Source organism: Chlorocebus sabaeus, chromosome 22 (genome assembly GCF_047675955.1).
Source record: "Chlorocebus sabaeus isolate Y175 chromosome 22, mChlSab1.0.hap1, whole genome shotgun sequence".
NCBI classification, from domain to species: domain Eukaryota; kingdom Metazoa; phylum Chordata; class Mammalia; order Primates; family Cercopithecidae; genus Chlorocebus; species Chlorocebus sabaeus.
In genome coordinates this window covers 7940160-8012248 of record NC_132925.1, presented here as the reverse complement: position 1 = coordinate 8012248, position 72089 = coordinate 7940160, and positions in this window count along the sequence as shown.

Genomic DNA, 72089 nt, shown 5'->3' with positions numbered 1-72089 from the left:
GAGACGGGGTTTCACCGTGTTAGCCAGGATGGTCTCGATCTCCTGACCTTGTGATCCGCCCGTCTCGGCCTCCCAAAGTGCTGGGATTACAGGCTTGAGCCACCGCGCCTGGCCTACAATTTCTTTCTTAAATGTTTGGTAGAATTCACTAGGAATCCATCTGTGTCTGGTGTTTTTAGTTCTTAAAGATTATTACATATTTATTCAATATATTTAACAAATACAGGTGTATTTAAATAGTCTATTTTTTCACGGGTGAGTTTTGGCAGATTGTGTCTTTCAAGAAATTGGACCATTTTACATAGGTTATCAAATTTGTGAGCAGAGAGTTGTTCACAGTATCCTTTTATTGCCCTTTTTAAAGTCTGTAAGATCGGTAGTGATGTATCCATCTTATGTAATAAATGGTACTGAGATAACTGACTAGCCACATGCAGAGAATGGAACTGGACCCCTGTCTGTCACCATCCACAAGGATTCAAAGAGCTAAAAATAAAACTATCATTTGATCCAGCAATCTTGCTATTCACTATCTACCCAAAGGAAAATAAATCATTGTATCCAAAAGGCACCTGTGCTCATATGTTTATCACAGCAGCATTCACAAGAGCAGTCATGGAATCAGTTCAAGTATGGTATCATGTATTCTTTATCCCATCTTTATCCCAGGCTGTATTAAAAACTATAATATCATACCTCAAACTACAAAAATCCTAGAAGGAAAACCTAGGAAATACCTTCTCAATAACAGCTTTGAGAAACAATTTATGGCTTTGTCCCCCAAAACAATCACAACCAGCACAAAATTGACAAATGGGACTGAATTAAACCAAAGAGATTCCACAAATCAAATGAAATTACCAACAGACTAAACAGCCTAATAACTTCTTTCTCTGAAGACTCCTCTATTTGAAATTAATGTAAGTACTCTTGCTTTCTTTTGATTAGTATAAGCATGCTATATCTTTCTCCATCAATTTAGTTATTAAAAATATTTTACAGATTTATGTGATACAAATACAGTTGTATTACATAGATATATTGCATAGTGGTGAATTCTGGGCCCTCAGTGTAGCCATCACCCAAATAGTGTACATTGTAAACAAAAGGTACTACTGTATTCTTCACCTCCTCTCACCCCTCTATCTTTTGTAATCTCCAATATCTATTATTCTACTTTTTATCAGTATGTATTCATTTCTTAGCTCCCACTTATAATTGAGGACATGTAGTTTATAACTTTCTGTTTCCGAGTCGTTTCACTTAGAATAATGGTTTCCAGTTCCATCATGTTGCTGCAAAATACATGATTTTATTTTCTTTTGTGCTTGAGTAATATTCTGTGCGTGCGTGTATATATATATGTATGTATGTATATATACATGTATATGCATATGCAAATATCTATCAGTGGAAGGGGGATAAGGAAAATATGATATCATATTTGGATTGATTCCATGACTTTGCTCTTGTGAATGCTGCTGTGATAAACATGTGACTGCAAGTATCTTTTGGATACAGTGATTTCTTTTCCTTTGGGTAGATACCAAATAGTGAGATTCCTGGATCAAATGGTAGTTCTATTTTTAGTTCTTTGAGAAATCTTCATACTGTTTTTACATAGAGGTTATGCTAATTTACATTCCCACCAACAGTGAATGCATAAATGTTCCCTTTTCTCTTCATGTTAGTCAACACCTATTATTGTTTGCCTTTTTAGTAACAGTCATTCTGACTGGTGTAAGATGTATCTAATTGTGTTTTAATGTGCACTCATCTGATGATTAGTGATGTTGAGCATTTTTTTTCATGTGTTCTTTGTCTGCTTATAAGTATTCTTTTGAGACATGTCTGTTCATGTTTTTTGTCTCCCTTCTAATGTTTTTTTCTTGTTGAGTTCTTTGAGTTTCTTGTGGATTCGGAATATTAGCCCCTTGTTACATGCATAATTTGTGAATATTTTCTCCCATACTGTAGTTTCTCATTTTACTCTATTAATTATTCATTTTGTTGAGAAGAAGTTTTTTAGTTTAACTAAGTTCAATTTGTCTATTTTTGTTTCTGCTGTGTTTACTCGTTAGGACATAGATTTTTTTTTTTTTTTTTGCCTAGAACAATGTCCAGAATAGTTTTTCCTAAGTTTTGTTTTATAATTTTATAGTTTTGGGTCTTACATTTCAGTACTGTATTCCTCTCGTGTTAGTTTTTGTATATCATGAGAAAGATGAGTACAGGTTTATTTTTCTGCATATGGCTATCCAATTTTTCCAGCGCCATTTATTGAATAGGGTATCCTCTCCCTGGGTGGGGTGTGTGTGTGTTTGTATGTGTATATATGTGTATGTGTGTATATATATACATATATACATTTGATTTTTTTTTTTTTTTTTTGAGATGGAGTCTTTCTCTGTTGCCCAGGCTGGAGTGCAGTGGTGTGATCTCAGCTCACTACAACCTCTACCTCCCAGGTACATGAGATTCTCCTGACTCAGCCTCCCAAGGAGCTGAGATTTCAGGTGCTCTCCACCATGCCCAGCTAATTTTTTGTATTTTTAGTAGAGATGGGGTTTCCCTGTGTTAGCCAGGATGATCTCAGACTCCTGGCCTTGTGATCCACCAGCCTTGGTCTCCCAAAGTGCTGGGATTACAGGTGTAAGCCATGGCTCCCAGCCTCCCTGGTGTATATTTTTGTCAGCTTGGTCAAAGTTTGGTTGTTTTTAGGTGTGTGGCTTTATTTTGGGGTTCTCTATTCTATTCCATTGATCTATGTATGTTTTTATACCAGTACCATGATGTGTGATTATTAGAGCCTTGTTGTATGATTTGTTGTCAGGTAGTGTGGTACCTCCAGCTTTATTCTTTTTGCTTAGTATTGCTTTGGCTATTTGGGATCTTTTTTGGTTCCATATGAGTTTAGGGTTGCTTTTTTCTAATTTTGTAAAAATGACCTTGGTACTTTATAGGGATTTCATTTGGGTAGTATGGTCATTTGAATGATACTATTCTTTGGATCCACGAGCATGAGATGTTTTATCTCTGTGTTTGTGTCTTTTACCTTTGCTTTTCTCAGTGTTTGGTAAAGACATTTTATCTCCTTGGTTAAAATATATTCTTAGGTATGTTATGTTGGTTTTTGTAGCTATTGAAATGGGATTGAGTTCTTTATTTGGTTCTCACTTTTATAGTTACTGATGTATAAAAATTCTGCCAATTTTTGTAGCTGGATTTTGTATTCTGAAACTTTACCGAGGTCATTTATCAAACCTAGGAATCTTTCAGAGGAGTCTTTAGAGTTATCTGGTATAAAATTATTTCATTAGTGAACAGATAATGGGATTTTCTCTTTTGCAATTTAGATAGTTTTTATAATCTACATTTGACTTTATATTTAAAGTAGGTTTCTTGTTGACAACATACAGTTGGGTCTTGTTTTTTGATCCACTCTGATATTGTCTTTTAATAGTTGCATTTAAACTATTGATGTTCATCTTTCACACCTGAAATCTTAGCTAAGTGTGTTGGCATGCACCTGAGTCCTAGCTACTCAGGATGCTGAGGCAGACGGCTCACTTAAGCTCAGGAGTTCAAGGCTGCAGTGAGCTATGAGTGTGCCACTGCATTTCAGCCTGGGAAACAGAGTGATATGTTTTTCTTAAAAATAAAAAATAAAAAATAAAAAATAAATAAGTATTGATGTTCAAAGTAAGTGCTGATACAGTCAGACTAATATTTACCATAGTCGCTCATATTTTCTATTTATTTTTTTAGGTTTTGTTTCTATTTTTGTTTAATACACTTTTCTTCCTTTTGTGTTGTTAACTGAGCATTTTATATGATTTTCTTTTCTTTTTTAGTATATGAGTTTTATTTTTTTTCTTTTTTCAACCTTTTTTTTTTTTTTTTCTTAGCTCCCACTGATTCATTTTTGCAGTTGTGTTTCTCTAGTTTGAAAAGGATAAATGCCTAGATATTTGTCTTACTTGAAGTTCTCTGACCTTCCTGGTCTTTTAGTTTTGTACCTGACATTAACTTGTAAAAATTCTTAATTATTGAATTATTTTTTCAAATGTTTCTTCAATTTCTTTTTTTTGTTTGTTTGTTTGTTTGAGAAGGAGTCTGGCTCTGTGGCCCAGGCTGGAGTGCAGTGGCTGCTCTCGGCCCACTGCAAGCTCCGCCTCCTGGGTTCCCATCATTCTCCTGCCTCAGCCGCTCGAGTAGCTGGGATCACAGGTGCCGCCACCTCGCCCGGCTAGTTTTTTGTATTTTTCAGTAAAGACAGGATTTCACCGTGTTTGCCAGGATGGTCTCGATCTTCTGACCTCATGATCCTCCCGTCTCGGCCTCCCAAAGTGCTGGGATTACAGGCTTGAGCCAGCGCGCCCGGCCTATTTCTTCAATTTCTTTCTCTTTATAGTGTTCTCATTACACATACATAATTTAACCTTTTGTAGTTGCCTCAAAGTCCTTGAATATTCTTATACTATTTTCCTCTTTTTAGTATTTTTTTTCTGTTTGCTTTTTAGTTTTAGAGGTTTCTATTTAATATCCACAAGCTCATAGATTTTTTCCTCTGCTGTGTGATGTCTACAAATAAACCCATTGCAAATATTCCTGTTACAGTGCTTCTGATCCCTAACATTTATTTTTGGTTCTTAGAATTTTTCTTTCTCTGCTTACATTGCCCATATGTTCTTGAATGCTGTCTATTTTATCTGACAGAATTATTAGCATATTAATCACAATTGTTTTGAATTCTCAATCGAAGTTGAACATCCCTGCCATGTCTGATCCTATTGCTTGGTCTGTGTCCTCAAATTGTGTTTTTATGCCTTTTAGTATGTCTTGTAATTTTTTCTTAAATTACCAAAAAAAAAAAAAAAAAAAAAAAAGCAAAAAAACCAAAACTGGACATGATGTTCCAGGAATAAAAAACTACTGTCAATAGACCTTGAACAATGTGGCACTTCTAGCCCCACTCCTCCCTCAGGTAGGACAGAATAGCTGACCTGGGCTGGAGTTTTATCTTTTCCGCATGTCAGTTAGGCTCTGGTAAAACTCCAGGAGCTTGGATTCTGGTTAAATAGTTTCTCCTGAAGGAATGCTTAAGAAGGATACATTTCTCTGCTATATTTCAAAATGGTTCTTTTATCCTCCTCCTGCTAGAAGCATTAAAATTTTTCTCTGATATTCACTGTTGGAATCAAATAAAATTCCAGGAGGTAAAACTCAGGAAAGTATGAACCCTAACATGACTGGGTCCTTCTGCAGAGTTTATTTCTCATTCTTGTCCACAGGGAGCCTCCAGCAATTCACCAATTACAGTTCAGATTTCCCTACCCAGACGCTGGTTCCTGCAGAAGTTTTAACTCGTGTGCTGTTCCAGTAATTGTGACTGTTAGTATTCTCCTGTTCATCTCTCTAATCTGGGGAGCAGTGGTATGTTCCATTATCCCATTTTTCTTATAGATCTAATATTTGTTATTTTTATTTATTTATTTATTTATTTTTTAGTTTGTTCAGGTTTTTACCTGCTATTAGGATACTTTTGATTCCTAAGCTTCTTAAATGCCAGATCCAAAACTGGCTTCTTAGTAATTTTTCATACTTTTATGTTCCCTGCAAATATATTCAAACTTTTCTTTTTTATTTGAATTTATTAAACATATTTGTTTTCTAAAATTATGTCTCACAGTTCCAATCTTTAAAATAATTTTTGACATTTTCCACTGTCTATTATTTACATTGCTTCTCACTTAATAGTGGCTAATTTATTTGTGTTATTTTTGCCCGTGGGCTATTTGATTTTAATATAAATTTATCTGTGGTCAATTTTTTTGGTATTTCTTGATTTAAGTTTCCCCAGACAGGATTTGCATTTGCTTCTGTTTCCTGCCTGGAGCCACTAATAGCCAGGAAGACTTTAAATTTAATTCCTGCTTTGATGTTTGATGTTTTTCAGAGAGCACAGGTAGCATGTTGGGATAAAAAGAAGAAGAAGAAAAAAAAAAAGCAATGGTAGAGCCTCTTTAGGATTTTAAAGTTGCAAAAGAGAGTTTTATTTACTTTGCCAGAGCTGAAGTAGTTGAGATTCATTTCTGTGTCCACCTCAATGCTTCTTATTTCTTGTTGCGTCTTACCCTGAAGGTGTAAGATTCTGTTTGGATTACTAAGTCTCACCAAGGGATTCTTTAGGTTTTCCACCTTGTCCGGGATGTTCAACTGCCAATTCAGAAGCTTATGATCCCAGAGTACAGAAAATAAATTTGGTAAAGCTATCTTTAAAACTTACTTTTTTAAAAAAAAAACAAGATCTAGATTCTTATTCTCAACTAACTTCTGGGTTTCTTTCAATGCACTTCATCAGCGTGTTTACCAAGTATCTAGGTATGTTTGTGCCTAGCATTTTGGTTGTTTTATTTGAGAGAACTATTGAGAATTATAATCTGCTATACTGTAAGAAATAAGTTTATTTCAGTCATTTTCCCAATTTGTAAAGTGTTTTAGCTCTTTGCTTTGTGTTTGCTTCATGCATGATACATGAGAAAAGGAAGCGTGTCTCTCTCACCAGTACATCTCAGCAGCTAGCAAAGAACCTACCACATAGCAGCTATGTGGTAATTACTTATAGAATGGAGGAAGTTGGATAGAAGAAACTTCTTTCAGTTCCACCAGATTCTTTCAGACCCAAAAGGCAGCTGTCCCTGCACAAGTCTCTATGCCTATGTCTTCACTTCCCCCACTACTGCTTTCTTGCCATAAAAGTCATAGGCTTTCTTTACAGACTTAATAAATGTGATAACATGTGTGCTACAAATAGAACAGTGCATGGTACATAATTGAATGTATGTTATTCATAATCTCCTCTATCCTAAGCCACATTCCACGCTATCCCAGTTCTGTCTCACAATATAAGATACACATTTACATTTTCTTGTGTTTTTTGATTTATTTTTGGCTTGCTTTTAATGATTCATTTGCATTATCAACCACAAAACACCTTTCATATATCAGGCAGTAAAATTGTACCTAAGATACATTATTTTCACCTGTGCTATGTAATTCCTAAAGAAAGATAGATGTAATTGAAAATCATTCCCTAATAAATGTTATTATGATTTATCAATATCTTTTTCAGATCTTTGGTATTATAGGAGTCATTCAAGAACATATGAAGGATGTTAAAATAATATGTTTACCCTATATTAACTTTTTAATAAAATATTTTAAAAGCGAATTTCTGTTTTGTTAAACACTGATTTCTATGATCCCTATGTTATTGAAATATGTTTAGTTCTTATTTTGGAAAATGTGCCAATAATTGAGATTTGTAAACTTTTCTGTTCAAAGATTTTCACTTAATAAGCAGTGTTGTGGTAATGTTGACCTTTAGTTCTACTTGTTCTCATTTTAAATACTTTTCATAATCTCTGTTATCTGGGAACTTTTCAGTCAGTTTCACTGAGCTTGTATATCATTTGCCCTTTTTGGAATATGTCTTCCATTGATTATAAATAAATCAATATCAAGTATAGTTGTTAATTTGCTTGAAAGAATTAATCCACTGGAAAATTAAATTGTATTAATAAATAAAGTTGTAGATGCACTGATGTTACACTGAACCAACAAATGCAATTTCAGATTTTACTTGTTTCTATGATGCTGTTTCCTTGACTTCAAATGTATTCAGAAAAGAAAATATATGTCAAAAGAAAATGACAGATTAAAAGGTGAGCCACTTCTTCTTAACAGAATATATCACAAAATGTGTAATCCTAGGCCAGTGCATATATGAGGTAAGATCTTAAAGCAATGAATGGAGTTTCTATCCAATGTACCTGAACTCAGTGTGTGTAGTGGATTAAGTAAGCTTTGTTGGGAGAATAGGATAAAATAAAATCTTTAGAAAACTGGGTTGTAAGAAATCTGTTATAAATAAAAAGCAGGTATAAGCCATACTGCCTTGCAAATGTACTCATTGGCCTAGTTCACACCAATTGGATCTGAGTAAGTGGGAAATGCAGAGATGAAGAATAATGCCATTCCGTTGTGCTTTCAAGAATAATGACTGTTTTTTAAAAAGGTAGTCTGAGAGAGATACGAAGTTCGGGAGTTATTTTAAGATAAGAGCAAAAATAATATGTAATTAAATGCTGAAAAATATTGACAGGAAGACATTGGATTAAAAATAGCTAATCAAGCATTGACTATTTTATTTTATTTTAGATACATAGTATCTGTCTGTCTTCTAGGCCAGAGTGCAGTGACAGGATCTTGGTTCACTGCAACCTCGGCTTACCAGGTTTAGGCGATTCTTCCGGCTCAGCCTCCGGAGTAGCTGGGATTATAGGTATACACCACCATGCCTGGTTAATTTTTGTATTTTTAGTCGAGATGGGGTTTTGGCATGTTGGCCAGGTTAGTCTCAAACTCCTGGGTTAAAGTGATCCACCGCCTTAGCCTTCCACAGTGCTGAAATTACAGGAATGAGCCACTGTACTCAGACCAGCATTAACATTTCTAAGAAAGTGGGAAGTTTGAGATCCAAAGCTCCAAAGCATAGATGGAAATATTGACCTTTGATAAGAGGTATTTCCTCTATTAAAATAGAAGTGAGAGGAAAATGAATGAATGAAGTTTGGTTCTGTTCAATGGTTTATATTTAACATGTGATTTAGGTGGTAAACTCATCTACTAAAAACTGGAAATGCAGTGGTATTGAATTAGCTGTGAATGAGAGTTTTTTTCTAATTGTTGCTAGCAATTTTTCTTTCAAGTTGTAACAACTTTGTAGAGGAAAACTGTGCATTGCATTGAAAAAGGCTCCAGCAGGATAGACACAGTATGTCAAAAGAGCAGATGAAGGATGCTTAATGAAGAGATTATTTTCAAATGTATGGCCACGTGAAAGACAAGCCAATAAGGGATGGTGGCACACCACAGGAATACCCTTAAACCTGAAGAAGCAAATGTAGCTAATATGGTTTGTTTCCGTGTCCCCATCCAAATCTTATGTTGAATTCTAATCTTCAGTGTTAGAGGAAGGGCCCGGAAAGAGGTTATTGAATCCTGGTGGCACACTTCCCCGTTGCTGCTCTCGTGATAGAGTTCTCATGAGATGTGGTTGTTTCAAAGTGTGCAGTCCTTCCCCCTCACTCTCTTCCTCCTGCTTCCACCACGTGAGACCTGTTCGCTTCCTCTTTACATTCCACCAGGATTATAAGTTTCCTGAGGCCACCCCAGCTATGCCTTCTGCACTGCCAGACTGTGGAACTGTGAGTTCATTAAAAAGAAATGACCTGAAACTATAACTTATACTTACAAAGAAAGAAGAGCATAAAAGTTTGGAAAATTTGCAGACTGGCCATGTGGTAGAAAAGAAAAACCCATTTTCAGGGGGAGAAATCCAAGTGACTGCAGAAATCTGCCTAAGTAAAGAGCAGCCAAATGTTAATAGCCAAAACAATTGGGAAAGTACCTCCAAGGCATTTCAGAGACCTTCATAGCAGTCCCTCCCATCACAGGCCCTGAGGCCTGAGAAGTAAGAATGGTTTCGAAGACCAGATCCAGGACTCCACTGCTCTGTGTAGCCTCAGGACACGGTGCTCTGCATCCCAGACATTCCAGCTCCAACCATGGCTAAAAGGGCCCTAAATACATCTCAGGGCACTGCTCCAGAGAGTGCAAGCCCGGAGCCACCCAGACTTCCACATAGTGTTAAGCCTGTGAGTGTGCAGAGGGAGAGAGCTGAGGCTCGGGAGCCTCCATCTAGATTTCAGGAGTTGTATGGAAATACCTAAATGTCTAGGTAGAAGTCTGCTTCAGGGGCAGAGGCCTCATGGAGAACCTCTACTCGGGCAGTGGAGAGGGGAAATGTGGGGCTGGAGCACCCACACAGAGTCCTTACTGGTCTGCAGTCCTCCAGACCCCAGAATGCTAGATTCATCAACAGCTTGCACCATGCACCTGGAAAAATACATGGGCACCCAACACCAGCCCACCAAAGCAGCTGTGGGGGCTGTACCCTGTAAAACCACAGGCATGGAACTGCCCAAGGCCTTGGGAGCCTATGCCTTGCATCAGTGTGACCTGGATGTGAGTCATGAAGTCAAAGGAGATTGTTTCAGAACTTTAAGATTTAATTACTGCCCTGCTGGGTTTTGGATTTGCATGGGGCCTGTGGCCCCTTTATTTTGACCAACTTCTCCCATTTGGGATGGGAATATTAACTCCATGTCTGTATTCCCACTGTATGTTGGAGGTAACTTGTTTTTCATTTTATGAGTTCACAGATGGCAGGAACTTGCCCTGTTTCAGATGAGACTTTGGACCTGGTATTTTGAGTTAATGCTGGAATAAGTTAAGACTTTGGGGACTGTTGGGAAGGCATGATTGACTTTGAAATGTGAGAAAAAAGTGAGATCTGGGAGGGACCAGGGGTGGAATTATATGGTTTAGCTTTGCATCCTCACCCAAATCTCATGTCAAATTGTAATCTTCAGTGTTAGAGGAGGGAGCTAGTGGGAGCTGATTGAATTATGAGAACAGGCTTCTCCCTTGCTGTTATGTAAGAGTTCTCCTGAGATCTGGTTGTTTCAAAATGTGTAGCACTTCTCCCTGCACTCTGTCTGCACCTGCTCCCGCCATGTAAGATGTGTTTTCTTCCCCTTCACTTTCCACCATAATTGCTTTCTGAGGCCACTGCAGCCATGCCTCCTGTACAGCCTGTGGAACTGTGAGTTAATTAAACTTCTTTTCCTTGTAACTTACCCAGTCTCATAGATGTCTTTATATCAGTGTGAGAATGGACTAATGCAGTAGCTCTCCCTGAGAATGTTTTTTAACGTATTGAGTTTAAGATGCTCATTGTCTCATTCATCCAGATGGAGGTGAAGAAAAATTAGACTGCATCTAAGAAGCCTGCACTGTTTCCCCAAAAACACTTGAGTGAAGAGGTGAAGAACAGTTTTGTGTAGTCTCACCTATTGTTTTGTAACTGTACTAACAACTTTGATTTTCAGACTTGATAAAAATATTCCATTCATTTAGTCTAAAAGCTCGACCTGAAATACTTATGGTCTCTGAACTAGTAAAGTAAAAGATAATTCTTAACTAGTAAAGTAAAAGATAGTAAAATAAAAGATAGTAAAGTAAAAGATAACTAGTAAAGTAAAAGTAAAGCAAGTTATGTGAGGTATAAAATGGAACAGGGCAAATATAAGAGGAGGAGCTGGCAAAAGATAGACAAGTGAACTTTTAAGGGAATATAGAAAAAAGAGAAGGGAAAAAAATAATAGAGAACAGGAAGGAAGCCCCATAACAAAAAGTTTGGAGATAAGAACAATAAACAGAAATCAAAATGGTCCTAATTTTGTAGTATATAAAGTGCAGAAATAAGAGCTGAAGGAATCATAATAAAATAGATAGTAACATGAAAATTTCCTCATTATTTTCTTCATTTTTATTATTTGTAATTCAAAATGTGTTTTTTGAGAAATAGCTTGTGGTATTTACTGTGAATTATACTGACTTATTTCTTAACTCAATTTCTCAAAATTTAATAATTTAATTATGCTACTTTCAAACTAAATATCAGCTTAACTAAACCTTTATTAAGGTTGCTACGAAGAGGCCATGCAGCATGGGAAATAAAAGCTTGGGCTTTGCCTGGTTTCAAAGTCCTTGGGCTAAATAATTCACTCTCTATGTGCCTCAGTTATTTCATATGTAAAATGTGGATGGTACAATAGTACCGATTTCATACTGTGACCATGAGTGTTACATAAATTAATTCGTGAAAGTAATTGATGATTGCTGAACAGTATGTGCCCAACCATGATAGCATTATTATTACCTTTTACAGGGTACTGATCTGTGCCTGTGCATCAACAGTTCTAATAACTCTTATTAGCTTACACCATTTCAACTTTTTATTTGAAATTAATTTAAGGCATGAAAAAAGTTGCCAAAATTATGAAATGAATTTTTTTACCTCTTTATTATTTTTTTCCTATGTTAGCATTTTATATGTAACCACAACCAGGGTTACATAAAACCAGAAATTAAGATTGATAAGATACTATTAACTATTTTGCAATTCTAGTTTCTAGCAAAATTCCATCAGCTTATCCACACATGTCCTTCTTCCGTTCAGAATTCCATCCAGGCTCCACATTATGTATAGCTGCTATTTATCCTGAGTATCCTCCAGTCTCTAACATTTCCTCAGCCTTTTCTTGTCTTTCATCACCTTGACACTTGTAAATCATTGATCAATTATTCTGTAGAATGCTCCTCAATCTGGGTTTGTCTGATGATGTCTGCTTATAGCAATGGTATAATATATTGTTTAAAAGAATACCATGGAGACAATGTTGTATCCTATTACATGTTTCATATCAAGTGGTTCATAATGTAAACATATCTTACTTTAGGTGTTGTTAACCTTGATAACTTAGCTCAGGTAGCTTTTTCCAGGATTTTCCATTCTAAATTTACGATCTTTCTCTTTGTAGTTGATAAATAACTTGGGGGAGATATTTGGAGTTTATAAAACCTCATTCTTAAAGTTTGCCATATAATTTTAACTTCCATCAATGAACATGTCTTAAAGATTTATTATTGCTGCATTTGCCTAACAGTACTTTTTTCTTACCTTGTACATTTATCAATTAGAATTATATAGTAAAGAAGAATAGACTGTCATCTACATATGTTTATTTAATAAACAATTTTGTTAATATAGACATGAATATTTATATTTTTTATGGATTAAAGTCCAGTACTATCATTATTTATCTTGCTATTCAATTTTCTTTTTTCAGCTTTGGCCACTTGCAGATTCTTCAAATTGTTGGCATCTGTGTTCTTTCAACAAGATCTTATCTTTTCCCTCTTTTTTGAGTCCTTTTTTATTTTCTGACATCATAAGATGGTCCAGCTTCCATTATATTTCTTCTGTCCTGAAATAACTCCAATCTATAAAATTTTGTTTTATTGGAAAATGATGTTTAGAAAGCAAAATGGTATGCTCATTGTTACCGGCATATTATTGCTTCTAGCATACATACATAGATTTACACATCAATATGACCATATGTATCTATCTCCTTGTGTGTAAATATACATACATACATATACATGCATGTATATACACATTAAAAATCATACGCTTACATTAAAAATTAAACTCATATTTAAAAATCATGAGTTTATACTGCTGTTTTATAGCACCTATCTCAGTATAAATTTAACATTCTAGCTAAATTTGGAATATATAGCCACATATATACCCAGTGGACACTTGACCATTGTAGCAGTTGGGGAAAACTCTTGGCCAGGCACAGGTTGCATAAACACATATGTGATAAGATATTAGCACTCCTGGGGAATTCCTAAATACAATTAACTGCAAATTATCACACCTGGCATAGGGGAATTGTGTTAATGTGTGAAAATAATGTGTCCAACTGACAGGTCCAATGACATAACCCTACAAAGAGTACAGATAATGGAATGATAGATCCTCAAAGTTGTTTTAATCCTAATCCTTGAAACCTGTAAATATGTTACCAAACTTGCCACAGGAAATTTACATATATGTTATTGTTATCAACCTTGAAATGAGATTATCTCTGATTATCCAGATGGGCCTTACCTAATTATGCAAGATCTTAAAACTCAGTATGGTTTCTACCTGCCATTGCTGTCTTTGAAGTGGATGAAGATGGCTACAAACCAAGAAATGAGGGGGCTTCTAAAAGCTAGGATTGGCCCAGAGATTATAGGTGACCAGAAAATAGAGGCTTGTTTCTATAATTACAAATAACAGCAACTGAATCTAGAAGCCCCAGAAAGGAGCCACACGCTTCCAAACTCATGATCTTAGCCTAGCAAGACCTGTATCAGACTTCTGACCTACAGAACTGTAGGTTCTTGATAACTGTAGGTCAGTAGATAACGGATTTATGTTGTTTTAAGCCGCCAAGTTCGTGGGATTTTGTTACAGCAATAGTAAGGAATTAATACAGTGGAGTTGTTCCAAATTCTCCACACATTCAGAAGCCTGAGAGAATTCAGCTAATTGAAATGATTGAATTGAAAAAAGAGTTATACCAAAATGGTAGAAAGAAAATGAATCTTTGTTGAGCACTGATTATGTATCAAATGTGTTAAGCATCTTAAACATTATCAAATATAATCACCTCAATAACCCATTGAAATAAGTTTCATTTTGATCATTCTACATATGTAAAAACTGATACTCAGTGAGAGGGTGAATAATATTATGGATAATATATAGTTATGAAAGAGTGAGATTGCCATTTTTAGCTAATGCAGCTCAGAGTTCAAAACCTGTTTCCAATAAGAGGCCATGTTTTCTAAAACATCTGATCTGTGCCAATCCCTGTTATATGTACTTTACCTGCATTATCTCACTACTAATAACAAACAATTTTGTTGAGACTGACTATAAGCAAGAATTTTAAAGAAAGGAAATGATCATTAGAATGCTATTTTTTAAGGTAAAAGTGAAACAAAAACTGAGCCTTGAAGGATGGGACATGAGTGGCATTTAGGTTGCTGGAGAATAGCGTGGAAAGCAGCAAGGATAAAAGGTGCATTCATATATAGTGCATTTTGTTTTTTTCATATCAAAAACACCACACACTAATAATTATGTGTGTATAATATAAATTGTATGTATGTGACTATGTATGTTTTTCCATTTGGGGGATAGTTTTTTGATGTTATTTATGTAGGCTATTTTGTCCCTTGTGACCATACTGATAAAATGTAATTGTTCATTAAATGGACAAAAGATGAAATTCAGCTTATTGTTAAAGACAATGTAAGAAAGCTTTTCAGACATGTAGCTAAGGGAGATTTTGGCTCACATTTATAGTCTATAGCAAAATATATTCAAGAAGTACAACTTGGAAGTAACTTTCAAGATACAGTTACAAGAACAAAAGCAACCTTTTGTATTTTAGAGCAAATAACTCACTATGAAATTTACATCCTAGCTAAATTTTGTCTGCCACACCTTGAAGCAGTGAGACAATTTTGCTCAATTTTCTCTCATATATTTTTCTGGTTTTGTCACCAGAATGAAGTATTGGCATTTGCATGCTTCATTTATTCTGTGAAGTATAGTAATGTACTCTACTATTTTGACCTTTTTGAAAGTCTGAGATTTAATTAGTTGACTATTTTCCACTTGTCATCATCTCAACTTCATTGAGTTGTGAGAAAGGATAGGCTAGCCATAAAATGTGTGAAAAATGATTAAAGATTTAACATTTCATATGTCTTTAATCCTTGTGATCCTCTCAGTTCTCTTTCAGAAATCTCAGATGCCTTAGCAGCATTTGATCATATTGAAGTCATGATAATACAGCATGGTGTTCATTACAACACCCGTATCATGAGGCTTAAAAAATTTAACTCTCACATTTCTAGGGAATAATGCCCTTTTAGTGAGTGTGTAGTATATTAGAGTGAGATTCTGAGTGGAAGAAATTTATCATTTTGATATCTAGGGGTTTTGCTCTCTATTGCTACTGAAATGAAGGGCAGTTACATGGATGAAGAAATGCCAGAAATCACATGAAAGAAATAGTTATCTGTTCTGTGCCTTTATTTTAAAAACAATCTGTCATTAGTATTAAATATGTTTCTCCCACTTTATGTTAATTAATGTAGATGTCTCGGCTCCCACAGAATGATGACTAAAACACTTAAGCACTGGTTTGGATCTTGAGTGAGTGCATGGATAATAGAAATTGGATATGCAGTACTTGAGTTAAATACTACATTTCTAGCTAACAAGTCTCCTATTCTGAAATAACTTTTAAACATATGTGATATTAATCCTAGTGACATATATTTTATATTCAAGAGTATATTTTTGTGTAATGCTAAACTATAGACATCATTACAGCATGCCATTTCTTAAGGTTAATGAGATAATCCAGCCTTTTAATTCTTATATGAGAAAGACCTTTAGAAGATAGGATAGTTTGTCACTTTCGAGTGATCATATATTTCTTTTTTGTAAACTGTACACAAATTTAGTTAAAAATAAGAGTGATACTTTTACCAAAGATACATTACTGTAACTATGAGCATTTAAAATGACCTGTAATGGCATATCAAACTTACTAAGAGTTTAAAATATAGTATACTATTTTAAACCGGATGTTTGCATGTTGCTTGTAGAACTCAGGAAGCAGGGGGATCTTCACTTACTATCACCATGACTTTCTCATAGAAACAAACAAAGCAAATACTAGAGAATGTGGCATTATTCTCTCCACAATGATTTGGGGAGACAGGCTTAAAGTCAGAAAGTATTTTCTTTTTAAAATCTTAGTTTCACTTTCCCCAGTATTCTCATTGGTCTTAGAGCTCTGCTGCCTGTGGCTAAATTCATTTCTCCATGCCACTGAATCAAATAGTAATCAGACTCTCTCCCCTAAAATGACAGATTTAAAAATAATTCTATTTCATTTGTGCACTTTGTAAGGATAGGAATACTTTAATTAAGCCAAGTGTGCAGGCCATGAATTGTTGCAAAGTAATTCACACCAAGAGAATAGTTATAAACAGCACAATCATTCAAGTTCACGAGTATATTTTTATTATTACAAAGTGATATCTTAAAAACACTCATTTGTTTGAGAAATCACATGAGGGCACATTACACTTTGTAATATCAGTTTCCTAAAATGAAAATGATTCTGTGAAATACAGAAGCTAAGGCCAATGGAGGAATCTCTAGAAGCAAAATTTGTTAATTTTGTCTTAGACTCAACATGTAGCATAATGATTCTGTTAGCTTCTCTCTTACAACGGCAGAAACTGGGAGAGAAAACTAAAATCTTATTTAAATACATATATTTTGATTTTTTTCTTAAGTACAAAATAACTATGTATCAATTGTAACACATTTGAAAAATTATCTTCCATCTTCACATAAGATTTGATTTCATTTGTAATGATGTTAGCAAAGATCTGTCTTCTATAATCTAGACTGTAGACTGTGAGATTCATGAGTGGTTGTGGGACATGGAAGGTTTGTACTATTTTTTTGCTTTTTTTTTTTTTTTTTTTTTTGAGACGGAGTCTTGCTCTGTCACCAGGCTGGAGTGCAGTGGCACAATCTCGGCTCACTGCAACCTCCGCCTCCTGAGTTCACACCATTCTCCTGCCTCAGCCTCCCAAGTAGCTGGGACTATAGGCGCTCGCCAGTACGCCTGGCTAATTTTTTGTATATTTTAGTAGAGACGGGGTTTCATTGTGTTAGCCAGGATGGTCTTGATCTCCTGATCTCATGATCCACCCGCCTCAGCCTCCCAAAGTGCTGGGATTACAGAGCACTTATTGGGTAACTGATTCTTCTAACATAGAGCATTCAGTAGATAATTACTTTTTCTTAACATCTTTTTTTTTTTTTTTTTTTTTTAGGTCTACATTCACATTTGTAGGTAATACTCATTTGTAGGCTATACTCATTGTAGGCAGTACTCATTTATAGGTCATACTCAATTTGTAAGTAGTACTCATATTATTCTCTTCCACTGAGATTCTACCTAAGAAGTCTGGAATGAAGTGCCAGCAATAGGTAATACATCCTCCATAGCAAATTCTAGGTGTCAACTTTCTGTAACTATCCATTATTAGAGTCATTTGTTGTTTGAGGGAGGAATTGGAAACAGCTTTAAGTAAACTTATCTTTTTTTCATTTATATCTAACACCATATCAAAGTGCTACAAATATGCTAGACCCTAAAATAATAATTATCTGATTAGTAAATTTAGAAGAGTGTCTCCTGCTACTCACCAATATTTCTGGTTCTTTTTTCTTTTGTTGCATTTTCTCATCTTTTTGAAATTATAGGAGGCATAGTGAATTGCTTTGTAATCGGAACTTATGTTTTACTTTTAAGTGGAAGCATTTAGTTTTTAGAAACCAGTTTTAGATTCTCCATGCTTGTTGTCCCCAGGTCACAGTAACACTTATAGATATGCAGATGACCCAAAATTAGAGTATTTGGGATTGAAACCATCACCTCACCTGCCTGGACTCACAATGAACAATACCCTGGAATCTTTTGATATTTGTGGATTACTTGTTACTGAAAGCCGATTTACCTAATTCTGAATAATGCCAATGCTTATTTCGAGGGGAGACATTTAACAATTTTCTAGATAGAAGGTCTGTGTGTGAGTGTGTATATGTGCATGTGTTCACGTATAAACAAATTGGTTTAAGAACTATGGATGAGAAAATTGATTGATACCATCATGTAAATAGGAAGAGGTAATATAAACAGAGATTACAGATGAACATTTTCATTGAAGATTTCTACACAAAGCCAAAACTACTGATGTGAGAATTTCTCTCGCATGACAAACCTTTCCATGAGCTTCAGGGCTGTGTAAATGTAGCTTATTGAAATTACCAGTGGTCTTTACATGCCCTGTGTTTCAAAATCCTAACTCATCACTTCTCTCCCAAAAGATTCTATATTTTGAAATCTTACTTGGTGGTCCATACCTTTCTCAGTCACTTAGTCTACAAACCCAGAAATATGGAAATTGATTTCTTTTTCTCCTCTTACCTTTTCATCCCGACACAAATCTTACAGATTTCAATTCCTTAACATATTTCACCTGTTCCTCTCTAATTTTACTGCTCCCGTGGTACTTCATTATCTCTTGCCTGGTCTAGCCGATTAACTGGCCTTCCTTCATCCATTTATTTTAACCTTTAACCAAGCCTCCACAAAAATCCCCAGGGAGATATTTCTAACTTGCAAATCCGTTCTTGTTATTTCCACATAGGAAGTCTTCAGTGTTTCCCACTCTTTCAGGATAATTTTTAGTGGAATCTTAGTCCTGTGAGATATTCCTTGTAAAAAATTACCTTGAACAAATGAGTTTAGGGATTATGTTTGGTAATTTACAAAGCACACAGATATATTAAAAACTCAAAGAATGTCTGCTTAATCTTGTTTAATTTGTATTTCTCAAATTGACCTAACAATGAACTCTTTTTATTTCTTTCCAAGATCTATTAACACCCGCAGATCTGCTTTCCCAGACTGGCCCCAGGATAATGTCAAGTCTCTTAACATGTGGTTCTAGCCCCTGTTTGCTTCTCTAGAACCGTCAGAGTCTTTAATTTTATGCTCTGGGAATTATAAAATGCCTCTAAGCCTCTGCACCTAGTAAGTTATTTTTCATCTTCCTGTGTTTGTTTTAAAAATCTATTTGGAATGTTGTCCTCACCAAAATAAGATCTAGTGCTTTGCCCATAAATCCTTACATTTCAGATCAGATGTAAATGACTCTTGGAAGCCTTCCTGATACTTAACTATCCCTAATATTGTGATTTCTATAACAAATACTAATTACCTATTCACGTGTCTTTTTTTCTTGAGAATGTCAACCTTTGACAACAAGGACCATGTCTTCATTCCTTGCGTTTTAGTGCCTTGGAGATACTGTGTGCACAATAACTATTTATATAATGAATGAGTGAACAAATAAATATACAAAAGAAAACATAATGTACTCAATGATAATTTTCTAAATGACTGTATATCATATACAAATGTGAGTAGTCATTAAGTGTTTACATGGCAGTTAGTTGAATTTATTTCAAGCCTCCTTTCTTGATTTTGATGTACTTTTATAAGGACCCAAATTAGGACTATAAAGTTTCCACAGTGTATTAAAAGTAGATAAATTTATTCTGGCCAGATAAAACTATCAGCCTCAGCTATTGGCAAAATTGTGGTATATTTTTTTTTCTATGCTTGCTTTTAATTCTTTTCGTAATGTGTGTGCTTTTTTCTTGATGAATTTATGTTGAGTATAAAAGTTGCTGTTGCCCTAAATTTGCCACAATCTAGAAATTATTGGATTGTGATTTAAAAATAGGTGATAAGAATTTCTCGGCCTGAGGTAGTCTTACTCGTAATTACGGACCACTTTGATTTTCTGGTTTTTCCTCTATTTTTTCTGGACGGCAAAATGCAGTCATTTATTCTGTGGACCCCCTAAATTGTAGATATTGCTTTGATGCTGCGTTTTCATTTCCAGATTCCTTGCATTCCTTTCCACCATATTTAACCTGCAAGTAATGACACATCTATGTAGAAATCTTCACAATCTGTATTTCCTGTAGAAACAGTCCTGAGATAATGACCCTCAATTTTAGCAGATCCCACAAGAACCACATACTTGAGAACGGATTTTCTCTGCTTGATTGCATCAACAGTCTACTTTCTTGTTTTACCGTTTGTTTACTGAGTATTTCTTTCAAGGAAATACTAGCCAAACAATCACCTAGATGTGAAAACTCTGACTTTTTGGCTGCTTTTTCTACCTAGAAACTCAATTTTTTGTGGTTTTTATCTTTACATTATAAACAGAATCTTTGCCACCCAATATTTTTAGATTTCTAACTAACTTTTTTATGGGCCATAACAACAGAACCCACACATTTTTCCTTCTACATCTTTTTATTTTGCTTTCCAGCAGCTTGCATGACAGCTTGGCTATACTAAATCTCAAGTAATAATTTTCAGCAGGAGTCCTGTGATACTTATCTGACTCATAATTATAATCTTATATAAAACAACAAAAATAAAAGCAACGGAAAACAACTCTTTCTGTTATCTAGGCATATATTTTTCCCGGAGTATCCTTGAAAGGCTTACTGGAATTTACATTTCTCAAAATTAAACAATGTATGGGTTCTCCTTCAAGTGGAGCATGTAGTTATTATGGCTATAATTTAAATTTTTGGATCTTGATCAAACATACGTCTTTATGCTGAAATAAACAAAAACATACATTCTTAAAATATCTTCTAAAATTATATATTTTTATTTACCTATTGATCTATTGATGCATATATACATTTTCTTTGTAAGTATTATGGTTTAGTGGAACTCCTAATTCTTGTCTGTATCAGTAAAGTTTATTTCAGTGCAATACTTATAAAAAATCCCATTGTAAGAAAATATATATTTATTGATAATTATTTGGGGGTTATGTAGTCTATTCTTTCTTTTTCTGAATCTATTTCTGAATTAAGTCCATCCATAGATCCAAAAAATATACCCAGATTATAGTATTTTGACTCCCCAAGACTGCCAAACCATTGCTTCATGGTGCGCTGCATCACAGTTGTACTGCAATGTGGATTCATCGTTGCTTGAGAGTGCCATGCAGGGCCTGGGGTGGCGGGATTTCTTAGGCCGTTCGCTTCTGTTTGTAAGCAGTATCTTTCTTTTAATATGGGACCATACAAAGATACAAGGTTATCATACTGTCTTTGTAACTCAGTTTGAAATTGGCTGGGAAACATTCCTATTAAATTATTTAAATCAAGGATTTTTTTGGTCATATGCCATTTATCTACATGGTGGTATTTTATATAAAAGATGGCACTATAATAATACCAAATGTCTTAAAAATTGTAATTTACTACTGTATCAGTCAGAGTTCAACCAGAGAAACAGAATTAAGAGAAGATTTTATATAGAGAGAGACTTATTACAAGGAATTGGGTTATGCGATTGTGGCGAATACGGCAAGTCTGAAATCAATAGGGCCATCAAGAAGGGCAGGATGAAACTTTCAGGAATGAATTTAAGCTGCTATCCATAGGTGAAATTTCTTCTTCGGGGAAACCTGTTTTGTTCTTAAAGCCTCTGAATGAATTGAATCAGGCTTACTCTGGGACAATCGATCATACTTCAAGTGAACTGATTATAAACGTTAATCACATATACAAATGATTTTCACAGAAATACCTAGATTAGTGTTTGATTACATAATTGGGAACTATAGCCTCGCCAAGTTGATGCATAATACTGACCGACATAATCACAATAGTTTATATAATGCTGATGAAGCTTTAGAGTAGACTGTTTCACCAATCTTTGGGACCAGAAATGTATGATATGTTTCTGGGGAAGATAGTTTTGTTTGTTTGCTTGAAATGATTCGGTTTATTTTCTCTTATTGGTACCATGAATAACTGACCATAAGTTCTGTGATAGAATCACCTTCAGGTGACCTCAGTGAGTCCCATCTGTGTAGTGATTCCCCTCCCCTTGAGTCTTAACGGAATCTGTGACTTGCTTCTAACAAATATAACAAGGCAATCGCGTTGGACTATCACTCCCATAATTATAGTACATTATAGAAGACTCTGACTTGGCAGACCGGAGGGAGAGATTTTCCTTCTAGTCTTGCAGGAGCAAAGAACCATGTGTAAACTTCTTACAGAGTGGGCCAAGAAGCAGGAAGCTGTCATGGCCTCTAAGAACTAATGGTGGTTTCTTGTCAATAGCCACTAAAAAATGGGGACTTGTAGTCATATGGCTGGAAGAAAATAAATTCTGCCAACAATATTACTAAGCTAGGAATCAAATTCTTTTCTAGTTGAGCCTCTAGATGAATATGCAGCATGGCGGCTACCTGAGAGCCCTGAGCAGAGAAGCCAGTTAAGAGATGCTTGGTTCCTGACCCACAAAAACTGGGAGATAATGAATGTCTATTGGCTAAGCCTTTCAGTTTCCAGTAATTTGTTATGCAGAAATAGAAAATGATATAATTCGCTTTCTTTATTTCTGCTTAAGGAGACCTAACTCTTGGCTGGTTTTCTAACAAGACTCTTTAACAGTTTCATTAAGCTCCATTCTTTACTCTAGTTTGTATCAACAAGAAAAGTGATAATTTGACTTTTGGGTATTTTGCTACCTGTCTGGGTGTCGGGTTTGTTCATAATTTACAATAAGTAGAGAGACAGTTTTAATAAGGCTAAGAGACTGTACCATCTGGTGCATAATATGGGGAAACTGGGAAGTAAAGGAGGGAATAGAATATTCAGGCCTAAATGATTGATGAAGAGGCTTTTGGTTTAGCTTCTGGGCTCCAAAACCTTTGAACTAAATTATTTGATTTTAGTTAATTTTAAGGACAAGTTTAAAGGAAATTCTCTTTATAACCTTTACAGGCATTGGTAAATTTAACAATTTTACTCACTCTATTGATTTATCTGTGTGGTCTTGTTCATTAGAAAATTTCAGCCTTGGAACTACAAACATTGACCTGCTTTCCTCTGACTAATTTGAGAAACACTGTTCTTAAAAATAAAAGGCAACAGAGCACCCTACCATATTGGAGATACAATCAATACTAAAAAAGAGATAGAGAAAGACAAATAACAATGTTAAGGCCAATGTATCTTCACAGAGGACAGTACTTCTTCTGAGATGATTTGATAATTAGTCACAGTGCAAAGGAAGTAGAACAAAAGACAAATAAATTACAGGATACCTGAAATGAATAGAGGATAGTGGCTCAAGAAATAGTGTCAGTACTAGATGGGAACACGCAGAAAAATAAAAGAGTAATAAAAGAGCAGAGGGGCATACTTCAAATGAGACCTGAAGCTTCAGAAGATAAATCTATTAGATCTATAATCTAATGTAAATTGGAAAAGCAGGGATATAGCTAAGATATTTATATATCAAATCTGTTTTTCAAGGTAAGGTTGCAAAAAGGAAGGTTTAACTATTTACCTGGTAAAAAGACATGACTGGAAACCATACAACTCCGATTAAAATAAAAAGAGAATTGATTTAGTAAGATTGAAATGACTACCTTAGGGAGAGACAGGATCCATCAAGTGATAAGTCACAATTATTAACCATTGTTTTGATATCTGAAATAGGTTAAAATATAAAATACATTTAATAACTTGATCTGAAAGCAAAACATGATCTTTCCCAAATTATTTTGGGAGAAAAGTTCACTTAAACTTATTTATAGTGTTTATGAATCTCATTTTATGTGAATATTCATATATTTGCTACAGTAATGTTAAAATGCTTTATTATAGAGTACTCCCCCAGGTCCCATGAATCTTGATATATATATATGTGTGTGTGTGTATACATATATAGTAAGTATATAAAAATATATACAAAGAGTATACATAATAATAGAGTATATATAAATATGTATTTATATATACAGATAATATAATATTTCTACAATCTCAAAATGTTGAATTCTAAAATATATTTGACTCCATACGTACAGAATAAGAATTGTGGAGTCTTTCAAGAAGCACGCTTTCTAATATTAAAATAGAGAAGCCACTACCAAAAAAAAAAAAAAAAACTCAGATAAATATCTGTTAATGTTTGTGAAAGAATATAGAAAACATGGACAGATTATACCGATTCTAAGTGGTAGCATGTATATTGTTTGTCTCCTGAGAGAACAAGTTAAGATAGTTTATGGAGGTAGTACTCTAAAGGATAGAAACCTGATCCATGTTTAAGATGAGAGAAACTGAACAATTGATTATGATGCATTGTATGCCTATATCAAAATATCTCATGTACCCTATAAGTATATACACTGATGTACCCATGAAAATTAAAATTTATAATAAATTTAAAAAGAATCAATAAGACCTACTATTTCACAGCACAACAGGGTGACTACAGCCAATAATAATTGTGCATTTAAAAATAACTAAAAGAGTGTAATTGGGTTATTTGTAACACAAAGGATAAATGCTTGAGAAGATAAATACCCCATTCTCTATGATGTCATTATTATAGATTGCATATCTGGATCAAAACATCTCACATGTCATATATATATACACACACACACACATTACCCACAAAAATTAAAAACAAAAACATTAATAATTAAAAATGTAATTGAATTTAGGCTTAACCAAATATTGGTTCCTTAGGAAAGTAACACTTGAATGGGATTAAACAAGATGAGAATAGTCTCCAAAGAAACAACGAAAGCTACAAGAAATCTTATAGCAAAGGTCTAAAAATTACTGATTCATATTTGGTAAACTTATTTTCTACTGGCTTAATCTGATTTATCTCTCCTATATCCATTTATACATAGGGGTGTGTGTGTGTGTGCATTTATATACACACAAATATATGTATATATACACATATATATGCATATATACGTGTATATATGCGTATATATACACATGTGTTATATGTGTATATATACACATATGTGTATATACATATATGTATATAACATTTATATATAACGTTATATATACTTTTATATATGTTTATATGTGTTATATATGTGTATATACGTATATATGTTTATACATGTTTATATATGAACATATATGCATGTTTATACATACATATGGGTATATATGCGTATATATACATATGTGTATATATACTATATACGCATATATACACATATATATGTATATATGTATACACAAATATATGTATATATACACACATATGTATAGATATACACAGATATATGTATTATATGTATAGTGTATATATATACACAATTTATGTATATATGTATATCTTTATCTTGTATGTATTTTACCAAGTCCTATAAAAACAAAATGTTATGTAAACAAAGAGAAAAAAATCTGTCAATATCATGGCAGAGAAAGTACTGTTGCTAAAGAGTAGTGAATACCATCACTTTTCTACCAAGAAACACTTTATTTTATACCCATTGTTCATTCAACATAAAGAAGCTCTACATTTCAACTTTCATATTCCACTACTTTCCATACCCACTCTAAAATTGAATAAATCTTAAGTACTACTTTTAAAAACACATTGTATCATTCTGATAACTTGAATAATGAGCTTTAATTAATTAATTAATTAATTTTAATTGCCAATTGGTGGTGTAAGAAATTACCCTAAAACTCAGTGCTGTGAGCCAACAGATTATTATTCTTATGATTATGTGAGTGAGGATTTGGGACAGGGCTTCTCCAGGTGTTTAGTCTTTTCCTGTGACATCAGCTGGAAAATTTATTTGGCTGCATTCGGCTGGCAACTGGGTGAGGCTGAGAAGTCCAAGAAGACTCTACTCACCTGTTTGGCGTTCCAGCGTTCCTCCACATGGCCACCTTCTGTAGCTGTAGCATCTTACTCTCCAGGGCTTCCTCTTGTTTTCTCTCACTCTAGCCTGCTGGATAGTTTGTATCTTCTTACAGCGTTGCTGGTTTTACAAAATAGGATAAATTAAAGGTGCCATATTTTGAAGGCCTGGGTTTGGAAGCTGTAGAGTTTCACTTTTGCTGCATCCCATTGCTTAATGCAAGCTCAAATGTGTGTACAGGGAAAGGAGAAGTTGTTAGTGGCCTTATTTAGAGACAAGTTTTATTCAAAACTATTTGTTTACAACCTTAATATATTAGACAATGAAATAAACACTGGAGATATTGTCACTTTTATTCAAAATTAATTATTTACATATATTGACAGACAGACATAATCTTTATTGTACTAAGTGTCTAATAATAAAACATATATTAATCAAATAATCTTTAAAAGCATAATTACAGACAAAAAGGGAAGGGGCAAGAGTTAAAAGAAAACTGCCTACTAGGTGCTGTGCTTACTAACTGGCTGACAGATTCATTCCATACTCCATACCTCAGCATCATGCAATATACTTTTGTGACAAACCTCCATGGGAAATCCCTGATTTCAAAATAAACTTGAAAAAAAAATCATAAATTGTTTTATAAATAATAAAGAAAAACTCCAGAGAGATATTTGAGGCATGATTTGATTTTGGGGAGTCAGTGAGTAATTTCTGGGCTCATATTTGAGGAATGAATACAAGTAATGATACTCTATGATTTGATATGAAGTACAGATATGAAGTAGCAGAACAGATGTGTTTTGTTTCTCACATTAACTTAAAAAAACAAATAATATATTACTAAATATAATGTGATCATATGTCTCAGTTTGGCAGGGATTCTCCTGGTTTACACTTGTCTCTACACACTTACATCTAACCATTGCATTATTCTAAACATCACCCCTGTTTGGATGATAAAAGTATACGGGCACCTTACTTAAACATTGTGAATTTATTTTACATGCTACCATTTGTGTATTTTCCAAAGCCCTTCCTAAAGCTACACATTTTCTTGGATTATGTATTGCAGTGAGAAATTCAAACTCTTTGTTCAGTTTTGTGTAGTGTACCCATTTGTTTTTATTAATTTACAACCTTAAATCTTTTATGTTTGCCTCATAAATCATTATATTTTAAAATTGTGCCTTACTTCATTTCTGTTTTTCTTGTTTCTATCTCCATCATTGGAGAAACACTAGGTTCAATTGCCTTTATATATCCTTTCACTGTTTACTTTTATCTCTTTGGACCTTCTCCACTACTCATTCTTAAATGTGATGACCAGAAGTGCTTGCAGTATTCAAGGTACAGGTACACTAAGATTTTCTACAAGAATAGGATAATACGGGCTCTCTTGGGTTTGCCTTTGCTTTTATGTTTGCTGGCTTCCAAAAGCTCTCTTGAGGGTGTTAAGTATTCTGTTGTCTCCTTTGTCTCCTGCAGCACATTGGCCTGATCTCCCTAGGGATGAATCTCCAGCTTCTCACGTTAATACATATCATTTTGTCTTACGGGTGCCATGAATGTGCTCAGCTGCTGTTAAAAACAGGCAAGGCAAATATCCCTTTTCCCACCACTTGAACTAAGCCCAAGCTGATACCGGGACTGTGAAAGAATGAAGATGGCATGCTTCCTCTGAAAGTCATTATGTTTGCCTAGGACACAAGTATTTCGGAAATTGACATTTTCTACCCTCAGCAATTGCAGTCTTCAAAAGAAATGTTAATTTTTAAAAAGGAAGGGAAATACGGTTCTGAAAACATTTAGTAACTTACTAGGATTTCATCTATATAAATCAAATAAAACCCTCAATTATTTGCTACAACAATGTTTTATGTTTTATTCATAATTGAAATATAGTTTGCAAAACATCATGAAGTTAAGACAAAGAGATTATTTAAAAACTGTTTTCAGAAGTGATATTCATTGTTTTACTTCTCAGGCAAAAATTGTTACCGTTTGAAAGAGAATTATCTCTATGAGTTTCTTTTTTTGTCTTAATAATGGGAGATTTTAAAGTTCTGTTTGAGGAGATTTTGTGTCAGTACTTTACAAGCTGAAATTGCTAAGGAGAAAAACAATCTTGAGTCATTTTCTCTCAAAAATAGGGACAAAAATTCCATTCTATGTGTCTTTAGTTTCTAACTCAGTTTTGCATCCAACTTTAGGAATGTGATTTGTAAAAGTAACTGAGAATAAAGACACTAGCATTTATCACTCTTTTATAAAATTCTTCATAAGCTAAGCAAATCTCTAAGAATGGCTGCTTTTCATTTTAAGGTTACAGAAGCCATGGAAGCTACTTCTTCTTAGAAAAAATCAGAAAAGAAACATGAATAAATAAATATAGTGTATCCATATTACAGAGGGTACTGTCGGCACATAGAAATATAAAATTATAGATAGAAAAACATTTTAGTAGTGACTTTTTTTTTATCTTCCTGAAAAAGATATTGTCCCCCTACCTTTGCATCGTGCATGTGAAGCAAGGCTACAAGCCTTTAAGTAAAAATTCTCAGGACAACAGAAAGATGGGTCAGCTATACGGATTAGAGCCTTTCAGATGGGACAAATTTCAGGGACGGTATCGCTGGGTTAATGTCGTAAATGACTGCGGGTGGTTTGTTTGCATAAGACGCCTCCCTTTGGCCTGCACTTAAACTTTAGTGATTAAGAATCACTTTGGGAGTTGGTTAAAAATTAAACTGAGCAGGGCCGGGTGTGGTATCTCACGCCTGTATTCCCAGCACTTTGGGCGGCCGAGGTGGGTGGATCACGAAGTCAGGAGATGGAGACCATCCTGACTAACATGGTGAAAACCCCATTTCTACTAAAAACACAAAAAAATTAGCCAGATGTGGTGGCGGGGCCCTGTAGTTCAAGCTGCTCAGGAGACTGAGGCAGGAGAATCGCTTGAAGCTGGGAGGCAACGGTTGCAGTAAGCTGAGATTGTGCCACTGGACTCCAGCCAGGGCAGCAGAGCGAGACTCCATCTCAAAAGCAAAACAAAAAATTAAACTGTGCCATAAATGAGAAAAAAGATTTGATTAAGTATGCTTAAGTTATAACCCAGAAATCTATTTTTAGTACACTTCTCTCAGTAATTTTTATGCTCACCAGATGCCAAAAACCACCATTCTAGAAAGTAGATGATGCGAACTATTATTGCAGTGGAGGGAAGAAATATTTTATGTCAATACTGTCTAAGTTTGTGCAATGTCCCATGAAAATACTAGTACTCTATAAGTAGTAGTTCAATTAAAACAGTGGTCCCCAACCTTTCTGGCATCAGGCACCAGTTTTGTGGAAGACAGTTTTTCCATGGACCACAGTGTGGGGAGGGGGACAATGAAGATGGGTTTTTGGATGAAACTGTTTCAGCTCAGATCATAAGACATTAGATTATCATAAGGAATGTGCAGCCTAGGTCCCTCGAATATGCAATTCACAAGAGGGTTCCTGCTTCTATGAGAATCTAATGCCATTGCTGACCTGACAGGAGGCAGGGCTCAGGCAGTAATACTTGCTCACGGAGTTCACCTCTTTCTCTGTGGCCAGGTTTCCAACATACCACGCACTGGTACCTGTCTGTGGCCGGGGATTGGAGACCACTGATTTAAAGCACACTCTGTTTTAAGATCGGAACCGATATTATCTTTATTTTACTTTTGAAAAAAACTATGCACGAACTGTTTAAAATGACTTCTCCATGGTCACAATTTTTTTTTTTTTTTTTTTTTTTTTTTTTTTTTGAGACGGAGTCTTGCTCTGTCGCCCAAGCTGGAGTGCAGTGGCCGGATCTCAGCTCACTGCAAGCTCTGCCTCCCGGGTTCCCGCCATTCTCCTGCCTCAGCCTCCCGAGTAGCTGGGACTACAGGTGCCCGCCACCTCGCCCGGCTAGGTTTTTGTATTTTTTAGTAGAGACGGGGTTTCACTGTGTTAGCCAGGATGGTCTCGATCTCCTGACCTTGTGATCCGCCCATCTCGGCCTCCCAAAGTGCTGGGATTACAGGCTTGAGCCAGGTCACAAAATTTTTAATTGAAGTAGTTATTATCAAACCCTAACCATATGATTGCACAGCTGTTTGTATTATTGTTTGCAGAAGCTACCTACACATATATTAAGATAGAAATGTGGGAAGAGGAGCTGGAAATACATTGTGGCAATGTCATGGGGAAGAGTTCACTTGGGCAGGAGTCTGAGATAATAAGAAATCTTCACACTTGCCTCATTGCCATCCATAAGTCTTTTGACATGTGTAGCAGAAATGAACACAGCCTAAAATTAAGGCATATTATTGGTATAAATGAATCACAAAATAGCATTTTTGGAGCAAAAACAATACAAGAAACCACAATATTTTTAAAAGTCTGATTTGTTTGAATTACATTATTGTTTTTACTACTATAAAAATAAGAGAGAGGATATGTGACCTCAAAAACATAAAGATAAATTGTCTGTTTTATGTTGTCAATTTCGGGTTAGAAAACAGAATATTATTCATTTGTATTTCATACATTTAAAATATTTAGAAATTTATATTTTAGAGCTATTCGTTTCTTTTAGGTTAATGAATATAGTACGTATACAAATTTTATTTTTTTCTTGATGCAACATGATGCTGATATTATAAAAGAGTGGAGGGTAATTCTTAGAAAAACGAATTTGCTATTTTTGCTATTTTGGGGGGATTCCCTGAAGATATGTGTGTTTGTGTATGTATATTAATGTGTGTATGTATGTATATATTTTCAGCCATCTGTCAAGCAGACATGCCAATGCTGATTCATCTAAACTTAAAAAAGTTTCATCCATGAACCTATCATAATAGATATTATAGGAAATAACTGAGATAAACTTTGTTTATATTAGTTTAAAATTAAAACGGTGTTATTTGATCAGCAACTGGAAAAGAAAACACATGATATGACCCACCACGCAGATGAGCACTTAATGTTGCTGCACATTCCCTGTCAGTATAAACTGTGCTTATTGACTGGTCACCTTCGATCGGTGCCAGGGGCTGGGAGCACGTGCAAAGCATTCCTGTTGCTGACCTTTCTGAGGTTCTCCCCACTGCTTCCCACATAAGGTCCAGTACTTCATAGGGTCAAGGAGCTCCTCTGTGGCCCGGATTGCCAGGCTCCCAGTGAGCACGTGTATCACAGAAACACTTTTTCCTTTTTTTGCATGCACTGGGGGCTCACTTACAATTTTCCACCAGAATGGGCAGCATGGGCTGCCGCCCATCAAATTCTTCAACGTATCCAAAGTTTCTTTTGTTTGTAGGTTAAGCTCCTGTGTTCCTTCTTGGATAAAAGTTTACAATGTGAACAATCTGTACATACGATATTTTATTATTTCCAAGTAGGTAGGGTGCACTAATGAAGCCTCTAATCCACCATCGGAGGGAAAAGATGTAAACTCTTCATTTACATGCCATTTGTTCTGAAGTACAGTTAACCTTTTGTATTTTGGGTTTCATATTTGTGGATTAAGCTAACAATCCTGGAGGTTAGGGAGTTCAGACCAAGGAAACTAGTAGGTTCTGTGTCCGGTGGAGGCCATGCCTTTGCTTCCACGATAGCAGATTTATGCTGCTGCCTCTGGAGGGTCCTCAGGAGGTGGAAGACAGCAAGGGCAAAACCGGAACGACTCATTATTTTTAAGAAAGTGATGTTTGCTGAACTTTGTCAATAGGGGCCTCTGTTAGATATATTTAAAAATCTATTATTTAAGTCTGTCGACTACATGGACACGGTTTTGACTTTGAAATTTTGAACACTTAGGTTGTATGCATTATTATCAGTTATTAACTTAATTAACATATTAATAAATTCATCTTAAGTTGATTAATTTTAGCATCAACATTTAATTTTTGAATTCCCATGGAGTTTATCTTTGTACATATTACATGCTGAAGTTCATTGTCACTATTCTATACATAATGTACAGGTTCCCAAAAACATGTTTTCCGCACACTCTCTCTCATGTCTTAATATTCCAGCAAGCAAGTCTTCGTCTTTGAACCTTTTTCCCGTGCTGTCCGAGAAATGCATTTTTGTATACAAAAGGCAAAATGTATGTACTAAATTATACAAAAGTCTAACTGCAATATTTATTGGAGTTACAATAAACTTACCGAAAACTTAAATAGAAATATTTACAACATTAAATTTTCCTATCCAAGAGCATGTAATGTTTTTCTAGTTGTTAAACTTCTATCTATAATTTTTGATAAAATTTAAACATTTTTACTATAAAGAGATTCTGAACTTGATTTTAATTGTGTATTTAAGCTTTATTGTTAGATATTTCATAGCTTTTTACTCTTCTTATTTTCTTATTGGTTTCATAGTCTAATTATATAAACCATTTGTAGTAATCTTTAGGACAAATGACAATAATTTTTATAGTTGATTTTATATTTAAAATATGCTAGAATTCATTACATATTAAAAATTCTGAAATCACTTATTTTATAATTTTTAAAGTCTATTTTAACACACATATTTGTCATTTCTAAATAAAAATAGGTTATCTATTTTCTTCTTATGCATATATCTATTATTAATTTTGGTACTCTTTGTTCTTTTGTCCCTGACATTTAAACAGAATATTTGTACAGAAAGTATCTTTATTAAAGATAATCATTGCTACAGATTTTTCAAAGTTTTATCTGTGTTAAATAAGGAATTTATCTTTGATTTTTAGTTTGCTGAGGCTTTTATAAACCATAATTGAGGCTTAACACCATCAAATATTAATCCTTCTTCTATTGATATAATTCAAATGATTTTCTTTCTCATTAGCCTATTAATTTAAACATAAAGCATTCATTTAATACATCATTGGACTCAGCTAATATTTTATTGAGGATGTTCACGTCTAGTTGTAACTGAAATGGGCTCTTTAACTGCTGGTCTAGTTGTATAATGAAGATTTGATTTGATTTTAAAATGAGATGGAGAGTTTTCTTATTTATATTTTCTGTAACATCGTGTAACAGAATAATAATCTCTTTCATAAAAGTTCAAAATACCTCATTTATAAAAATATCTGGGACTTTCTCTTTTCTCTTTTTCTTGTGGAAAGGGAGGTAATTTCTATTTCTTTAATATTAATTAAAATAATAAAATTTTCTATTTTGTAATGGTCCAGTTTCAACAAAGTATACTGTGATTAGAACTTTCAGTTGTCAACTTGGTTGGATTAGGAAATATTTAAAAAGCTGAGAAAGCATAATTTTCGGGTGTGTCTGTGAGGGTATCTGTGTGAGTGTTTCCCAAGGAGGCTGGGGAGTGGGCCTGAGTGGACTAGGTGGGGAGGATCTGCCCTCAGTGTAGACAGGAACCACACAATCTGCTGGACACCCAGAAAAAGCAAAAACAGGAAAAGAAGCAAATGTGCCAACCTGTCTGCTAGAGCTGGGATACACTTTTTCTCTACTGTGATATTTGTGTGTGTGTGTGTGTGTGTGTGTGTGTGTGTGTGTGTGTTTTAGATGGAGTTTCTCTTTTGTCGCCCAGGCTGGAGTGCAGTGGCGCGATCTCGGCTCACCACAACCTCCACCTCCCGGGCTCAAGCCATTCTCCTGCCTCAGCCTCCCGAGTACCTGGGATTATAGGCGCACGCCACCACGCCCGGCTAAATTTTTTTTGTATTTTTAGTAGAAACGGGGTTTCACCATGTTGGGCGGGCTGGGCTCAGACTCCTGACCTCAGGTGAGCCGCCGGCCTCGGCCTCCCGGAGTGCTGGGATTACAGGCGTGAGCCACTTTCCCGGCCTCTCTACTGTTCTTCGACAAACACATTCTGGGCTCCCTGACCTTTGAACCCCAAAACGTACACCAGTAAGCCCTTGGGTTCTCAACCATGAACTGAAAGTTACACCATCGGCTTTCCTGCTTCTGAGACCATCAAGTTTGCACTGAGCCGGCCACTGGCCTGTAAGGATCTCCGGCTTGCAGACAGCCTATTGGGAAACTTCTCAGCCTCCACAATTGATGAGCCAGTTCCCTTAATAAATACCCTCACATCTATCTGTCTGTCTGTCTATCTATCTATCTATCTATCTATCTATCTATCTATCTATCTATTCATCTATCTACCGTTTTGATTCTGTCTCTTTAGAGAACCTTGACTAATAGATGCACTTTTAGAAGAATTTTGTACTTTACAGCAGCTTTTAATCTTTTATTAATTTAAATATATTTGGTATCAAAAGTAATTTCTTTTTTTCCTCAACATTTTGTTAAATTTTATCTCCACTGCTGTATCCACTTATCAATATCTGAGAATAATATTAATAATATTTCAAATAACCCAAAATTTAAGAGTATATTTGCTACTTATTATTGCTTTTCTTTATATCATTAATCTGTCATTACTTTATTTATTTATTTATTTATTGGAGTGTGCCACCTTGCTCTTTAGCTTTGTAGCTTCTGTCTTCAAGTTTAGTATCTAGTCTGTACTTTATTTCTTTCGGTTCTCTAATAGGTATACTGGAACTCTCCACATTTTGATAAACACATCACAGTTTTTATTGAATTTGCCTATTTTTGCTTTTGTTGCCTGTGCTTTCAGGAATGTATCTAAAACATCATTGCCTAGATCAATGCCATAAATATTTTTTTCTTATGTGTTAGTCCATTTTCTGCTTCTAAAACAAAATACCACAGACTGTGTAATCTATTTTTTTTGTTTTAATATATTATTTGCCTCATGGTTCTGGAGGCTGTGAAGTCCAATAGCATGGCACGCTAAGCACTTTGAATATAGTGTCCTACTCTCTCCTGGCCTACAACTTTCTTCTTAAAACTCTTATAATGTCTATATTGAAACTACTTTGAACATGATATGTTTCATATTTCTTGCTGCTTTTAGAGTTCTTTCTTTGGCTTTCATATTTGGTAGTTTGATTATAATGTAAACACATTATATGGTGAACCCCATTTTGAGTTGAATTTGATTGGAAACCCCTTAGCTTCCTGTACCTGGATACTGTCATATTTCCCCAGATTTGGAAAACGTTTAGCCGTTATTTTCTTAAAAATGCTTTCTGGACCCTTTTCTCTAAATCCTCCCTCTTGAACTTCTTTTAAGTCTAGTCACCATATTATATAATAGGTTTCTTAAACTTATTCCATGTACCTAACTAAAATTTTATATTCTTTGACCAATATCTCCCAACCTCCCACCAACCACCCTACTAGTAACCATTATTTTACTCTCCACTTTTAGAAGATCAACTTTTTTAGATTTCACATGTAAGTGAGACCCTGTGATATTTGCTTTCCTGTGCCTGGCTTATTTTACTTGGCATAACGTCCTCCAAGTTCAACCATGTTGTCTCAAATGTCAGGATTTTCTTCTTTTTTATAGCTGAATATTATTTTATTTGGCATTTGTACTAGGTTTTCTTATCCAGTTATTCATTGATGAAACACTTAGATTGATTTCCTATCTTGACTATAATGAATAATGCATAAACAAACATGGAAATGTCAATATTCTTTGACATACTGATTCTATTCTCTTTGGATGTGTAGCCAAAAATAGGATTGTGAAATAATTGAGCAGTTCTAGTTTTAAATTTTTCAGAAATTTTCATACACTTTTCCATAATGGCTGTACAAAATTGAACTTATTGATTCTTTCTTTTGCTTGACCTTATCTGCTATTAGAGCTTTCTATTGATTTTTTTCAGTTTAGTACTTGTATTCCTTATCTCTAAGGTTTATATTTTTTGTTGTATAATTTGTTAAACTTTTTATTAAACTTTTTATTTTGTTCATGAAAGTTTTTTCAATTTTTACTTAATTTTCTATTCATATTTTCTTGGAGTTCCCTGAAGTTCTTCAAAATTATTTCTCCAAATTCAATTTTTTTGTCAGTCATTTCATAGATCTCCATTTGCTCCACATCCAGTATTGATTTATTAATACTTTTGGTGGTTTCATATTTCCTAATTCTTTGTAATTCTTGTGTCCTTGAATTGGTGTGTGCACATGAAGAAAAATACACATCTTCTTGCCTTTTAAAGTTTTTTGGTGGTGATAGACCTTTACGATTTAGTCAAGACAAGGATGCTTAATATGCCACTTCAACCAGGCAGAACTTGTTTTCAGTTTGTTTCTAGCTGGGCTGGGTTGCTGAAAGTTGAATACTTCTTTATGACATAATATTATTTGTCTTACTCTTCCTTACATTTTCTAGAAACTGATATTTAGACCAGTTTCTAAAAAAACTAAATCTAAGAAATCTAACCTTAAGAAAAAAGTAACTTAGTTAACTTTTTCATTAGGTAAAGCTATTCCACAGATTACTTGGTATTGCATATTTTTATAAGGGCAAAGTATCAAGCTTTCTTATTTTAGAGAGGCAAAGATTTATATGTTATTTTAGATTATAATACTCTTTTATCTGGAAGAAATTATTTTTTATTCTTATTTCAGTTCTTCCTTGCAGAGTGTTTTTTAAATGACTTTGTAGTGAAAACGCCTCTGAAGTCTTAAATGTCTAAAGACTTGAAACACACATATAGATAACAATTTTGCAGAATTTGTATTCAAATATTGTTTCTGTTCATACTTTGAAAATATTTTTATTATAGCTTTATGATTGCTGCATAGGGCTCTATTATCATTTTAAATTTGTGTTACTTGTGGTAGTCTTTCTCTGTAAGGTTTTAAAATCATTTCTCTCTCTTAATTTCTAAAAATGTAATATATTATGTCTTAGTATAACTTTCATTTTTTTAAAATCTTATTTGGCATTCATTGAGCACTCTATCTTATGTTTTTGCATTATTTTCATTCTAAAGATATTTTCATTAAATTTGCAAACATTTTCAATACACATATTTTTTCTGTAGAAACTTCAATTATTTACATGATTATATTTCTCCTATTTTTATTATTCTTAACTATTTAATTTAATTTTCTTTTTTTTAAACTCTAACTTGTCATCTCCTGGAAGAGTTATTCAGTATATTCTTCTAGACTGTAATTTTAATTTTTCCGTTGACTCTAATCTTCTTGTTCTCCTTTTAATATCTTCTACGTTCTCCTTCTCACAATTTTGGACTTTATTTAATTTACAAAATAAATGTATTCCCTTTTTTATATATACATATATAATTTATATATGTTAAATGTATGTCACATAGAACATATGTGAAATATATATGTCCTCCTTGATATCTATGTTCCGCTGCTTCATTGTTTCTATATTGCGTGTTTGCTGTTTATTTTTATAGCGGTCTTATGTCATTACAGATGTCTAATTATTTTTTATCTACAAGTTCATGTTTCGTGGAGGTTTTGGCAACCTTGTCTCTGCTTGGATACTATAGCAAAAACTGGACTTCAGGCTCCAGTTTTGTCCCTCTTGGTGCTATAAGATGTTAGGATTGTGGGTAGATTCTAGGTATTACAGATGGACTCATGTGCACCTCAGTTTAGTACCACTGCCTCAAACAATTTCTCTAATTAGAAAATCTCATTTAAACTTTTGGAAACAGATATTGCTAGAAAAAGATATACTCCTTAGCTGTCATCATCAAAATTTGAATATTCAAAAGAGGATAGAGTACTGAGTAATTGATTGCCTAAACCAGTTTTCATCAGTTATTTTCCCCAGTTGGGACTTAGTACTCCTTTTGTATCATACAACCTATTTCCCATGGGATGGACTATTGCTGCTTATTTTCAACTCATAATGGAAATGGGGAATACAATGTGCCTTTCAGGAGCATTAATTTAATCTATTTTCCAATATATCATTCCTCTGATAAACCTACCACCAACATCCCTAGCTGCTGAAATGTACCCTACTTTTACCTCAGTTCCAAAAATACTGAGTCTTTACAAGTAATGTTTATTTGTTTGTTTGTTTGTTTTTATTTATTTATTTTTTTAATTGAGATGGGGTTTCTCTATGTTGTCCAGGCTGGTCTCAAACTCCTGAACTCAAGTGATCTGCCCACCTTAGGCTCCCAAAGTGCAGGGATTGCAGATGCGAGCCACCGTGCCTGGTCTAATTTTTGAAATTTGAAATAAGATAGGGTCTAGCTGTGTTTTCCCAGGTTAGTCTCAAACTCCTGTGCTCAAGTAATTTCTGTCTCTGCCTCCCAAAACGCTGGGATTACAGGCATGAGCCACTGTGCCCACCCTCTACAACTACTTCTAACAGTTATTTGTAATTCCTTGGCTTCATGCTTAGCTGTTTTTTTCATAGTTTCTACAGAGTAAATTTTAATGGAAACAGCTCAGTCTATGCAAGTTTGTCACTTCTCTATGACGTTAAAAAAAAAAACAAGTTTAATTTCATGGTGCTCTCCTTATTAACATCTTTTATAAATTCACATTTTTTGTTTATATGGGAAAGATATTTTCTTTAGATATATAAAATGTGTGTATTTTTATAAGTTTTAGTAGACTTTAATTTAAATGTTTTCAACTCTAGTAAATTAATTACGGACACAATAATTTTTGAAACCATTAATGAATATTATTACAATTAAATGCATATATATGTAAATGTTCATGAAACTTGCAATAACTTATGAAACATAACACCAACTGAATTATGTAATAATAATTGAGGTATCAGATTTTTATTTAAAAATTTGCTTTGTTGAGTTAATATGGTAGAGGATGACCCAATAACTCAAAATAGATTCTTGTAAATATTTGATGCAGTAGGAAGGAAAACAGAAATATCCCTTCAAATACACATCTAATCAATTTTATTTTTAATCCTATCCATAAAGCAAGCTATTTTTTTCCTTATATCACTATTCACCTTTCTTTTATAAACCACAATATTGATTGAAGTGACAGAGATAATGAAAGGCAAAAACAATAGGCTCCTATATATTTGCAAATTATGACCATGATATTTTAAAAATTTTATTTGGTGTAATGAATAAATCTGATTCTAAAGTATTTTATTTGCTGTTATTCATAGGTTAAATATGAAAATATAAGCTTTATTAATGCACTGCAATTCATGAATACATTCCAATTCCAAATCATTTCCTCACAGTTCTTTATTATGTATATCCTTCATCTTGTCTGTAAATTAAAATTTCAAAGCAGCATCAATTTTCACAATATTTTCATTGAATTTTATTCGAGACACAAATTTGCATATAAAGTTGGCAAAGCTGCAATTAAATATTGAACCAATGTGGTTAATTTAATTTTTATTTTTCCATGAACTGTCCCAATATGATACTTGGGGATACATACCTATAACCAAAGAGTAATTTATACAATTAATGCAAAGTAAGTGTTTTTATTTTTATTATTTTTATCAAATGTTTTAATAATGTAAAGGTGTTTTACAAAGAGCACTACTATAGTGTTGCATTTGTGGTCATATAAGAATGATCATCTACATAACTGTTAACTCAAAGTGAAATATCTACAAGAACCTGTATATATGCATCTGAGATTAGTCAAAATGTGAATCAATACTAAATACTAAAATAATATGAAAAAAGTTGTGACTATTAATATCTAAATATATGACATCTCATTTTAATTTTACTCATTGCTTGATGCCATCTCAGTTTCAAGAGACACATTTGCAATTGTAAAGAAAGCCAACAGCAAATATACTGTCATTCATATCAAACGACAAACTGAAGATGAAGGAGTAGCAGTAAAACACATTATATGCTGGGTGCTTTATATGTATTAACTCATTAAAAGACATATATCTTCATCCATGTTTTATAAGTAGCCCAACTTCAAAGATTATGCTCTTAACCACCAGAGTATGCTGAAGACACTTCATCTATCTGTAAGAACTGAGCTTCAGAATTAGCATAGCTACTGATTTGTTTTTAAATTTTGTTTTGCCTTTAAAATGTGTTTATCACTCACTTCCTAGTTTCTAACTCTTGGTTACTTTTGTTGATCATACCCAGTCATTTCTGCATGCATGTTTGTGTTGTATATGTGTGGTCTGTGGTATGGAGATAAAACATGTTTACTTCCTACCATGCCATTTTTAGATACCATAAGCTTCTAATTAAGGGCCATTGCCACTTTCTAGTTATCACTATACAAGGCGACCACTATTTCAACTTTCTCAGTATTAAAGAGATTTCCTGAATATGGAACTTTTAGGTTTAAAACCAGGGAAGTCCCAGGAAAAGTGGAATGAGTTAGTCACTCCAGTTTTATAATTTGCTGTAGATAGTTAAAAGCAGTGGACTTCCCTAACTCAGTTTTGACCAAAATGTTTTGTTTTTTTCCTTTGTTTAAGTTGTGGAATAACCTAACTTAATGTCTAGTTTATATAGAGAGGATTTATACTAACATCTGAAATCCTTGAAATGAATAAAGTGTTTTGTTAACACTTTGACGAAAAAAAAAATGCATGGTTTAGATGTGTTCACAAGTTTTCACACACAGGCTTCTATAATAAAGGTTTTGTGCTGAAGAGACTTGTAAGGAAACACCTGAATCTTGTCAGGATACTAATGGTAGCCTTCTTCTCATAAAGGCAACTCTTTCCATAAACTTTTGTATATCATCCTTAATTTCCATTTAAGAGCCATAAATTGTAAGTGACAGTCCTCTCCAGAGCTGGCAAATTCTACTAGCTCATAGCTTTCTGGTGTTCAACTGGAGAGACATATATCATGCACTTTGATGGCTGCATGCTGAATGGCCACCGGGTAATAATAATAATAACGTAAAATATATAGGTGTTCATTTTCAATGATACATAGGGTGAAATATAGATAAATTTTCTTCCTCCCACTAACAGTATTTGTGCTTGAAGTAATATCTCCTTCAGATACAGAAAATGAACCTTTGTTATGTTCTAAATTATTAGACAATAGGCTCTCAATCTTGACAGAGCCCACAGTATGCAGAGAGAAATCATTTATTTTGGTAAGACCATCATATGCACACCACAGAGCTGAAGAACATTTGAAACCCTTTCATGACAGAAATTGCAATTATAATCTGTGATTTATATCTGTGTGTATATGCATCGATGGAACTCTTTGTCTCAGAAATAGAATGTTATTTAGGCACATGTTTGGTCATAGAACTTGCATTCCAATTTCCTCAAGGACATATTCCAAAAAAAATAAAAAAGAAAAGAAAAGAAATCAGTGCTATGAAACAGTATTGTAATCACATGTGTATTCTGCTCTCAGCACATAAACATATATTATATAGCGTTTCCAGACAAGGCTCCCCTACAGACTCTTAGGAGAACTCCTATGCAAGTATATAATAAATGGGAGGTAAATTTCAAACAAATAGCTTATTTTTATTTCCAATTCAGTCATCTATTATGTCGGTACATTATGTTTTGGCTCCTGTGGAGCTCAGCACTGCAGGAACAATGAGTTGAGCAGTGCTGACTACCATTCTGATTAGACCAGAAGCTGAGACGGGTAATTTAAATAGAATAGGCTGGCCAATGACTGGATGGAGGGGGTTGAATGAAGTGAGAAAGTCATTTACAGAATTGGGCAACATCACAAAGGCAAGATTATCCAGGCTCAATCCTTCATCCATAGCTCATGTGGTCCTCCTTGGAATACTGTGACCATCACCTGCTGCTAAAACTTACTTTATTCTCTTGTAGGTTAGCAAATAACGTCTATTTGGAACTATTACCATTTTCTATGGTTTCACTAAAGAAAAATCCCACAGAACTTTAAATAAGAAACCGCACCTGTACTTATCTAATTCTATCTCCATATAATATACACTCTGGTAATTGAAGATCAAAGAACAAATGTAAGCGTGAAGGTTATTTAGGCCCAGGAGTTTAGAACAAATAATAATGAAAGCTGTGATTCACATTGCTGATGGAAGCAGAGACAATTATCGCAGATATTGGACAATTTTTCTTGTCTTTGGAAACACTAGGTAGTGAGATAGAACTCGAGGACAAAGTTAAAGGTGAATCTCGGATAACAAGTTTAAACATTTGTAGATATATTGATCCAGATGATTCATTACAAATAATAGTAGTTGCTGTTGCTGAGGCCTGAATTTGAAACAAAATAAATGCCAGTATTCAAAGGGGAGCTATGTAGTTCAAGCCGTTCAAGGGTTCAGTCTTGAATGCCTACCTGTCTAAGAGCGACCTTGTTGGTCTCATTTAATACAATATTTTATTGAACTCTAACAATAGTATGGTAAAATCGGTATTACTATCCCTATTATACATAAAACACATGAGGAAATGAGGTACTATTGTACATTTTATGTGTTTAAACAATAACTGATGTCTTTGAAAATATCTTTTGTCAATGGCATCAAAAAGCATGTCACAAATGACAAGTTTTACCTTCATCTTGGCGGTCTGGTTCAGGTATTTTAGGAACAATTTTTCACCATGGATTTAATATTTTACTTTTCTTTATGTATCTTGTGCACAATTCTATTTACTGGTCTTATTATAGATCTTCAGTGTTAAGATACATTGAACTCCAAAAATGCATTGTATATTTTGACAATGATTGGAATAATTTTACAACTTTTCTTTCCTTTATCATAGTCAATTAATGCCAAATACTTGTTTTCTTAGAAAATGCTGTGAAGCAAATGCTTTTCTACTCCTGGATTCTGGTATTTAGACTATAAAGAGGTTTTTAAAGAAATTTTCTTTCTGAAATTAAAGCTTCTTTCGTATGGAAAGTAGATCCAAAGTTCAAATATGGCATGTGCAGCTAGAATTTGGCACTTAAGACAGAGTTTTCCTAAATCCCACTTTCAAAAAGCTGAAGGCAAAATGATCTTGTGCAAAATATTTTTAGTTGGCCATTTCCTCATCTAGTGCAGAGTATTACTCTATACCTTAGGGTAAAACTGGCAGAGCATCATCAATCCTATTTTTGTCTCCCAATGCAAATTGAAAACATAAAATTTGGTGTGTATGAATTAAATTAATGGTAGGAAAAACACAGAGGCCTATTTTATCCTGTGAGATGCAAATATAAAGTTGACAATTATTGCCACAGTCTGCTCTAGGGCCCTTTTACTGTGGCTTGATTTATTTTAGCTACTTTTTCTAGTATCAAAGACATCGCCAACCTACAAGGCAGCAGACACTTGGCAATAGCCCTAGCCAAAATAGACACAATCGGAAGGAGAGAAAACCTGTCTGAGAGCTTGCTGTACCTTCTAATCCTATTATTGGGATTGAGGAGGTGAAAGATGGGTTCCGAAGAGCAGGTGCACACAATAAACCAGCCCAAAGTAGAAATATCTTCTGAAATATTGTATTACCTTAACGAGGACTTTACCTCTCTAAATCTCTAAGCGGAAAACTCCAACTTCCCCGTCTACCACATAATACAAAGTATGCTTCATAAATTACTATTACAATATTTGTGACTCATCTTATTATGCATGTTTCCAAATAGTGAGTCCTAAAGTCCACTTCTCTTCTCTTACATCTAACTAGAGCTGAACATTTATACAAGAAACAAAATTCCTCCTTTCCCTAGACAGTATATATATTTCTTTGTAATGGACGCACTAAATTAAAATTAACCTTCACATCTGTTCTACTTTCTAATTACATATAGAAAAAAAAAGCACAATTCACAACTGTACCATAAAACATAAGTTGTATGTGATTTAAATTTATGTGCTGAATACACTTTATTCCAGGCAGTATACATCTGTTATGTTATTCTCCTATTGCAGACATAAATCAACAAGGAATGTTTTTCTCTGGGGAAGAATTTTCTGCTGCTTTTTCCTCTATGTAAAAAACAAAAACAACAACAACAACAACAACAACAACAAACTCCACACAAAAAAACATGGTTTTCTTCCGCAAACAGGATTTGCATTTCATTCATTTTTAGAACAAAGTTTAAATGACTATATTGGTACTGTAAGTTTGATTCCAAGGACTACCCCCAAACTTCAAAACAAAACAAAACAAAACAAAACAAACACTCAAAGGAAGGAGTCACTTCATGAGAATTTTGCAAACACACACTCAAGAGCCTTTTGGAAATTTTTTATTTAGGAATCTTTATAAATATTCTTTGTATTTGAAGAAAGTTAACAGTTGAGTTAGCTTGGTTGTGAAAACATAATAGACTATAGTCCTCATTAAATAAGCCGAACTTCTGATTCCATTGCCTCAAAACATGCTAATTAATTGTATCTTCAGTGTAGTAAATCTGTGGTTTCTCATACTGCAGAGTCAGTTGCTTGGTTGAAGAAAATTTAGTCATATTTAATTTGACTTGAAAATTAACTCTTTCAAATACATGACATACTTTATGATATAATTATTTTTTGGCAAGTAGAAAATATCAGATAGTTATATTCTTGTTATAGTAGGTTTTACAAATGTGAGCTAAATGACTACATTCAACCAGAAGAATATGTGTCTGCCATTCATTTCATCCCTCTTGCCCCCATTTTCACTCCCATTGCCTTGCACGCTGAGTTCTTTCATATAAGATTGCTATTTTAGTAGTCTTCTTGTTTCAAGATCATTCCTTCAATATATTTTTATAGTACTCTGAGATTGATCATTCTCAATTTTAATTTTTTCGTTATTAACTTTATTTTTGTTTACTGTGTAATGCTTGTAAAATTACATCTGAATCCTGTGATTTAGATGAAGGCATATCATAGATCTTTACCCTGCCTATGTTATCTTCCAAATTCTGGAAGTTGTTTTTTATTATTTTTATTAAGTTGTCATTATTAAATGACACTAAGTGACACTATCTATATTCTATTTGGTGTTATCCCAACCTCTTTCTGATTTCTCAGTGTGAAACCACATCTCTGCTAGTCTTACTCTCTATAACTGACATTTCTTACTATGTTTTCAGACTGAGGATATTTGAAAAAAAAAAACCACTCAATTTTCTAATGTCAATATACCTGTTTCTTTACTCCTCCCCCACACCTTGGGTTCAGATGAATATCTATTAGTCTCGCTCACCAAAGCTAACATTCGCACTGAGGTTCTGATTCATCTTATCATGTATGACTTTTGTCTTTATAAATATATATATATATTTTTTTAACTTTTCCCTTTCAATGTACTAAAAATGTGTTCAAGGGAGCCTTATTCTAAAAACTGGTAACAAAAAATATACTTAGGCACAAACTGTCAACTCATTGAAGGTGATAGACGTACTGCTCTCCCACTTCAGTTAGATAAGTAGTGTCCACCCACCATAGCACATAGTAGTGTACATAACTACACCCAAATTCAACTCTCTTGCAAACTGGACAGATTTTCACCATTCTTCACAGCTGCTCTTACAAATATAATCATGTCATTATTTTTAAACTAATACTTATTGAAGACTTCTTATGCCAGATAACACCTAAAGCCTTCACATAGATTATTTAATTTTACCGACATACAGGTAAGAATTTAGAAGTGTAGAAGACTTAGAAACTATCACCCAAGGGCACAACAGAGCTAGCAAGAGGCAGAACATGGGATTGAATCCAGGTTATCTAATTGCAGAGCTTGCATAGTAACTGACCCTTTCTTATTAGAAATCAAAATTCAAAATAAATAAGATATACAGTTACCTTATCTCGAATTCTCTGTATCATTCATTACGATTGATGGCTACATTATGAATTCAATTTTCTGATTCCATTAAAGTGCAATTTTTCTATTCTTTACGCATTTTTTTTTCCTAGTGTCTCTACTGCTGAACTGTATTTCTCCCTTACTCCAGTAATTCAGGTGTTATCCAAGATGCCCCTCCATGACCCTTTGCTGTCTACACTTCATTTGCTCTGTTATATCTTTTTAACTACCATCTTTATGGGAATGACTCCAAATTTCATAAACTCTGTTCTGACCTTTCTCCCAAGATCTGAACCTGCATTATCAATTGACGCTAGAGCACTTATTGCTTCTGGCTGAGGCTGAGTATAATAACTTCCCCACAAAATGAAATGATAAGGGACATATTGTCACCATAATGACGTCACACACATGGTTTTCTGGCTCCACAGCTACTCATGCTGATAGCCCAGTAAGGACTGAGAAGCTCACTCAGAGGATGTGATATACTGATCAGGATTACAGGAAAAAGAGAAATAAAAAATAGGGCCAAGAAACTATTTTATTAAGTAGTAAAATATGCAGAATGTGTTTGTCACTCAAGGAGTATTTTAATCTTTTCAGATAACACAGCCTATTAAGGCACATTTCTTAGGTTATATGCTTCCTATAACTATCAATCTCTTGAAACCAAATCCTGGATTTGACCCTAGTCCTAATTGTCATCTTCTCCAATTAATTATCTTACAATGTACAAACTTCTTCCTATTACAAGCTATCTATGATGTTTACAATATTGTGCAAACATGCCTTATCTCATTAGAGTAGGGAATGGAGAAAGAGGAAATCCACGCACAGGAGGTTGGAAATTTAGATAGCTGGATGACCTGTAATGCTAATTGATATCAGATTCTATGTTCAGTTTTCAGACAAGTGGCAGATGCATGCGATTCACAGAGATGGTGGACATATATTTTTTTCTTTCTTTTTTTGAAACAGAGTCTCGCTCTGTCACCCAGGCTGAAGTACGGTGGCATGATCTCAGCTCACTGCAACTTCTGTCTCCTAGGTTCAAATTATTCTCCTGCCTCAGCCTCCGGAGTCGGTGAGATTACAGGCACACACCACCACGCCTGGCTAAGTTTTGTATTTTTAGTAGAAACGGGGTTTCACCATGTTGTCCAGGCTAGTCTCAAACTCCTGATCTCAGGTGATCTGCCCTCCTCGACCTCCCAAAGTTCTAGGATTACAGGTGTGAACTACTGCGCCCAGCCACATGTACATTTTTTATTAGATTTTCCTTGTGCTCACAACTATTTCATATGATGTATGCCTTACACTATTTTAGCCAATTCATGAAGGTCTTTTGTCCGTAATCTTAAATAATCTATTGCCCTTCATGTGTTTTGTGGATTTGGTAGTACTGAGAAGTACAAGGAAATCACAAGATACAAATGTTATGTTCTTTCTTACATTTATATGGGTAATTAAGACCAGAACAATGTTCCAGATAGAGTTACCATTGCCTGTGGTTTTTCATTATTGGGTATATATGGGAACCACATTTTTTTTTTTTTTTTGGAGTCTTGCTCTGTCACCCAGGTTGTAGTGCAGTGGTGCGATCTCAGCTCACTGCAACCTCGCCCCCTGGGTTCAAGTGATTCTCCTGCCTCAGCCTCCTGAGCAGCTGGGACTACAGGTGCGTGCCACCATGCCTGGCTAATTTTTTTGTATTTTTAGTAGAGATGGGGTTTCATCATGTTAGCCAAGATGGTCTCAATCTCCTGATCTCGTGATCTGACCGCCTCGGCCTCCCAAAGTGCTGGTAATACAGGTGTAAGCTACCTCACCCAGCCTGGAAACTGCGTCTTAACAAATATCAGGCCTTGTTTGGTGGAAAAAAAAAAGTCAGAAGGAGGTTGACAGTTCAAGGGGATTGGATGATTAACATGTGTGAGCAGTGAGCTGACGTCAATATGAGTAGTAGATGAGACCACGTATTCAAATGCAGAGAAAGCCAGTGTGTTTACACTGAGTAACTTGTAGGCTGATGTATAGATACAACTATGCATCTTTATGTTATTGTTGTGTCTCTAGCATGGGTGTGCCAGATTATTTAATGGAGTTAAAACATTTTAGATTTCTTTGTAACTTTCAGTCTGAAGATGAAGAATACTGAATACAGACAAGGAGGATTTTGAGCAATGGTCTGTTAAAGTAAGAGTAAAGTTTATACTAGAAGCCATAATCGAATTTTTCTGTTGTAAGGGAAACTTTCATTATTGAATAGTGTATTAGTTGCTGAGGGGAAAAGGTGACTGGTGCACTGGGGGACTATTTCTTTTATTATTGAAATGGTGGGAAAGGTATGAGAGGGGATTAATCTGAAATTAAGTTCACTATGGCAGAAATTCAAGGGTTCTTAGAAGTTGGAGGTTTTCAGCAATCGCTCATATTTTCCAAATCTGTTTTTGTTGTAGGCCCAGATGTCATCCAGTATTTCAGGCACCTCCACAGAGGTGAAGCAATATATGAATTTTAACGAGTGATTTATATGCACATTAAACATTGAGGAGTATGGCTATGAGACTCTGCCAGACACGGTCCCAGAGAGAAGACATTTGGAAGAAAGCTGCCAGCCAGCAACTATAGACATGTAGCATGAGTGAAAATAAACTTTAGTTGTTTTAAGTCACATAGACATGGAGCCTTTTCTTCTGACTGAAGACTAACATAGCTTATTATGATTGAGACAGGCATCAAAAGTTCCACTGCCACATAGGAAAATGATCCCACACACATACCAAACACACCATACCTAAACATGAAATATGAAACATTCAAATAATTTGGTGCTGCCCGAATATAGTGTCCTACATAAAAAGATTTTTTTTAAATGCTTCAAATTATATTTCCCATTTACACAAAAATGAAGACATTTACTTTACAATGAATCTAATTTATATAAGAAGACATGACTTCACCAATTTATTGCAACTATTCTAGTGTTTGGAACTACTCAGGGAGCCCATTTTTAAAATAATTATTGTTTTCTCTTAAATTTAAAGAGAATGTTTCCAGCACTTTTTTTGCTATATAAATAACAACCTTCAATCATTTTTTAAGACAATGGCTTTACAATTTTCAAAGGGCAGTCAGATTACTAAGAAAAATAATTCTATTAGGAAGTCATATGCTAATGACCTATGTCATTATTTGTCATATTTTTAAGGAGCACTCATAAAAATGAATGTTTTACTCTCAGTTCTATCTTTAAAAAAAGAAGACTTTCATAGAAGTTAAAGAAGATAAAGTGAGAGCTTACAGAATATGGCTATCACAATTAAATTGAGTCCATGAATGAGAGGCATATGCTTCTGAAAAATCACTAAGAAAATATCTTCAGTAAACAAAAAAAAGCTTACGTCATAGGTTTGAATAACATCACTTAAAAGTTGAAGGTGGGGGTCTGAGAGAAGACTAATGTAATCAGGAACTATCATTCCAATAGAAAAAAATTTTTGGAACACTGGATAATTAAAAAGAGAGAAGTTGGGTCTGAGAACAGCAGAAAGATTTATTAATGCATGAAATTCATCACATAGGGAAGTCAGGCAATGACCCAGTCTAAACATATAAGATTGGGACATAGTCACAAATTACTGTTTTTTCTCTCATTCTTGTATGCTAATGAACCATCCTTTAACGGTGAAGCCACAGCGGAAGCCTCCACCTAAATATCTTTTACCTTCTATACTAGTTATTCTATGATGTGTAACGCAACTCCAAATTGAAAAGTTTTAAGTTAAAAGGTCAACTTGATCATGTAAAGGAAATTTTGCTTACCTGGGGGAATATATTCTTAGAAATCTATAAAAAGGTAATCAACAAGAAACCCATTTGAAATCAATTAGGTAGAATGGCAAGAAGCATAATATTAAAATACTTATTTACATAAACGTTGCACCACACAAATCTATTCTATCATGTGTCTTTAAAATCAGATTTCTGTACGGGACTCAAGACAAGATTCAAATATGCCTGTCCGCCAAATGAATATCAACTTGATCTTATTTATCTTTGCTTCTAATTGATATCAGGCCTATATAACATCAGGCCTCTGCAATGTTAACCAGCTTACATATTCTAGCACATAAAATCAAGGCATTGCCCTGGAAAACAATATATCATCTGAACAGGAAATTTATAAAGAAAACAGATAGTTTGTACTATAGAAATTAGAGCTAAACCTATGAGTAAAATGAAGAACGGTGTCATAGAAGCCTTTGATGTGAGATTTCTTAGAATAGTTTCTGAACTTAAACCTCGACTGACATTCTGGCAATAAAATTACGTTGGTGCAAAAGTAATTGTGGTTATTGCAGTCCCTTACACCAATCTAATATTTATGTGACCTTAAGCAAGTCTCTTATTCTCTTCAAATTTCAGCTTCCTCATCTATAAAATTGAGAAGGCCTAAAAAGCACTTTATTCTAAGGGTTAAAGTGATAAGAGGAACTGTAAGACAGTAGATATTAAGTGCTAGTACCTCTCTTCCTAAGATATCCCTAGTAACTTGAATTTACCAGCATTATGTGAAAAAACTGACCATCAAACACACACGTGTGTTTGTAAACACAAACTATTGTTTTTTCACCTATCGAGAAAAGAAAATGTTGTCTGAAATTTATCAAATAATTTTCGTTCCAACATATTTATTTGACATTTACATTTAGGTCCGACACTTCTCCTATATAAATTATTTCAGTTTGATTGATAATCTATACAGATTCTGGACTATAAGACAATACAAACCTAGTGGATTAAGCAATATTTGATAAAAAATGTGAAATTACTTTTAATAATTTATCATGACTTATCAACCAGTATAGACAGCAAGTTTTAGAAAACATTATTTTCTTTGAACAATTAGACACAATTATTCTTGGTACATGAGAATATTTTAAATGATATGCAAAGAGGTTTAATGTTTTGAATGGCCCTTGAATATCTTCACTATCACAGTGTTCAAAAGGAGCTGGAAATAAATTATTTTGTGATTCTCTTGGAAGAGAAAACTAGTTTACTTTAGCTCATGTGCAATTAATTTTTTAAATAATGATTATTTAAAATATTACTATTTCCTCCTCTTAATGGTATCTGAGATCTGATACCAGTCCTTCCCTTTGAAAGAGAATCTTGCCCATGCCTTTCCCTACTGACAGGCAGTTCTGCAATACCACTGATGTAAGAAAGGGTAAGTCAAAATGCCATCTGGCATCCTGGAAGAATTGACATCGAGCAACACAAATTTTATCTAGGAACCAGTTCAACAATGTGTGTCTGCAATGTACTCTTGTTCTTCCAAGCAACTTTAAGTCAGTGAAGTTCTACTTGATATTAAAGATGAGAGAATATTGTTGGCAAGTCTTCTTAAAAGAGTAAAAAACACACAGAAAACTACATACAGAAGACATATTAAACAAATTGAAAAGGTGAGGTTGACTATACTATGTATTCACAATGAAAAGTAACTTGTTTATCAGGTACCAAGTCTTAAAACAGTGTTTATAATAATATGGACTTCTTTATCTATACATCAAACAATGTCCGAACTGTCATATCCTAACTGCATTTTTGCTATAAAATACAGTAGAAGATGAGAAAAAACTTTTTGTCTACTTGATTTGTCTCTCTCTTTTTCTCTCTGTGAATCCATCATATTTTGCACAAAAGAAACACATTGCATTGAATCATTAAAGTGATAATGAGTTTGTTAAAATGGACAAATTTATAGAGTGGTCTTAGGCAACATTCTTTTCTAAGTAAAGGAAAATCTAATAACCACCTTCAGGTTAACTACACCCCAAACATTTACGGCTTAAGTCTAGCACAAAACAAGTAAATGAATACACTAAAGAAAGCCTCTCAAATCCCAAAGAGAACACAGATAAAATGCTAGTTACAAAACAGAATTTGCAAACATGCAAAATTACCCAAAAGTAAAAACTAGCACAGAAAGTCACGTTGGCTTTTTTTGTGCCTGTCTTATGATATTTCCTAACATGGAAGGAGAGTCTGAGGCTGCTCTAATCACTGTCTTTCCAAAGGAAAGTTTGGATTGTTTCATCGTTCATTTTATTTGGATGTTAAGAATTTCTGGATCTGAGGCTTTTATTTTTTTATTTTTTTCTCTTGGAAAGCCTTACTATATCCTGCCTTCACCTGTTCACTAACTTCACCTGTGTGATGTGGTTTATTCTCCTTCATAACTATTGATTCTTCTTCTCAACAAACCTGGCACCACCTTGGATCTCTGTACTGCCACTGTTATTGTTGATAGCGCAGTTGGTAGGACTTTAATAACTTGGAAAAACTCCAGCCCTTTTATTCCCACATTGATCATGTACAGACTGTTCTGTCTCTGAGATCTGGTTTAGAGCATGTGTGGAGTTGTCTCTGCTTTCACAGGTGCTGTCCTTAAATTGAATGACTATGTATGAAGCCTTTTGTGGGTGAGTATCTGTGTATGATACTTAATGTAAAAGAGAAGCTGCCCATTCTCTCCCAGGAAGCTCATCATCAATTGATATGACACAGAGAATATTAAATGATTCCATCAGAGGAAGGGACAGAGGAATGGCCACAAACCGGTATTCGTGAAATTCAACTCAGCTCCTAACCTGTGTCTGAGCTGAATTTTAAAGGATAAGTTCCCCACTGGCAAAAGAGGAGTGAGATGTTCATATACGTGTGTTTTGGTGGGGGTACTAGTTGAACTGGTTGTGTTTCCAGGCAGCAAGAAAACTGTGCAAATGTGCATATGTGTAAGGTGACATGACATTTTTTTGAACACTGTAAATAGTTCAGCCAGGCTGGAGTGTAACAGACAAAGTTGAAATGAAGGAGCATATGTAGAGAGCAGGAAAGTAAGCAGATGGTGTAGAAAAAATTTGCCTGAAAAAAAAAAGTGAGCTGGGAAACAGATTATGATATATTCTGCTCTCAGTGTCTCTCTCAATCAAGGGGGTCTGAAACAATAATAACTGTCTCTACTGGTACCCTCATCAGTACCATCAATGAAGACTAAATCGTGCCAGGTTTTGTAATAAATGCTTCACACATGCTAAGTCCTTCAATAAATCAGGTGCATGAGATTTGTTATTATTGTAAAGTTTCACGTTGAAAATTTTAAACTTAGAGGTTATATAAGGTGCCTAAATTGCTCGTTACAAACGTTCTCTTCTGGCCCAGTCTACTATGCTGTATCTGATATCCCTGTTTTATTTTGGAACAATTAAACCCATTATATAAATTCATACTCTCACGAGCCATAACTTGAACCTCCCCTACAAAAGATAGCTTTAATGCTGACGATTTCTTGAAAAGTGGTTAGGGAGACTTCAGTCCTGTCTGACTCCTCCCTTGTATTCCCTGAAGACTTTGCCATTATACATTTTCTTTTTTGTTCTCAAACATCTTAGGCCTTTCTAACTCCCACAACACACATGTTCACCTGATGATATTGCCACGGAATTCATCGTAAAAAATAGAAACTATCAGATGGGAACTCCTTCATCTCCCCACCGACAACTCTAGAAACCTACAGCCATATGCCCCAGTCTTTATTTTTTTCTTTCTGTCTTTTAAGAAGTAGAAAGTGTCTTTGTCTTTCCTGGAGGCAAATTTGTTCACATGTGCTTTGTACTGCATCCTGTCTTGTCTTCTTAAAGAATGAACACTCCATTTTTTCCACTTTCTCCTACACCTTTAAGATATTTATTTTGAAGGTCCTGTGATCTTTCAGTCTATTTATTTGAATATACTCTCACATATCCCATTTATAAATCTTTCTTAGTTATTCAAAAATATCTACTTTTTGTGTAGAGGAGAGAGGATATTAGGGAAACACTAATTGATTATGCCTGGCAAGTGAAAAATTAAGTTTGGAATGAAATAATATACTGATCCTCAACATCACACTTGGAAAAGGTAAAATGCCCCACTTCATGCCATCCCCTCACTCCACTGTGTGCTCGCTACTCTCATGACCAGGCCATTGTGTCAGGAAAGGATGGGCAGTTGTCATGGTTTGGAAGCATTAGTAGGCCAACGGATTCCTTGGTTTCAGAGTCATCATTTCCTCATGGCCTTAGAGTTTTTGTAGTTTTTGAATTTATATAGAAAATTCAATGAGAAGTGATTCCACTCAAAGCCAATTTACTGACTTTCAGCTTAGCAAATGTATCCCACTCATCAATCTGGTTGAACCATGAAACAACATAGTTCCCATATTGTTAATGCTCAGAGGCATGTGTGGTTCTTACATGGCCCTAGATCTGTGGCTCAGCTATGCCCATCAACTATCTGATTCCCTGTACAGCTTCATCTACTTTGCTCTCAGATGTCCCTTCATACGTTCCACTATAGCACTTCTGTGTTCTGTAATTAGTATGGCCGTTGTGGGTGACCATCCACTAACGATGGAAGTTAAAGAGCTTAATTACACATTTAGCCCTGAATTTGGGTCCAGTGATCTTTCTCCTAGCAGAATGTCATACAGTGGACCTACCTTTCTTGGAAAGATTAGACACAAGAAAGTTTCAAGCATCCATATTCTGTCATATAGTTTAAGTATTGTTTAGATGGCCAGCAGGTTTTGGACAGTCTGGTTTGCCTTTACTTCCACTTCACATGTTACATCTTTTGTCCTGCTCTGTACTTCAGTCCTTCTGGTCTCACATCAATTGCCTCTGTGTTATGCTTTTTCCCAGGAAGAATATTACACATGATGCTTTCTGTATCTGAAGTTATTGTCCCATTATCATTTCACCAATCCATAAATGGCTAACTCTTACTTATTCATTAAGTCTTAGGTCAAGTAATACTTATGCAGAAAAATTATTTTTTTAACTCAAAATCTCAATCTGAATATCTTTGTTATTCTCTCAATATATGTGGCCCTTTCCTAAAAAGATGTTATCACTTTTTCAAGTCTGATTTGTTTTTTGTTTAATTATCAACAGCTAGCATATTATCTTCACACAATAATCCCTTAATTAATATTTTAATACATTGATAAGTGAATACACATATATTTAAATAAAGAGTTCTTTATTTTTCCCACACTTGATATAAACGGGCAGGACACAGCAATGTGCAGCACCATGTTTTTGATTCAAAACACGAGTTAGGCTTCCCTACCATTCATTTTTCTACTATAATCCTGACAAAACACTAAGGAATAATTAGGATAATTACATCAATTCTTTATATCAAGGAAATATTCTCAAATAGGTTCCAAAATGTACTTATTTTCAATTTAAGTAAGTACTTACTTACTTAAAGTTTACTTATTTTCAATTTAAGTAAGTCTAATTGATTTCAAATACAATGTTATAAAATAGAACATATCCACATTTACATCAAAAATAATTCTGATGCTGAAATTATGATCCATTAAAAAATTTACTAAATATTCATCAAAATTAAACACTAAAGTGACATCATCAAGATGGTGGAATAGGAGATAGCTTCCTCATATCCCCCACAACGACAAAAATTCTATAACCATCCACAGTCAAAAGTCTCCCTATAGGAGCCTCAGGATTCAAATAGGAGTTTCTGAAACTCTTCTGGAGCCCAAGACCTAGGACTATTGTTTTGAGAGTGACAACACCCAGGTCATTGTTCCTGGGTTTAGTCTGCACTCCCAGAGCAATCCACTGAGCTTCTTCCAAGTTCAAGCCCAGAAATGGCCCAGTTCCCCAAGCAGCTTGGCTATAGCCTCATTTGGCCTTGAGTTGGCAAGCAAAACTATCTGCTAAGGGGTCCAAAACTAATTGTGCACGCTAGCGTCTTGGTGGAAAGGCTCCTCTGCCTGCCGACATTGGCCTCAGCAACGAGGCTGAAACTTGCCCTGTGGTTCTACTCCAGCCCTCCTCAGCTAAGGTTTCAACTCAGAGCTGCTGTTTGCACAAGGACCCACAGGAAGACTATCACGTCTCCCAGCCCCAAAGTCTAGGCATCACAGCTGGATTTGTCAACCTCCATTTCACAGCAGATCTCAAGGGAGCCCAGTCTCGGCTCTCGCACTTCTTGCTGCAGTCAGGGAACTATCTCATCTACGCTGGAAACTGACAGGAGACTGACAGGAGTCACATACCTGTCCAGGCCAATGAGATGGGCTTTTCAGTCTCAGCCCCACAGCAGATCCTGTAGGGGCTAGACTCAGCTCCATCCTCTACCACTGCAGTTGGGGAACTATCCCATTTGTGCAGAGACCTACTGGGAGATGTCTGTCTGTCTGTCTGTCTGAGCCAATGAGATGGACTATCCAGCCTCCAACCCACAGCCCACAGTAGATCCTGGGAAGGCTCCGTCTCAGCTCCAGCCCCTCCTGCTTCAGCAGTCAGGGAACTGTCTCATCTGTGCAGCAATCTCTGGGGAGACAGGTGCCACTCTGAACCAAAAAGACCAAGCTCTTCAGCCACCATCCCACAGCAAATTCTGAGGAGGCCCTGTCTCAAAACCTGCCCCTTTGACTGCAATCAGGGAACTCTCCTACCGCTACAGGAACGTGCTGTGTGATGTACAGCCCTCTGAGTAAACACGAGGCTCTCCAGCCTTTTTCCTACAGCAGATCCTGAGGAGACTCAGTCTCAGATCCAGTCACCCTGCTGTAGTTGAGAAACTATCCTGTCTGTGCAGAGACCTGCTGGGAAACACATGCCCGTCGGAGTAAATGTGACAGATACACCCGCCTCCACTTCACAGCATATACTAATAGGAGCCAGTCTTATCTGTAAACTCTCCTATTGAAGTAAGGAAACCACACTGCTTGTCCAGGGCCTTGCTAGATGATGCATACCCATCTGAGCCAATAAGACACGCAAAGCAACCTTCTTCCCATGAGCAGGTGCCAGTTGATATAAAGGAAGAGGTAGATTTCAATACAATAATCGTGTGTGACTTCAACACTGTACTTTCAGCAATGGATAGCTAATGCAGGCAGGAAATTGACAATCACTGGAGTTAAACTATACCCTAAAGCAAATAGACCTAACAGATATTTATGTAGTATTTTATTAACATTAGCACATGGAACCTACTCTAGGATAGAGCAGCTGTCCCCAAACGTTTTGACACCAGGGACTGGTTGTGCGGAAGACAATTTTTCCACACATCCACGAGTTGGGGGTGAGATGGTTTCGGGATGATTCAAGTGCATTACATTTACTGTGCACTTTATTTCTATTATTATTGCATTTTAATATATAATGAAATGATTATACAGTTCACCATAATGTAGAATCAATTGGAGCTCTGAGCTTGTTTTTCTTCAACTAGAAGGCCCCCTGTGGGGTTGGCAGAAGACAGTGACAGATCATCAGACATTAGATTCTCACAAGGAGCACTCAAGCTAAATTCTCTGCATGCACATTTCACAATAGGGCTTGTGCTCCTATGAGAATCTAATACTGCCTCTGATCTGACAGGAGATGGAGCTAAGGCAGTAATGTGAGCAATGGGGAGCAACTGTAAATACAGATAAAGATTCGCTACCTCACCCATCACTCACCTCCTATTGTGTGACCCAGTTCCTAACAGACCACGGACCAGTACCAGTCTCAGGTACCAGTACCAAACGGGGGTGGGAAACCCTGGGATAGACCATATGTCAGACACAAAATAAGTCTCAACAAATTAAAAAAAATCAAAAGTATATCAAATATTTTTTCTGACTATATTAGAATGAAACTAGAAATTAATAACAAAAGGAACATGAAACTGTAGAAATGCATGAAAATTAAACAGCATGCTTCTGAACAGCCAATGGATCAATGAATAAATTAAGAAGGAAATTTAACAAATTATTGAAACAAATGAAAATGAAAACACAACATAGTAGAACCTATGGGATATAGAAAAAGAGGCACTAAAATAGTTATAGCATTATAAGGATGCAAGGATACTTCAACATATGCAAATCAATGAACATAATATATCACATTCACAGAGTTAAAAACAAAAACCATAGAATTACTTCAATAGATGCTAAAAGAGCATTGATAAAAATCAACATTTCTTTAAGATAAAAACTCTCAACGAACTTGGTATAGAAACGGTGCACCTCAGCATGATAAAGGTCATATACAACAAGCTTATGGCTAATATTCTACTGAATGGAAAATATTGAAAACTTTTCCACTAAGATCTGGAGTGAGACATACATGTCCAATTTCACAACTTTCTTTCAACATAGTGTTGAAATTTCTGTCCAGACAAATTAGGCAAGATAAAAAATTTAAGAAAATCCAAATTAAAAGGGAAGAATTCAAATTATCTTTACAGATAACTTCATCTTATATTTAAAAATACCTAAAGACTCCACCAGAAACTTATAATAAATGAACTTCCTAACATTGCACAGTACAAAATTAACAAATGAAATTCAGTAGCATTTTTATACACTAACAGTGATCAATCTGAAGAAGAAATAAAAAAATAAATTTAATTTATAATAGCTACAAAAATACATAGAAATAAATTTAACCAAAGAAATAAATCATCTGTATATTAAAAAATTGTAAAACACTGATGAAAAGAAATCTAAGAGGAAAAAAGTGAAAAAATACTGCATTCTCATGGATTGGAAAAATTAATATTGTTTAAACATTGATACTACCCAAAACTCTCTACAGATTCGATGCAATAGCTATTAAAATCCAATGAAACTCTTCACAGAAATAGGAAAAAAAAAATCCTAAAATGTATCTAAAATCAGAAAACACCCTAAGAGCTAAGCAATCCTTAGTAAAACCAGCAAACATAGGGTCATCACACTACTCTGATTTCAAATTATACTACAAAGTTACAGTAACTAAAACTGCATGGTACTGGCTTGAAAACAGACAATAGACTAATAAAACAGGATGGAGAACCCCAAAAAAGATCCATGTACTTCCAGTCAACTCATTTTCAACAAAGTCACCACGAACATACAGTGGAGAAAAAGCAGTCTCTTTAATAAACGGTACTGGTAACACTGGATATCTATATGCAAAAGAATGAATCAGATCTCCCTACTTTTCATCACACAAAAATCAACTCAAAATGGAGTAAAGACTTAAATGTAGGACCTAATATTATGAAACTACTAGAAAATAAAAACATTGGAAAATGCTATAGGACATTGGTCTATGCAAAGTGATTTTTGTTTGTTTGTTTGTTTGCTTTGTTTTTGTTTTTGATAGGACCTCAGAACCACAGGCAGCAAAAGAAAAAATAGATGGGATAATATTAATCTAAAAGCTTCTGTACAGCAAAGAAAATAATCAACAAACTGAAGAAACGAATCACAGACAAGGAGAAAATATTTGCAAACTGTTCATCTAGCAAGGGATTCATAACCAAAAATCCAAAAGCAAAGCAACAAATAACTTTGACTCTGAAAACAAAAATGAGAATTTTTCAATGTCATGGATTATGATGGTCCACTTTCTTCCCTGCTAGTTAGGAGATTCTTCCAAATTGCAATACTGTCATTTTGAAGATGATGTAGTGATAAATCAGGATGATACTTTTCCAGAGGTAATTGTACCTTTTGCTAATACCAACATGAAAGTTAAGAAATCATGAATGGTGACACAGAACAGCCCTATTATTAGCATATTTCATTATTCCATGGTTTGGAAATACTGTGAGTGAAATTATATCCTATTTCACAGTGACTTTAAGTGACTTAACAGCACAATGCCAGGTGGCTACCTCGAGGAAGATCTATAAGAGTGATTTGTAGGGAGTGCCACAGTGTTTAGTGATATCTGCAAAACCAATGGGCATTTTTCTCATTGGACTCAATCATGGAGAAAAAAAAAGTTTGTTTGTTTTTCTTCTAAAAAACAGAGACAGATACAATCTTTCTATCTATTTAGCACAGAAAACAGGAGACAAAGATGAAGCAGTACACTGACATGGCAAAGTCATCTTTGGGATAAAAATGTGGCTTTCTTTAAATGTTTAAAGGTAGCATTGCCTATTAAAATGAATATATACATATATATATGTACAGGAATACAGGTGATGAAAATAATTAAATATCAACAGGAAAATAATGTTCTATTTTAATAGTATATTAATAAATTTCAGCCACCATTTGTATGCCTGAAAAAATTGCCAGCTAATACCCAATTCACTTTCATTATTCAAAAATATCATTTTGCACAATTATTCAACTAGCTCAGTATTCAACTCCATAAAGAGATGATGATGTCTGGTATAAGGAAAGTTTTCTGTCTGGTTGGCATTGGATGTGGGGCTACTGGGTCAATGGTCCTGTTTTTCTCCTTATGTTGTCTCTGCTGTGGAGAAGTTGAATTCTTAAAAACTTATGCTCCACCTTATACCTGCTGTATAGATATGGAAATGCATGTTGGCTATGTTATCCATGTGTAAATAATAATGCTCATTTTCCTGATTTAATAGAATATTTTTCTACAATAAAGTATTTCTGAGTAGATATGTAATAAATGTGTATGTGTGTATGCACTCTAAATGTTATTTCATATCTACACACATAAAAGTTTATGTATAGACATTCATAAGTCAAGGAAAAACTCTGTTAGTTCTCTTGTCTTGATTTTTTTAGGTTTATTATTGTACGCCACCACAAATAGTATTAGATTAATCATTCAGGTACTTTCTGACACTAATACACTGCATCGTGTAATAAAAAGCATTTCTTTTCATGTCTCACTTTTATCTACAATAAAATAGAGATTATTTCAAATAGGTCTTTTTTTCAGAAAAATCTTCATAACAGTGGCAAATGTTTTAATACGCTAAATACCCAACAATACTAATGTTGAAATTATTGAACACTTGTTTACAGGTAATGAGCTAAAGTTTTGGCAGAATTTGTGACCATAACAGCCTAATTTTTGAACATGATATCTACCTCACCTTGGAAACATAGATCGAAAAGCTTGATCTTTCTAAATCCCTGATAGCAGGACATCCAGCAACATCCCCCTTTGGCTGGCAATTTACGTGGGATTCAGTTGTATGTCCTGAGTGCTCTGAGTCTTCATAATCATATTATGTCTGCTCTTGCTTGTTCTGGATCTGGCAGCTTCAGACGTGGTGAATTGATTTTTAGTTGGCTGTTCCCTGTTTTATTTCTGGAAGAAGAATTAGTTACATAGACCTTGATAATAGAAAATAGTTTTAAGGTCAGGCTTTATACTTTCAATTCTTTATTGAGAAGTCTCACACAAGGAGTTATTTCTTAACAAATATTTTATCTTTAAAACCTTATGTTCCAAAATTATATTAATCATTAATTTTGCTTGAAGATTTGAGGGCTATTTGAAAGTCTTTAAAATAAAATAGTTACAGAACGTTATACTCAATTGATATTTTAAAACAGCAAATTTGTGAATAAAGTGTCTATTTTATGAATTTTAAAAATAGATTACTTCTCACAGCTTTTCAAAATCTACATATTGGATATGAGAACAGGCAAAGTTGAAAGTAAACGATATGAAGGTGTAGTACTTTCCTTTTTCTTATGTATCTATTTTCATTTCTCTCAGCCTCAACTTGACCCAGGTTTAGAGAGCCTCTTCTTCTCACCCACAAGGCCATTACCAGAAGATATTAAGATGTTAGCAATTGAGGACTAATCCTGGAGTCATAGAAAGGCAAATATTTTATCAGTCTCATTGTACCACTGCTGGTCCTTGAAATCAAGAAGGCAATGAAATCAAGAAGCCATATACATATGTGCATATACTAGAATATAATAAATTAGGTTACATAATATTGGTCTTACCCAAAAGTTTAGAAATACCGAACAGAGTCATAGATTCAAGCTTGTGGAGACAACCAAGATTTTTCAGTGGAGATGCTATCTGAGCTGCTGCTACGTGAAATGGTCTTGATAGTGGGGAATTGCAAGTAAACAGAACTAAAAATTTAGCCAGGAGTAAGACTTAAATGTTCTTTATGATTTTCACTGAAGACATTGGATTCTATTTTATATTCTGCAGACAGAAAACAGGAGTACTTAAAACTGGAAATGGGCTGGTCAATTTTGATCTCTGATATCAGTAGTGCAGAGGATGATGGGAGATTAAAACGGTCAGGGAGATCATTTTAAAGTTACTGCCATGATCTAGGTAAGAGATGTAACAAGTTTGTGCCTCATTTTATGTTAATAAATATTTAGCAAGTGTTTCCTACTTTTATGACAGCAAGGTTTAATTCATCTATGAAGATTTCTCCAGTCTCTCTACCCATCTTGAACTTACCAATTCTTGATACAAATATAAATTCCTATAATTAGCACTGTGTTGACTACGAGCGTTCTTTTTGTATGCTCTTTTGTCTTTATAACATGATCATAAATGTCTCGCATAGACCACATGATAGATTGGCAGATGCATAGAATTATTCAATGATAAACACATATAGCCTACTTAAAATTACATTTTAGACTTTATCACTAAAGTATAGCTTTACTGATTTTATTTTGCATTTAATAAGAGCACTGGTAATGCAACAACTGAAAGGAAAATAAGTTCAAAAGCAAAAGGTATATTAAAAGGCCATATAATCTATTTTCTAATAGAGTAAAGATTTTTTGTTTTGAACAAAAACATATTCTACTGGTGAGTTAACATTTACAATATCATCACAACATTATAATCTCTGACACTATATAAATAAGCTCAGAAAACTATACGTTCTTAATAAAAGTGTCTAGTCTTTGAAAATTTATGAATAAGAGACTTCATGAGTTTATTTTACGGTTCTAACTTTTTATATATTTTTTCTCCTATACTAGGGGAGATTGGGGGAAGTAAATAATGAAATTGCCTTACCTCATAATATAACAAAGATTTGAATCTTTTACCTAATTAAAACTTGAACAAATTTCATGTACAATGATGAGAATTTTATTTGAGCAATAAGTAGAAAACACACCTCTCAATCAAATTGAGAATGATTAAAATCATAAAGTCTGAAAGGGGAGGAGAAAGAACAATAGAGCTAGCCTGAACCAAAAAATCCCATTACTTACCTATTTTGTTTGGAAATTAAGAATGTGTGATTTGTATTTGTCATTTGGAGTACTATCAAGAGATTAGTAGGAAATGTATTTTTAAACTGTGATTTCTTACCACTGATTGTGAGAGGCTTTAAAGCAGGTTCTACGGGCATCATTTGTTTTATTATGCTTCACTTTACTGTGCTTTGCAGACATTGCATTTTTTAACCATATTGAAATTAAGCCAATTAATAACCCTAAAATGGCCCCTCGTTTTCCAGTGAAAGGAAGAGTTACACATCTCTAATTTTAAATACAAACCTAGAGATGACTAAGGTTAGTGAGAAAGGCATATCTAAACCCAGTACAGGCTGAAAGCTAGGCCTCTTGTGCCAATTGGTTAGCCAAGTTGTGAATGCAAAGCAAAAGTTACTGAAAGAAATTATAAGTGTTTCTCAGTGAACACATGAATGATATGAATATAAAACAGGCTTTTTGGTCTTATGGAGAAAGTTTTACTAGTCTGGATAGAAGATCAAATCAGTCACAACATTCTCTTAAGCCAAAGCCAAATCTGGAGCAAGGCCCCAACTCTCTTCAGTTCTTTGGAGGCTGTGATTGGTGAGAAAGCTGCAGAAGAACAGCTGGCAGCTAGCAGAGGTCAGTTCATGAGGTTTAAGGAAAGATGCCATCTTTATAACATAAATGTACAAGATGAAGCAGCAAGGGTGGATGTAGAAGCTACAGCAAGTAGTTATTTAGAAAATTTATCTAATTTCAGTGATGAACATGAATATATGAAACAACAGATTTTTCATGCAGATGAAACAGTCTTCTACTGGAAGAAGATGTCATCCAGGACTTTCACAGATACAGAGGAGAAGACAATACCTGAGTTCAAAGCTTTGAAAGACAGGCTGGCTCTCTTGCTAGGGACTAACGCAGTTGATGACATTAAATTGAAGGTAAGGTGCATTTACCATTTCCAAAATGCCAGGGCCCTTAAGAATGATTCTAAATCTACTCTGCCTGTGCTCCACAAATAGAAAAAAAGCCTAGACAACAGCACCTCTGTTTGCAGCATGGTTTACTAAATATTTTCAGCAAACTGTTGAGACCTCCTGCTCAGTTAAAAACAAAACACAACAAAAGATTGTTTTCAAAATATTACTGCTTATTGAAAATGTACCTGGTCATCATAAGAGCACCAAAGGAAATGTACAAGATTAATATTTTCATGCCTGCTTACACAGCATCCATTCTGCAGTCCATGGGTCAAGGAGTAAATTCAACTTTAAAGTCTTATTTAAGAAATACATTTTATAAGGCCATGGCTGTCATAGATAGCGATTCCATTGGTGGATCTGAATAACGCAAATTGAAAACCTTCTGGAAAGTACTCATTATTCTATATTCCTTTAAGAATATACACAGTTCAGCTGGGTGCAGTGGCTTACACCTGTAATCCCAGCACTTTGGGAGGTTGAGGTGGGTGGATCTCCTGAGGTCAGGAGTTCGAGACCAGCCTAGCCAACATGGTGAAACTCTCTCTCTGTTAAACATACAAAAATTGGCTGCGTGTGGTGGCGGACACCTGTAGTCCCAGCTACTTGGGAGGCTGAGGCAGGAGAATCGCTTGAACCCAGGAAGTGGAGGTTGCAATGAGCCAAGATTGTGCCGCTGCACTCCAGCCTGGGCCACAGAGCGAGACTCCACACACAAAAAAAAAAAAAAAAAAAAAAGAAAAAAAAGAAAATATACACAATTCATGGGAAGAGGTTAAAATATCAGCATTAACAGAAGGAGTTTGAAAGAAGTTAATCCAACCCTCATGGATGGTTTTGAGGAATTTAAGAGTTCAGTGAAGGAACTATATATATGTTAGAAATAGTGGGAGGACTAGAATGAAAAGTGGAAACTAACGATGAGATTGAGTTGCTGCAATCTTATGCTAAAACTTGAATGGATGAGGAGTTGTTTCTGATGGATGAACAAAAGGAAGTGGTTTATTGAGATGGAATCTATTCCCGGTAAAGATAGTTTGAACATTGTTGAAATGACAACACAGGATTTAAAATATTACATAAACTTAGTTGATAAGGTAGTGGCAGATTTTGAGAGGATTGATCCCAATTTTGAAAGAAGCTCTTCAGTGTGTAAAATGCCATCAAACAGCATTTCATTGCTCAAAAAAAAAAAAAAAAAAGAAAAAAAACTTTCATGAAGTTTTTCATGTCAAGAGTCAATTGACATGGCCAAGTTCATTGTTGTGTTATTTTAAAAAACTGTCAAAGCCACCCTAACCTTCAGCAACCACCACACTGATCCATCAGCAGCATCAACATCAAGGACTCTTCACCAGCATAAAGATTATGACTCACTAAAGGCTTAGATAATTGTTAATATTTCTTAGCAGCACATTATTTTTAAAATTAAGATGTGTACTTTTTTATTTTTGACATAAGGCTACTTACTACATTCTTAAGTAGACTATAGTATAGTGTAAACATAACTTTTATATGCACTGAGAAACGGAAAAATTAGTGTGATGTGTTTATTGCAATACTCACTTTATTGTGGTGATCTGGAATCAAATCCACAATGTCTTCAATGCATGCCTGTGTTTCTTTAAAAAGTGGCTCAAGGCACCAAATATTTGCCTAGGCAAGTCTACATTAGCCTCCACCTATGAGTTCAGAAAGGAAAAGCTGCACATTGCATCAAACTGAGAAACACTGAGTTATCCAAACAGGACCTAGTAACTGACAATTAAAAATGAGTTGAAAACAAATGAGAAATTAGAACCTCACACTTGCCCCCATAAAGTGAATGAGAACTCTTGCTAATATTTTTATGGTTTTCTGAAAGTACATGATACCTACTGTATATATTGGTATATGTTTTCCTAGGTCAAATTTTATTTGATGCACTGTAAGAAAATCAAATATCTAAGATGAGATCAAGGTAATGCAAATTTTCTCCTGCAATGTTCTCCTAAATGTGAGACTTAGGAAATTTTAACATGGTTGTATGTGGGACCAGGGAAAGAGCATAGCTGCTAACAACAATCACAGTTCATAGCATATCTAAGTGCTTAGTGAAGAGCAGAGGATCTCCAGAGTTAGCAAAATGCACATAATAATAGCAATTGGATTATAAATTTTTATATAAACTGTTTTATATAACTATATCCCTATAGTTCAGTATTTTTATATTCTTAAAGATGCATGAATCCTCAATATGTTCTCTTAGTAGATTTCTTCAAGAATTGTTTATTGAATCATTTAATTTCATAATTTATAGGCTTTTGCATTCAAGATGGATATTAAGATCCTCTTCTCACTTTAAAAAAACTACTAGTCTTTTGAATGCTACTGAATCAACAGCAGTGGGGAAATGTGGCATTTTAGGACAGTTTCAACTTGACCACTTCATACAATGAGAATAAGTGGTATTTTCATATTTATGACTTATGACTTTCCGTATATGCTGACCACCATACAAAATAGACTGTTTAGTAGGTGGAGAACTCTATGTGGATCCTGCTTCTGATTTGGTACATATATTTTAAATAACTAACAGTTAAAACATATGCTTATCTATTTTTACCTAGAAGGAAAATAATTCATTTTTCACTTGTTTGTCTTATTTTAATACCTTTTATTTTCATAGAATTTTAGATAAAATAAGAAATTCAGATACAGTACTGCATTTCAAATGACTTTATTGGCCAACATATCATCTTTCCAACTAAAAAGTAATCCAGCAAAGAAAGGATATAGGACTGTGTCAGCAGCACACATCTAAAACTCTTGACAATCTGATTTATATGAGATTGTTTATTTTTTAATAGATACATTATTATTAATTCAGTGGGAAAATTTTCATGAGCAAATTAGAAGTATAATTTGCAGGAAAGCAAAAAGGACAAAAAAAAGATGAATTAAGAAAAAATGTAAAGCAAAGCAGAGTAAAAAGCAAGCTATAAGTCCAGAATTATATAATTCTAGTTCCTTACATATGAGCTATAGAAGAAAAACAAGTTTCACAATAGTAACTGTTTTTCTAAAAAAAATTGGAAATTGAATGCCTGGAGTTTTAAAGCAATTATTCTATTAATTAAAATTGTATTTATCATTATGTGAATACCTGCCTTAGACTGAAAGAGTGGGTTCAAGTTTAAGATAAAAATGCAACATAGAGTCCTTTAGTTAAGTCATCAAAGCAGCATTGTAATATCTCTTCCATTGCAAAGGCTTATTCTTAACTGCTTGTTACTCTTGTGTAAAAATGTTGCCTACATTCAATTTTATGAAACGAATGAGGCTGATGTATCACCGATCAGCTGTCAGGATCTGCTTTGATCCCAGCTTTTGTGAGTTCTGCAGGGGCAGGAATTTGGAGAATGATATAGGGTGACCACAAAGTAGAAATCTAGAATGCTGTGTGCAATGACTCCGGCCTACTTTATTTCAGGTAACTTGACAGCAATATTCCAGTGAACATTTTTTGACAAGCCTGTTGTAAAGAATGATGATTTCATTTGATCAACTCTGTATGGTGTAGGTGGTGTAGCCTTGAGGCAGTGCAGCTTGGTAAACATGTTTTATTACCTGGAAATGTTTCTGTACTTTTAAGCTAAAACTAACAATGTTTAACATGGAAACATTTTCCTAACCTGTACTCAAAAGCAAATGAAATATTATCACTGAGATGAGTTTGATCTTGGAGTATTCAGAAGACATGCTGCTACCTAATGGATCATTTTAGTTTTTAGAATAGTTTATGCCAGATGTGAAGTTAGCAAGAACTGCAAGTACATCTAGTTGGGTGACAACTACCTGTTGATAACCTAGATTCTGTAGTATGTAATTAAATTTAATAATCCATAAATTAGATTATTTCTAATCAATATAGCTATGGTGATAGATCAGGAATATCTATATGCATTAATATTTTTCTAAATTAAATGTACCGCCAGTAAAATAAACCTATATATCATATGAAACTTTCATAAAATAAACATTCAACATAGGCTATTTGTCAAATATCTATAATAAAACCAGCTCATTTTTAAATTGAAGTATAATTGACTTGGTGACTTCTATGAAACCTTTATATGAAAGTCTAAATATTCTTGTTTTACATATAAAATGTATATATGTATATGTATATATGTATGTATACATATATACATATACAAATATATATATTTCTACTTCAAAGATTTTTATTTCAATGGTTGTATATATACACACATAAATATATACAATACATATATACATATACAAACATATTTCTACTTCAAAAATTTTTATTTCAAAGGTTGCATATATATATACACATAAATATATACAAATACATACATATATATTATATATATCTCTCTCAAAGATTTTACCACAAAGGAGAGCAGGGTCTCTATTTTTAAAGAAGATACACAAATCAATCTCTATGGGTCTACAGGAACGAAATAAACAGTAGTTTAAGATTAAAATATTTGCATCTTCCATGCAAAGTACCTTTAATTGACAAGTCGATTACATTCGTCTTGTTGACAATATTAATACTCTGTGCAATTTTTGTTCATATTCTCCCTTTCTCTGAAAACATGAAATTATTATTCCCAACATTTGCTTCAAAGGCAATGTTGAAATGTGTTTCTGTATGTGTCTCTGATGCTGATGTCGATCACTGTCCACCGAAGGGTATTTTCATGACTGTTTGTGGCAGGCAATATTATTATCTATGTCTTCCTGTTTCTACCTCCATCTCATACACATGCTAAGTAAATCATGTATTTTCCAGACATTAGAATTGTGGAAAGTGGATTAGAAAAGGCAACATCAACGGTAGCAAAATGAGCCCAAGTCAATCTTCTAGTATGTGTACTTGCTAGAAAAGCAAACCTTACTTTGTGTTTCATTTTATGTAGTCATGCTCCCCGTTGAAATATAATAACTAAGCAAGAAACAGGAATACAAAGTGGTCTCTGAAATGAATACAGAAAAGTTGACTGAGAAGTTTATATTCCTTCTAAGCACAGGATGCTATAGTAAGAGTTAAGTTGATACAAGTCTTATAATTGATCCTAGTCTGAGAGCAATATATAAAGAGGTTTTTGCCTTTAGTCATCAATCAAGTTTAATTTTTGACAGGTTCTCTGTTATGGTAAGGAGGAAGAGAACATCCACCAATCCGAGGGGCTGAGACACTTAACAATTTTTCTTTCACCATTTTTGAGATGGTCATGTATCTTTGTATAAAACCAACTTTTGGCCAATGATATTAACCTACTCGGGCTTTAGTTGTTCCATGTGTAAAATGACAATGATCAAATATTTTAACTTTTCCCATTAAAGATTATCCCAAATATTCTTTGATGAGGTGACAGAATTCCATGGCACTGTGCCTCAGAATATCACTGCTTCTTATGTCTACCTGCAGGAGTAATCTCTAGTGATAGCTAACATGAGCTCAGAAGCTAAAAAATACATTTAGAAAAACATCTACTCGTTTATTTGGGAATGAAATTTTTCATAGAAAGACCTATATGTGGAAAAGCCTCTCTTACCCCATTTGGATAGATTTTAGTGTCGAAAACAGCAATAAAAGTTTCTAGGTCCCGTTGAATGATTTGAAAACCTAGGGCTGCAAAATACCCTAAGATAAGGTGTCTTCTCATCATCTAATATTGTTGTGTATGTCGTTAATGAGTAGTAGTCGCCAAGGAAGAAAATGTGCAAACTGAGGATATTGAATAAACCTTACCAATTTCTACCTCTGTGTTTTATAGTAACCCAAGTACTGCAATTTAAATAATACATAAAATATGATTTAATTAATAATCATAGTTTTGAGACCATGGTCTCAAAAGCTTTCTCCTGATTTAAATATAACATTACAAAGAATTGAAAGGCCATTGTACTAAAGATAGTTTATTTCAATGCTAGCGTGCTTATCTACTTGAATTTTAGTTTATTCTTAAGTTATGGTCATGATACTGTTTTTTTTTGTTGTTGTTCTATAAAGTTGTTAGAGAAATAGTAGATGTCTTTAAAAAATGAATGGCATTAAAATCCACATTTTATTATCAAATAAAATCCAATTGTGTTATTAAGACTAATGTCTGAAAGTAATTCCTTGATGTAATTCAACGAATTTTCTCTCTTTTGAAGTTTTTTTCAATGACATTTGAATCTGTGAAACTATACCTTCACACACACCAGGCTTTTATCAATGATTTCCTCGATAGTGAAATACTTACTACTCTTTTTTTGTTGTTTGTTTTGATTGTTTTTTGTAGTTGAAACAAGCATAAACTATAAGATTTAAGTAAATGGTACACAATGCTCACAAACTCAAAAATTTCAAGGTTCTTCATTTCAAAAACAATTTAAAGAAAGTCATGAACCTTTGACATTTGATTCAGATTTGAAGAGAACTATTTACTCTTTGAAATGTTCCTAATTCAGTTTTAGTTAATGTAAAATATTCTTTATACTGGCAACTCATATGATGTTATCAACGGGCAAGATTTGCATTAGGGCAATTATTGCAAAATAATTTTTGATCTTTTTATTCTTTAAAAGAATAGAAGGCACCACAGTGTAATAGCAAGAGTGCATGACAATACATGGAGACATGCTTATTTTACTATTTATTTCTTGACTTGCTGATTGTGTTACTTTGGATACATCACTCAAATTTAATATATCTCTACTGTGGTTCCTAAAAAACACAAAATATATTATTTCCTGTACAGGTTTTTAGATGATAGTGATTTGTAAATCATAGAAGAACAATAAATGTATTGCTATTTCCACTACTCAGTCCGCTTGAGCTCATTAAATTACTCTCAGAGAAACCTTTCGGATTACTTGACAATGAGAACAATAATAAAAACATACCATTTTTAAAAATGATAATATATTTGTAAAAAGATCCAAAATATCTAGGCAAAATGGATACTCTATGCCTAAGAGAGACACTTCAAATTTTAAAACAGAACCAGGCAGCCACAGTGTGGTGAGAAAGCGGCCACACACTCTGTATTCTTGGAAGAAAATACAGCCCTTGACAAACATTCTGCTTTTACAACTCTGAGTAGGAGTAGCCCCTGTGACCAAGGACTAAAGATTCCCAATCAATCACCTGGAAATCTTTAATTAAAATGGATTTGTGGTTTCAGACTTGAAAATTACCCAATCAGGACTCTGCTGTCCTGACCAATCAGGACTCAGTGATAACAAGTTTGAATCCAACATTTCTGAAAACAAACCTGATAGGAACTAGAGCAGGAGATTTCTCTATTGAAAAAAATCAAACCCTCCATTTGTTCTCTGGAGTGCACTTTTGCTTGCACCTGAGGCTGAGTCTCCCCAGTCTATAGATTGTTTCTCTGAAATAAAAGCCTGCCTTTTGCATCAGCAGATCTCATATTTTGATAACTTATTGAATTTATGAATTTTGTGCATCATTTTCTTTAATTTTCTACATTTAATGGCATCAAGTGTGAAGTCTCTCCTTTTTAGTTATTCTGAAGAGTAGACAAAATTTCATGTATCTGTTACAAAAATTTTAGGACACCTACCTTGGGTCAATGTCACATACATAGATTCTCTGTAAGAGGCAAATGAGTACTCTGCACTTTTGAAATTGCCTCTTGAGATAATGCCTACAGTAGACAATAGACAAGAATGAATTAAAGTACTGGAAGGAACTGCAACATAAATTCATCAATGGATATGTATTGTGTAATTAGTAAGAATGGTTAAGCAATTTATCAAGGCCAGTTTTCAGTCATTGATTAACACTAAAGCTTTTCCAAATACTTGAAGTATCATTTATAGCTTCAAAAATGTGTCTTGACAATATTTGACTTGAACATTGTCTAACTAAATCTCTGCATTTCTAAAAACCCAACTTGGAAGTGAACTCAGTGAGGATGAGTCTTAATGTTCCACAGTTAGAAGGATCTTATCAAATATTTGTAGCTCACTAAACATAGTTGAGAAGAGCAGAGTATTTTTTTTCAACTTTATTAAAACAGCAATGGTTTCGTAAGAACAGAGAAAGAAGAAGGGAAGCAGCAATCACCAATTACCTTTTTTTGAAAAAATATAGATTGAGAGAGAGAAAAATAGTCATAGAAGTGGAGATAAACCGGGGTAATGAGAGTTTGGGGGCACAGAGCCAAGCGATAAAGGTATTTAGAAGTACTCTCAGCAGAACTATTTATTTGTAGATGGGCCCTGCTTATATTTGATATTAATGCTTAATGTGTAATATGTTACAGTCATACTCATTTTTTGCATTGACCTTTGCTCAGATGTTCTAACATTTCCAGCAGTCCCCAAAGACTAATTGTATCTCCCTTTTTCCAAGTCTTGCCTCTAGCTCAATTGTTATATTGTTTCTCTCTTCAGTAATGTCCTTTTTATCATAAGAAGCCCATTTTATAATTTGAAATATT